Raw genomic sequence first — 69,554 nt, 5'->3', positions numbered from 1 at the left:
TCCTTGGCAAGAGGAGTAGCGCTTAAATCGAGATCGCAATCCCGGGTTAAAAGTATGGTGGACGCAATTCAATGTTATTAGCCTCCAGGAGCTATCCCAGGATGCTCCCTTCTGACCACTCTGGACAACACTTTCAACTCCAATGCACTAGCCAGGTGGGCAGGAAAAGCCCCGGGAACTTTTGAATTTCATTTCCTGTTTGAAGCAATAGAGAGTCCTGTGGCACCTTTAAGACTAACAGATGATGTTTGGTCACCAGTAGCACAGGTGACCATCAGCACAGTCCACCATCACAGGCGACCATGCAGAGTCCACCACCACAAGAGGACGTCCCAGAGGCTGGTCCAGATTAGAAGGCAGAAAAAACGAACTCGGGACGACATGTTCGCTGACCTCATGCAGTCCTCCCACACTGATGGGGCCCAGCTGAATGTGTGGAGGCAAACAATTGCGGAGTCCCATAAAGCATTATAGGAACATGAAGAGAGGAGGGAGGCGCGCAATGAGAGCAGGCAGAACGCTATGGTCAGGCTCATGGAGGACCAAACTGACATGCTCTGCTCTATGGTGGATCTAATGCAGGAAAGGCAGCAAGACCATAGACTGCCGCTGCAGCCCCTGTATAACCGCCCTCCCTCCTCCCTAAGTTCCATAGCCTCCTCACCCAGATGCCCACGAACACAGGGACCCACACACTCAACCCCAGAGGATCGCCCAAGCACCAGAAAACTGGCATATGTGAAGTTTTGATTTGGTTTCTGGACTTCTCCTTCCCGCCTCCTCCATCCCCCTAGCCCCCCCCCCGCCCCCAGTCTACCTTCTAATTTCTCTCAATGCATTGTGCAACAAATAATAAAGAACAATTTTTAAACAATTTTAACTTTATTTCCTTTCATACATATAGGGGGCGGGTAACTTCAAGAGAAACAAACACAACTGTCACTCCGTAGCCTAGCCAGTCATGAAACTGGCTTTCAAAGCTTCTCTGATGCACAGCGCGCCCTGCTGTGCTCTTCTAATCGCCCTGTTGTCTGGCTGTGCAAAATTGGCAGCCAGACGAGTTGCCTCAACCTCCCACCCCACCATAAAAGTCTCCCCCTTACTCTCACACATATTGTGGAGCACACAACCAGCAACAATTACAATTGGAATATTGGTTGTGCTGAGATCTAACCGAGTCAGTAAACTGCGCCAGTGCCCTTTCAAACGTCCAAAAACACATTCTACCACCATTCTGCACTTGCTCAGCCTATAGTTAAACTGCTCCTTACTACTGTCCAGGATGCCTGTGTACGGCTTCATGAGTCATGGCATTAAGGAGTAGGCTGGGTCCCCGAGAATAACTATAGGCATTTCAACATCCCCAATGGTTATTTTCTGGTCTGGGAAGTAAGTCCCTTCCTGCAGCTGTTCAAACAGACCAGAGTTCCTGAAGATGCGAGCATCATGCACCTTTCCCGGCCATCCCACGTTGATGTCGGTGAAACATCCCTTGTGATCCACCAGTGCTTGCAGCACTATGGAAAAGTACCTCTTGCGGTTTATGTGCTGACCACCACGGTGTGCCGGGGCCAAGATGGGGATATGTGTTCCGTCTATCGCTCCACCACAGTTTGGGAATCCCAGCGCATTAAAGCCATCCACAGTGGTCTGCACATTTCCCAAAGTCACTACCCTTGATAGCAGCTGGTCAATGATTGCGTTGGCTACCTGGATCACAGCAGCCCCTACAGTAGATTTGCCCACTCCAAACTGATTCCCGACTGACTGTCGGGCGTTGCAAGCTTCCACAGTGCTATGGCCACTCGCTTCTCAACTGTGAGGGCTGCTCTCATTTTGGTGTCTTTGCACTTCAGGGCAGGGGACAGCAAGTCACAAAGTTCCATGAAAGTGGCCCTACGCATACGAAAGTTTTGTAGCCACTGGGAATCGTCCCACACCTGCAACACGATGCGGTCCCACCAGTCTGTGCTTGTTTCCCAGGCCCAGAATTGGTGTTCCACAGCATGAACCTGGCCCAATGCCACCATGATCTCCCAATCGCCACAAGCCATGCATCTAGGAACGTCTGTGTCCATGTCCTCATCAGTACAGTAATCGCACTGTTGTCGCTTCCTCGCCCAGATTTGCAGGTACTGCACATACTGCTGGATAATGCGCAAGGTATTTACAATGGTCACAACTGCAGCAGAGATCTGAGTGGGCTCCATGCTTGCCACGCAATGGTGCCTGCACGGGTAATCCTTGAAAAAAGGTGCAAAATGATCTGCTCGGTTCAAGATGGCCGATAAATGGCGGTAAATTGTTGTCTTCTGTAGCTTCCACAGGAGCCCAGGACAGCTTCCGCCACTTTCTCCAGATTGTCTGTGCGGCTCTGTTCACGATGGCCAGAAACAGCAGGGAATTGTTGGCTTCTGTGGCTTCCACGGGAGCCCAGGACCAACAACATGGAAAAAGCGTCGAGAACAGAGTTTGCGGCAGAAGCATGAGCAGAGTTTGCGGCGGAAGCTGTGTGGCTCTGTTCACGATGGGCAAGAAACAGCAGGGAATTGTTCCCTTCTGTTAGATGGTTAGATGAAATGGTTAGATGAAAGCTAGATAGAAAGAGGAAAGGACATTCAAAGTGGATTCGACATACCAGGAGACAGGCGGTGCACCGTGCTGCACCGTCTGCTGGCAGCATGACGTCTGCCGTAGCATTCACGGAGGGAGGAGCGAGTCACGGCACGCACACATGCATCCGAAGAAGTGGGCTGTAGTCCATGAAAGCTTATGCTCTAATAAATTTGTTAGTCTCTAAGGTGCCACAAGTACTCCTGTTCTTCTTTTTGCGGATACAGACTAACACGGCTGCTACTCTGAAACCACACACCCAGAAACACCCGCGAGAATGTTTTTGCCCCATCATGCACTGGGAGCTTAACCCACAATTCCAATGGGCAGCAGAGACTGCGGGAACTGTGGGATAGCTACTACAGTGCAATGCTCCACCATTCAATGCTAGCCTCGGTACTGTGGATGCACTCCGCCGAATTGACGCGCTTTAGTGGGAACACATAACATCGAATGTATGAACTCGATTCTGGAAATTCGAATAAAATAACTTCGAATTAATTTCGTACTGTAGATGTAGCCTGAGATTGTTATTTGTATTACAGAACCACCTAGCGATCCCACCCTGGATTGTGGTCCCATTGTGCTGGGGCTGCACATAGGGACACAGTCCCTCTGCTGAGGAGTTTGCAGTCTGAGACAGACAAAGGCTGGTAGAGAAAGAGAAGTAAAGTGACTTGCCCAATGTCACACACAGCAGGCCAGCGACAGAGCTGGGATGAGAACCTAGATCATGCGGCTCTCACACCGGTGCCTTCCCTACTAGACCACAGCACCCCACAGGTACATTGGTGCTGGACAGATGTAGCTGTGGTGAGATTTATATCATTGACTTTTTTTGCATTTATAACGTGTTATTAATTTTTCCAAATAGTCCAAAATACCAGATTCATCATAATACCCACAGTAAGTAAAGGGGGTCAGGCCAAAGGGGGGGGGGAGCGACATATCTATCTTCAGGCTCTGCATTAATCACAGAACTCTAAGAAGTCAGTGTAAAGACTGTGGAATGCAGTCGTTGGTTGGCTGTGAGGTCGGCCATATCACTGAGCTGGGCATTAACGTTTGGGGGGGATGGACTTTTCCATTTTTGCAAGATGATTGTGTGATGGGTTGGATCACAGAAACCCCCTTGGGAGCTGCCACATGATGTGCCAAGACTATTTCTATCCCTGTTTTCCCTGCCAGCTCAAGACTCCAGCACCCTGTCTTGCTGAGCCAGACACTCCCGTCTGCTCCAACACAGACCCAGGGTCTGAATTACTTGTCCCAAAGCTGCAGGTTTACCTGAAAGCAGCTCACAGAAGTGTGCTTGTCTTTAGTACTCAGATGCCCAACTCCCAATGGGGTCTAAACCCAGATAAATCTGTTTTACCCTGTATAAACCTTATGCAGGGTAAACTCATAAATTGTTCGCCCTCTATAACACTGATAGAGAGATATGCCCAGCTGTTTGCTCCCCCAGGGATTAATATATACTCTGGGTTAATTAATAAGTAAAAAGTGATTTTATTAAATACAGAAAGTAGGATTTAAGTGGTTCCAAGTAGTAACAGACAGAACAAAGTAAGTCACCAAGCAAAATAAAATAAAATGCGCAAATCTATGTCTAATCAAACACTGAATACAGATAAGATCCTCACCAGTTCCAGAATGCTCCCTTTTACAGACTAATCTCCTTTTAGCCTGGGGGTACGTCCAGACTACCTGCCGGATCGGTGGGTAGCGATCGCGATATATCTAGACGCGATACATGGATCCCCAAACACGCTCCCGTAGATTCTGGAACTCCACCAGGGTGAGCGGTGGTAGCGGAGTCGACGGTGGAGCCGTGGCCATCGATCCCGCGCCATGAGGATGGGAGGTAAGTCGAAATAAGATACGTTGACTTCAGCTACGCTATTCCCGTAGCTGAAGTTGAGTATCTTACATCGCCCCCCCCCCAGTGTAGACCAGCCCTGAGTCCAGCAATCACTCACACCCCTTTGTTTCAGTTTCCTCCAAGTATCTTGGGGGGTGGGGAGGCTCTCTCTTTAGCCAACTGAAGACAAAATGGAGGGGTCTCCCACGGGTTTAAATAGACTTTCTCTTGTGGGTGGAGACCCCCTCCTCACTCCTATGCAAAGTCCAGCTCCAAGATGGAGTTTTGGAGTCACCTGGGAAAGTCACATGTCCATGCATGACTCACAGTCTTTACAGGCAGAAGCCATTGTCCACATGGTATCTTGTATGTCTCCAGGAAGACTTCTTACGTGGATTGGGGCATTCCAAGATACATTGCTTCCTGATCGGGTACTTCACCTTGCGAATTCCTTCCTAAAGAAACTGACCAAATGCCTCACAAAGCTTACTTAGAAACCAAGCAAGTATACAGCCAATATTCTAAACCGCAAGTACAAAATGATATATGTGCACAAATAGGATGAATAGACATAGTAGACCATAACCTTTACAGAGATATGTTACATGGCACAGGCAGCACAAAACATATTCCAGTTATGTCATATTCCCATAGAGCCTTATGGGAGGTACTGTCACAGATTGTTTCAGCGACCAAAGCAGATTTGTATCATTGGCTAAACCACAGTCCAACCTACTGTCTAGAGATGAATGCAGCACAAGTGTTTGTAATGAGATTAATGAGGAGTAACAATTTAAAGCTGTTACTATACCTGACTTCCCCGAGTAGCTGCGATTCCCGGGCAGGCTGCTGACCCAAGCAAGAGATGGCTGCAGACTAAATACTACAGCTGCAAATGCTTATACTACCTGCCTTTAGCTAAGAAACCTCCCTTTTGACTTTCACTTTCAGAATTAATGGCATTTTCTTTAGCAATAAGGGCTTGAGCTAAATCTCACTGAAGCCAATGGAAAGACTCCCATTGATTTCAATGGGTTTTGGATCAGGCCTACACAGACTCAAAAGGTTACTGTGATCTAGGGCCAGGGCTCCTGAGTATTCCCAATATCACCTATTTCCAAACATATCCACAAAACTACCCTCTTTTATCCTGTGAATCCTGCTGGAGATTTTTTTACCTCCCCGAAATAGATGTTAAAACCAAGGGAAACAACATGTAAGCAGGGGAATGGTCCCGCTATTGTGGGGAACTTTTCTGGCTTATACACCACCCCTGTGAAGTGGGCTAGCGAAAGGATCTGAGTCCTCGCTCCCATCCCGCTTCCTTTACCCAGAGGCTGTCTGACTTTGAGGGCTCCCCTTCCACTCTCCTGTCTGGCAGAGTCCTCGTAACCCCGACAAGACTGCGCCCAGGATTCCTGGCGGGCTCGACCCCAACCTTGTCATGGTCACTAAGGGCAGAGGCTAGGGTGTGCCCACTCCGGGGTGCTTTCTCTCCATTGGATGCTTCCCTGGCCCACTGATCATTACACCTCTACCCCAATATAACACGACCCAATATAACACGAATTCTGATATAACGTGGTAAAGTAGTGCTCCAGGGGGGCGGGGCTGCACGCTTCGGTGGATCAAAGCAAGTTCGATATAACGCGGTTTCACCTATAACACAGTAAGATTTTTTGGCTCCCGAGGACAGCGTTATATCGAGGTAGAGGTGTACATACAGTTCAAATACAATTTATTAAACAGCAATCAATTTTAAAAAATAAGGAAAAATGGGAAAGGTGAAAGGAAAACCCATCACCCCGCTCTGTGACACGGGGACATCACAACCAGCGTCTCTGGGATGTCAGGGCAGTTCAGTCTGTTCCTCACAAGTCCCAGGCCCCTTCCCAGGCCCTGGCTGTGCTGCAGAGACGCTGCGGGTCGGACACTTGCTCTGGCGGTGGCCACACGCCCCCAGGCTCTAGGTGGCAGGACCCTTCTTCCCAGCGTCAGCCCCTGCCCTGTCGGGGTTACGATCCTCTTGGCTGGGGGGTCTCCCTGCGCTGGGCCCACTGCCCAGGGTCCCCCTCACTCTCCCCAGCTGCTCACTGCCCCCAGCTCCGAACTGCTCCAGCCCAAGCTCCTATTACAGCCCCAGCCCCAGCTCCTCCACTCTGCCTCAGCTCCTGCTCCACTCTGCTGCCCCAGCACTGCTGCTGCTCTGCGACCAGCTCCCTGGGCGGCTTCTCTGGCCCCTCTGGCTCTGGTTACTGCAGCTCTGCTCCCAGGACACGTCTGCTCTGCAGGCTGCTTCTGTGACTCTGCTCCCAGCACTGACCTACTTTTCTGGCCCCTCTGCCTGGCACAGCTCCACTCCCCAGCCCAGCTCAGGTCCCTGCTAGGGTTACCATACGTCCGGATTTTCCCGGACATGTCTGGCTTTTTGGGCCTCGAATCCCCGTCTGGGGGGAAATCCCAAAAAGCCGGACATGTCCGGGAAAATAGGGAGGGAGGGCCCGGCGGTGCTCGGTAAGGGCCGGGGCCGGGGGCCGGGGGCCGGGGGCGGGGGCGGGGGCGCGGGCACTTGGCCAGGGGCCGGTCCCCCAGGGCCTGAGCGAAGCCGGGCGGGAGACGCCGGGGCCAGAGCCTCTTGACCTGGGCCAGCCGCCGAAGGGAGCCGCTCGGCCAGGGGGGCCGGACTGGGCCGCGCTGCACCCTGCCCCAGTTTACCTGCTGCCTCCCTGTTTCAGGCTTCCCGTGAACATTTGATTCGCAGGAAGCAGGGGAGGGGGAGGAGCAGGAGGCGGAGCGTTGAGGGGAGGGGCTGGGGGCGGGGAAGGGGCAGAGTTGGGGCGGGGTAACCCATAAGAACATAAGAAAGGCCGTACCGGGTCAGACCAAAGGTCCATCTAGCCCAGTATCCTGTCTACCGACAGTGGCCAATACCAGGTGCCGCAGAGGGAGTGAACCTAACAGGCAATGATCAAATGATCTCTCTCCTGCCATCCATCTCCATCCTCTGACAGACAGAGGCTAGGGACACCATTCCTTACCCATCCTGGCTAATAGCCATTAACGGACTTAACCTCCATGAATTTATCCAGTTCTCTTTTAAACTCTGTTATAGTCCTAGCCTTCACAACCTTCTCAGGTAAGGAGTTCCACAAGTTGACTGTGCGCTGCGTGAAGAAGAACTTCCTTTTATTTGTTTTAAACCTGCTGCCTATTAATTTCATTTGATGACCCCTAGTTCTTGTATTATGGGAATAAGTAAATAACTTTTCCTTATCCACTTTCTCCACATCACTCATGATTTTATATACCTCTATCATATCCCCCCTTAGTCTCCTCTTTTCCAAGCTGAAAAGTCCTAGTCTCTTTAATCTCTCCTCATATTGGGACCCGTTCCAAACCCTTAATCATTTTAGTTGCCCTTTTCTGAACCTTTTCTAGTGCCAGTATATCTTTTTTGAGATGAGGAGACCACATCTGTATGCAGTATTCGAGATGAGGGCGTACCATCGATTTATATAAGGGCAATAATATATTCTCAGTCTTATTCTCTATCCCCTTTTTAATGATTCCTAACATCCTGTTTGCTTTTTTGACCGCCTCTGCACACTGCGTGGACATCTTCAGAGAACTATCCACGATGACTCCAAGATCTTTTTCCCTAGTCCCTGCTCTCTCCTTAGCTCGGCCCCACTCTGTCTGACCCAGGCAATTCCAGCTCACCTGGAGGACAGGACCCCCCTGGTCTCCTGACTCTCTGATTAGCCTGCCCGCCCTGTCAATCAGGCTGACCTGGAGCGTTGGCCTCTCCCCATTGTTCCTGGGGACTGTCAGTCTCATGCTCCTGATTTCCCACTGACCCTTCCCCTTCCTTTTGGTACTGGGAGCTAGCCAACCAAAAACGCCCACTGAGTTTTAGTAAGGGGCCAACAGTTTTAAACCGGCTGCCTATGGATTTCATTGGGTGACCCCCTGGTTCTTGTGTTATGTGAAGGGATAAATAGTACTTCCCTATTCACTTATTCTGGCAGTCAGAGGTTTAGGGACACTCAGAGCATGGGGTTGCATCTCTGACCACCTTGGTTAATAGCCATTGATGGACCTATCTTCCATGAACTTATCTAGTTCTTTTTTGAACCCAGTTATACTTTTGGCCTTCACAACATCCTCTGGCAATGATTTCTAAAGGCTGACTGTGCAGTGTGTGAAGAAATACTTCCTTATCTTTGTTTTAAATCTCCTGCCTATGAATTTCATCGGGTGACCCCTGGTTCTTGTGTTATGTGAAGGGATAAATATCATATTTCCCCTTAGTCGTCTTTAATCTCGCCTGATATGGAAGTTGTTCTATACCCCTAATAATATTTGTTGCGCTTCTCTGTACTTTGTTCAGTTCAGATGGGGCTTGTTATCTCACTAGTGCAGCAGGCAGGCAGACTAAATTGAAGGAGGGTGATACATGCACAGCCGTGAACCAAAAGCAAACTGACGGGCTAGTCTTTGGTCTACTGGCTTCACATGTTCTCTTTAATGTGTTTAACAGCTTATTTATCTTAGGTTACAAAACGCTACTGCTAGCTACTCCTTGTGTTGTCAAAGGTTTGGCTCTTGGCATCCGCTGTTAGATTTATCACAGCAGGCAGATTTAAATCCTTCTATTTAATAAGCAGGGGAAGCTCAGCGGTGGGCGGTATCCTTTAAATGAAGGACTTCTAAGAAGGATAGATGGCACAGAAGGGGGGCCTTGTGACGTGGATGGAAAGAAGTGAAACAGCTTACTCCATGTATTGTGCTGTAAATATACGTGCCACTTCACGACACATGTAGCAGGAAAAGCTCTTTGGCCTGCAGAGCCTACAGTGACCCAGCCAGGTACCGTACTTGGGATAACTGCTGCCAGGCAAAGGGGCGGGGAGACACTGATCTCTCGCAGTAAGCAGCCTCCAAGAATAGGAGCAATGTGAAGAGGAGGGAGGGTGGGCAGCATGAAAGAAGGGGTGAAAGAAAGTGTAGGAGGGATGAATGAAAGGTGGATCCATATGATTCTAAAGAATGAGGTTGTTGGGTTATGTCCATATTGTATGTTTTGTATAATTTCAGGAACCCATATTGGTTCCCAAAATGGAGTTTGTGCCCATGTGACCCAGTTCATCACAGTTTTCCCACCTTTTATTTCTCCTCAGAAGTGCTAAACTTCTGGATAGAACGGGTTTTTACTGCCTTTTCCACAGGGTTTCCCAGAAGGGGTTTTCTGCTCTTTCTACGGGGTTTCCCGGGCTAGATTATATAAGTCTGCCCGGAGCACTGCTCAGGGACTGTCCATCTGAGTGACAGCAAGGGATGGTCATGGGTCTGACTTGCACGCACCTACCCATTATAGTGGTACAGGGGGCTAGGGTTTTCCTTCCACAGCTCTGCATCCACTTGGACGTGCGTTTGCCATCACCTGAAAGGAGAAGAGAAGGGGACACAGCCACATCCCACTTACCATCATCCATCTTCAGCTGCTGTTCCCCAACGTACCATGTACTCTTCTTCAGACCTAGAGAAACATCAAGGGACTCTCTGGAGCTCCTCTCCGATGGCTTTCAACTAGCCAGAGGATTGAGGTCCCAGTCAACAATCGACGCTTGATCTATAGAAAGAGGTTTCTATTAATGAGTTTACTTACCGTTTACTTTGGGAAATCACTGTATTGCATAATTTTACTGTTTACTCCCTCCTTTTCTTTTCCCTATTCATTGTACACCAATCCTTCAATACACTTTATTTGTTTTTCACCTATTCCAACTGAGTCCTCGTTATTCGAGCTGGGAGGGACCCTCTGTGGAAAAATCAAACCTACCAGTTGACAGATGCTGGATAGGGAGGGACGAATCTAAGGAAACAGGAAGCCTAGGTCCACATATATATATTCCTTTGCCTTTCTGTCCTTTCCTCTAACATTGGCGACCGCGGCAGGACTTCTCTTTAGGTTTTCTTTTCCTTGAGCGGTCCTGTGTTTTGTTTTAATTTGCAATACAGTGATTGATTAGCCCATTGGGATAGGATGGATATTGGAAAGATCGGTCTGGCCCTGGGTGTGTCAGGTTCCCGCTATGGAAAAGGACTGTGTGGCCTGGATACAGTGCCCTTAATGCAGTTCCGGGTGGAGAACTGGGAGTGGGTCAGAATAACCACTTTTCTCCGTTCCACTCAGAAGGCCTTTTAAAATCCTGCAGCAGCTATTGGGGCGACCGGACCCGGAGTCCGACCCTAATTAGCTCATGTAGCCATTTCTGTGGTACCCCAAACAGAGCAGTTAGTGACCAGCTGCTTGGCGGTCACAGGAAAGATACCTTTGGCCTTGTTTAAGGTTAGCTTTGGTATTGCTCCTTTGTTTTTGGGGAGGGGTGTTTTTTTTTTTTTTATGGTGGGGAATGTTTTCATTGGAAATGTGAGTCAGGAGGTTATTATAGTAACCATAAGTGCCTGCTCTGAAACTCCAATATACCCTTCCATAGCCGTGGAGTGGCCATTTCTTTTTGTTTTTTTAGTGGGCTCCTGGAACATCATAGTAGTGATCCCTTTGGTGGGACACAAAAGAGACCTTCGTTTTCTAGAGGCGTGGTAAGGTCCTTAGGTATGCAACGATGAGCAGAGTCTTCAGCTTCAAGGCATGGGAAGCTGAACATAATAAACTATCCGCGGACAATGGTATTGATTTCTTTGGAAAAGGGCACAACCCATGGAAACCAGGCTCCATTATCAGGGTGCAGGCTCTGGAAGTACTCAACACGCTATGGGAATGTTACAATCTAAGTAAACCTGTTCCCAAGAAAAGTGAGCGACGTAGCGCTCTCCTATCGGCCTTGCCACTGTTAGAAAAGAACTTAACAAACAGATTCTCCTACCTAACCAGGAGATCACCCTCCTGAAAACTGAAAAGGAGGAGGGTGAACAGCTAGAGAAGCAGCATTTAATAGACCTCAATGCTGAAAAAGCTAAAGTTACCTCCCTTACACATCAGGTCTCCCAGTTGGAACGACAAATAGGGGAAGAAAGTAGGTGAGTCTCTCCTGCTGAAAAGGCAGCAGAAGTAGGAGCAATTGAGCTTCAAGAGGCACAAGCAGCCATAAGGCGGCTTATGAGGGAGGTGCAGGTTAATCAAAACTCCTGTACAAGCCATGTAACCTGCCAACATAAAATCTCTAAACTGCAGAGGGAGCTACAATCATATAAGGACATAGCAGATGCAAAGAGTCAGGATCCCCTTACAGCATACCATCCAGGAGGGGAGAGTGACAGTGAAAATGACACAGAGGGTGAGGAATCTTCCTCCCCACCTTCCACAGAAGCAGCTTACCCACAGCCCCTGAAGGGTTGGCGCAAAAGACAAACCAGCTGTACCCTAAGCTGCCAAATGAATATAATATACCACCTATGGCTCCCGTAGTAACTTCGGTCACACAATGTGGGGGAGTAAATCCACCTCCTCCCCTAATAAAACGTGAAAGTAAACCATTAACACCAGGGCAAGCCCGTGCATTGAGTAAGCAATTTGGGTCGTGTGATAAAAATATTGTACTGGAATGGATAACGTGAGGTTCGGTAACTCCAAACTTAACGCATGATGATTTTGTAACGCTCTTGCGTGAGTGTATGACACCAGAAGACTTCGTAAATGTCCCATATGATGATATTGCTAATACAAATAATAATCAAGCTGATGTATATAGACACATTCTTAAGATATTTTATCCGAACGCTAATATAACAGGCATGTCTTATGCTGACAAACAGAGAATGAATGAAAAACCTGAGAAGTATTTTCTAAGGAAAAAGCTGCTCCATTGTTGGTCGGGATGGGACGACACATTGGTGGAGGTGTTATCAGCTATGATTTACCGGAGTTGAGAGAACTGTACTTACAGGGTTTACAACCCAGAATCAGATTAGCAATGGGTCCCATTGATGTTCAGCGCACTAGGTTACAAGACCTGGAGAGGAGAGCAAAGGGGAGGGATATGAGTTGCAATTAATGTCTGGCTCTCAGCCTATAGTAAAAACCCACATATCAGCTTTCAACAAAAATAATAGTGGTCATAAAAATGGTGCCACATCTTTCAATAACAATACTGCTGGGAAAAGGTCAGAAAGCCCATGAAAATACAGGGAATTTATACTGAAGGGCAACAAGGTTCAAACCACTAAAAAGGTTCAAACTACTAAAAAGGTTCTAGCCAAACAGTTAGCAAAATATGAACCAGAAGAACAGGTGGCAACCTTAGGCCTCGATGAGGTATTTAGAAGACTAGCCCAGTATGAAGCAAAGCAGGAACCTGCAACATCTGCCGCTTCTACAGGTACTCCAATAGACGCAGCCCATTGACAGGACCAAGATCCCCAAGGCCCTACCATGGTGGCACCCTTGAAAAACGACCAATGGGGGTACCCCACGGTTACCATCAAAGTAGAAGGGGATTTTGGAAGCCTTGTACAGAGTGTATTGGTAGATACAGGGGCCTCTACCAGTCTCGTATGCACAGATGAACTGAATCATAATACAATTCCCATTAAAGAAGTTAGGCTGTTGGTCTCTTTTAATGGAAAAGAGACTCTGATCCCATTTACTAAAGACCTGTTTTGTACTCTGGGCCCTTTAACTGTAAGTCATTCGGCTTACAGAGTCTTGAAAATCAGGGAATTATTGGAGTAGATCTATTAAAAAAAATTATAGTAATAGTGGATCTACCACATAGGGCTTTATGTAAGGCAGAAGAAGGGGAAGAGGGTCAAATAATTTCAGCAGCTCATAGGATATTTGCCACAAAAACACACGAGAAACTTACCTTACCAGCCTGGGAGGTGGCAGAAATGGGAAATAGGCACCTGGCAGCGTTTGCAACTTCCAAACTTAGCTGCGGAAAAATAAAAGCTCTAGTTAATATTCAAGCCAATATTCAACCCAAAGCCAATAAAGGAATTTTGATATTTTGCTGAGGCCCATGAGGGAATCAAACCCACCATTAAGGCCCTCATTCAGCACTGATCCCATGTGAGAGTCCCTGCAACTCACCTATTTGGCCTGAAAGAAAGGCCAACAGGACGTGGTGACTTACTGTTGACTATAGGGGACTTAATAAGGTTACACCACAGACGGCCCCTATGGTGGCCAAGTTCCCTGAGATAATGTCATTGATCACTGTGGGTGCCCAATGGTTCTCAGTGATTGATCTGGCAAATGCATTTTTCTCTATTCCATTAGATCCAAAATGTCAGTACAAGCTGGCATTCACTTATGATGCTGGACAACTCACTTTTACAAGGGTACCACAAGGGTTGCATAACGCACCTAGTATTTGTCACGAACAGGTAGCAGCCAGGGGGAAGAAAATGAAAAACTCAGATAGGATAATAAGCTACGTAGATGATGTGCTTATTGCATCCAAAACAAGAACAGAAAATCTAGAAACTCTAGATAAGGTCCTAGAAATCATTAAAGCCATCGGTTTCTTAATAAATCCTGAGAAAGCACAACCACTTAAACAGGAAGTAGTATATCTTGGAGTGTGATGGGAAATGCCCCGACCGAGACAGGGTAAAGGTAATATCTAATTTACCTGCCCTGACTGATGTGAGCACCCTACGAACTTTTTTAGGCTTGGTAGGCTTTTCGCATGATTTTATAGAGAATTTCAGTGAGAAAGCAAAACCCCTGTACGGGGTGACCAGACAGCAAATGTGAAAAATCAGGACAGGGGGTGGGAGGTAATAGGAGCCTATATAAGAAAAAAGACCCAAAAATCGGGACTGTCCCTATAAAATCAGGACATCTGGTCACCCTACGCTGTACCGTCTTTTAAGGAAGGACCAAAAGTGGGAATGTGGACAGCCAGAACAAGAGGCGGTGATGTCATTAAAGAAGGCTCTCATAGAGGCTCCTGCATTAGCCTTCCCAGATCCCCAGAAACCATATTACTTACAGATAGCCAATACGACAGCTGCAATCAGTGCAGTCCTGCTACAAAAGCACGGAACTTCCCGAAAACCCATTGTGTATGGTTCCCGGACTTTAACACCCATTGAAATGCAGTTCTCACCATGCGAGAGAGAGGTATTAGCCCTTATATGGGCCATTTTGCACTGGGAATATATTATAGGCATGGCCCCTGTCTGGTTGAAGACAACTCACACTCCGGTGAGATATGTATTGTCAGGTTGTAGCGGGGTGGTCACCCGCTCCTGCCTGGAAGGGCTTAAAACAGCCCAGGTTGAGGGCTGGGGCAGGGGAAAAGCTGGGCTGATTGGCAGAGCAGCTGCAGCTGGGACCACGCCCCAAACAGATCAGAGCTGGCCCTTATGAGAGGTCCTGGGAGGCAGAGGAAGGCAGCAGGTCCAAACCCCCTTGCCTATGATGAGTGACTTTTACACTGTAGTCTGCCCCAGGGAGTTATTTATTGCCAGGTAATAACCATAGGGGAGCCAAATAAACAAAACAGTTATAATATTTAATCTAATTTAAACTTGATTATAAAAGTCAGGTTTAGAAAACTATAACTGATCACACAAGTCAGGGTCAGAAGGCTATACCGAGAGAGAGAGAGAGAGCTGGATTCTCACCACTCCGTGAAGCTTGAATCGATCAGGGGTCCCCAGTGATGGTGGTAGCTGAGGGTCCGGAGTGCTGGAGACAGGCAGAGCCCCAGAACGATCAGTCAGGAGAAGATGAAGTCCCAGTGGAACTGATGCAGATTTTGGATCCAGGCATCAGAACACTTTCCTGAGCATGGGTAGGGGGTTTTGTAGAGAAACAACAATGGTTCAAGGGGAAACACTAGATTTGTTTATGTGTAAACTGATGGCTCAAGGGACTATACCAAAGTTGTTTTGTTTAGGCTAGACAATGGGAGCTGATCATTCCTGGCTTTGGGCGGTGTTCCTTGGAGGGAGCTCACAATGCAATTAGGGAGCTTCACTATTTTGGATGCCAATAAAGGATTTATTACTAGAATTGGTCTGATAACTCCTGAGCTGGATGTGTGCAGGCATGGGCTCATTAACATCTGGAGCAGAGATCCCCCATCATGCCGTGCTTCCCTGATTTTCTGGTCCCAGAGTTCCGTGCGGTTCTTGCCTTGGAATCTCTGTTCTCCATTCTGTATGCTAATGGAGATCCCTCCTTGTCCCTTCCTTGACACCCCAGCAGGAACACCTATCCCCACCCCTATCTTCGATGCAAATGAAGTTTGGAGAGTTTCCTTAAGAGAGAAGGTAAATTGGGCACTTCTCATAATACAAGAACATGGGGACACCAATTAAACTGAAAGGCAGAACACTAAAACTGAGAGTAGGGAACAGATTTTACACAGCACGATTAACCTTTGGAACTCTCTGCCACTAAATCAATAAGACCAAGAGTTTGAGATATGACTAATCCTTTCTTGTATTCTGCTAATCTGCGGTTGGCCTCATGGTTAAGGGTGGTGGTTGCTTAGAAGGGTTATAAACCTGGGTCTCAAGATACAAACAAGCTGCTTGCTGATGAGGGTAAACAAGACACTTCCTTATGGGAAGACCATTGCATAATTGCCCGTTGCAGGGTTTCTTTCACTTTCCTTGAAGCAACTTGTACTAACTGCTGTTGGACACCAATGACTTGTAGATTAGACGGGCCCCCGGTCTGATCCAGTCTGGCACGTCTGGTGTCATGAAACACATTTCTGCAATTTCAAGCTCTATTCTGTGACTTGGGTCTGAACCCTTCCTCTGGAGAAAGAAAAGGCCCTAAAATAGTATTCTTGTGCTAGTCTCCCACTTCTTTAGGGCTAAGAGACGCTGACCGATCAGACACAGCTGAAGTGATGAATGAAGCGTGGTCTTGGTCCAGGCAGCGCGCTGGTTCAGACTTTTTCCTGCCATCATGCAGCTCAGGCTGCGATTTCATCAGCTAAATAGGAGCCGGCCTGATCAGTATTTAGAAGGGAGACTCCCTGGGCAGTCAGCCACTCAAATGCTACGTTAATTGACCTGATATCAAAACCAAGCTATATGTAACCCTTGTGGCAGTTGGAGTCAGCAGCAAGTAGGGCCGGATTCAAAATCTAGGGGTTCCTTTTCAACAATACAACATGGAACCAGCTCACGCTCCGACCCAGTAACCTGGGAAAAATTACACACCACCCTGGGTGCCTCTAAGAGGCAATGATTCCTCTCTCACACACACACAGTCTGAGAGTAGAAAAGAAACTTTTAATGAAAGGAGAGACGTAAACCAGCACTAACTTGAGAAAATGCCACAAGCAGGATTCATTAACATAAAGCTGTCAGTAGGACACCCACCCCAGAGTGCGTGGGGCAGCGTCTTCTGCCTCATGTTCTTGAGGTCTACAACCAAAAGTTCCTTTTCCGTGCCCTGCTCTGCTCCCTCACCCCACCCCAGTCACTGTGGTTATCCTTGGTCAGTGAGGATCCAGGATTCCGTGGTGCATCTGTGTGAGTTCACCTCCCATCCAGGGAAGGAGGCACCTTGCTTGCTCTGCAATCTGAGCACTTGCTGGCTGCCCCTCCAGCCCCCGCTCTGTCCCACCGGCTGCCCTGCCAGATGCTTGTTGCTCTGCTGGCCACCCTGCCAGTTACTGCGTGGTGCACAGTCACCTTCCCCTACTTTGCTACTGTGACTGCTGCAGGTCAGTCTCTTGAGGTTCCACCCAGCCCTCAGTGATCGTCAGCTCGTAATGGGGAAACTTCTTTGCTGACACAGGCTGGACAGACGCATTGTCTCACAAGTGATTTCCCCTCTAGTGAGCACTTAACGTACCAAAAGACTCCTAATGGACCCTACTTAACTCTGTCTTTGAACAGTGGGGCCTGGCCAGTTTAAACCATGGCTAGGGCTCTGACTTAGAGCACATCCCAGCAGGAACACCTATCCCCACCCCTCCTCTTCTTTCACAGTGTGCTACATCCAAGCCCCTTGCTTAGTGAGTTCATTTCAGCTGAGGGTGACCCCCTGAATCAGCCCAGGCTAAGCACAGTTCTGCTCCCCTTTACTCATACACTGTGTCAGTATATAATGCCTGCATCTGTAACTTTCACTCTATGCATCTGAAGAAGTGAGGTTTTTACTCACGAAAGCATATGCCCAAATAAATCTGTTAGTCTTTAAGGTGCCACCAGACTCCTTGTTGTTTTTGTAGATACAGACTAACACGGCTACCCCCTGATACTTAACACTGAGAACAAATACAACTTAGAGAATTTTTCACTTGACCACAGCTCAAAGTGATTTGTAACCCAGCACCAGCCAAAGGTGATCACTTCAGGCAACCCCGCTCTATCTGCTGGATACCCAGGCAGAGTAGGTGTGTTCATGTAAATACAGTCTGCTCCTGAAGTCTTTTCCCCTCCCCAGCTAGCTGTCCAGGAGAACTCACTCAGCCCCTGATTACATATAGCTCAGGGGTGGCCACACTTACTGACCCTCCGAGCCGCATGGGACAATCTTCGGAAGTTCAAGAGCCAGGTCTCGCCTGCCAGGGCTCGGGGCTTCAGCCCGGCAGTGTCGGGGGGTCCTCAGGGTGTGATAAATGAAGGGGGGGGGCTCTCATTTATGAACACCAGCCAGCCAGTTAGCTATAAAGTCCCTCTTGGTGGTGGCTTGCTTTACCTGTAAAGGGTTAAAAAGTCCCCCAGGTATAGAAAAGGGAGTGGGCACCTGACCAAAGGAGCCAATGGGAGGCTAGAACTTTTTAAAATAGGAAAAAAAGCCTTCCCTGTGTGTTCTGTGGAGAGAGGGGAACAGAGCAAAGTCAGGGCTAGGACTATGCTGTAAAAAGCTTTTTGCCAGGTATGGAAATCACTGATTATACCTAGAACTACCCAAATATGTCAGTAGATTAGGAAATGTCTAGAAAGACGCGATTAGGTTTATTGCTTTTATTTTCTGTAAGGCTTGTGGATCTCCTCTGTGCTAACCTCAGATGCTTTTGTTTGCTTGTAACCTTTAAGCTGAACCCCCAAGAAAGCTATTTTGAGTGCTTAATTTTTGGAATTGCTCTTTTAAAATCTAGCAAAAGCCCAAGTTCCAGATGTTTTTTCTTTCTTTTTGTTTTTAATAAAATTTACCCTTTTGAAGAACAGGATTGGATTTTTGGTGTGCATATGTTGTTAAATTAGCTGGTGGCAACGGCTAATTTCCTTTGTTTTCTTTCTCAGCTCTTCCCGGGGGGGGGGGGAGGGGGGGCGCTAAAGGGTACCCCACAGGAAGGAATGCCCAAGTGCACCTTCCTGGGATCATTTGGGTGGTGGCAGCGTTTACCATTAGAACATAAGAACGGCCGTACTGGGTCAGACCAAAGGTCCATCCAGCTCAGTATCCTGTCTACTGACAGTGGCCAAAGCCAGGTGCATGAGGTTGAGGTCAGGCACCGAAATCCCAAAGCAGCACGCCACAGAGAAGACAGACCCAGATCAAGCCCAGACATCCAGTTCCATGATGGAAACATAGGGAGGGGATGGGGGGATGGGGACTTCCCAGGAGGGAAGGGTCAGCCCTCCCCTGACCGAGATCCAGCTGCCAAGATGGAGGGATGCCCTTAACCCAGGCCGAGTTCTAACTGAGGCAGAAAGGAATTTCTTCCTAGAGGCAATCTGCTTGGAGGAGAGGAGAGAGGAGAAGTGCTTCAAAAAGAGGCAAAGCACTTGGAGGTGGAAATGCAAATGAAGTGCTTGGAGGCAGAAGCAGAGGCAAAGCACTTGGAGGCGGAAGCAGAGGAGAGGAGAGAGGTGAAGCGCTTGGAAGTGGAGCTGAAGTGCTTAGAGCTGGAAAAGGCTAAGCTGGATCAATCAGGTAGCCCTAACAATCCTTCTCCAGGTACTGCTCCCCATTCCAAAAAATTCCCCGCATACAAGGTAAGTGATGATACAGAGGCATTCTTAGAAAATTTTGAAAGGGCCTGCCTTGGGTACAACATCCCTATGGACCAGTATATGGTGGCGCTAAGGCCACAACTCAGTGGACCCTTAGGTGGCAGCTGAAATGCCTAAAGAACACATGAACGAGTACAAACTTTTTAAACGCAAGGCCAAAATTAGAATGAGACTAACACCCAAGCATGCCTGTCAGTGGTTCAGAACCCTAAGGTGGAAACCAGACATGGCATTTCCCCAACACGCCTATCACATTGTAAAACATTGGGATGCCTGGATATCAGGAGCAAATGTTAAATCTCGGGAAGATCTGTCTCTCCTAATACAAATGGAGCAATTTTTAGAGGGTGTTCCTGAGGAAATAGAAAGGTACATCCTAGATGGGAAGCCCAAAACTGTAATCGAGGTGGGGGAGATCGGAGTCAAATGGTGGAGGTAGCAGAGAAGAAGAAAGCTAGTAGTGGTTGGTGCAGATACCAGAAGGGGCAACCCGAGATGACATCCCACTGCTCCCAACATGTCAAGGCTGATTCCCCACTCTTGCACTTTGAGTGCAGAAGGTGCGGGACCACAAGGATTTTAAAACTTCATACTGGCCACTCCAGGCTTGTATTAAACTCCCAAGGTTACAGCTTTTCTCTGACCTTGGCTTGGTAAATGCTGCCACCACCCAGATGCAAACCCCTTTAAAGATCCCAGGAAGGAGCACTTGGGAATTCCTTCCCGTGGGGTACCCTCAAGATGGGGTCAGTCCAAAGCCCCACCTCACAAGAAGGAGCCCTCCACACAGTGAGGGAGACCCCAGATGTCCCCTCATCCCACCACCCCACTCTCCAAACACCCACCTTGCCCCAGCCCACAGTCAGCTGGGCGATGCTTTAAATGTAATGAGCTGGGGCCTGTGAAGGCCAACTGCCCCAAGAGCACCAGCCGACTGCAACTCATCACCCCAGAGTCCCACCGAGAGTCTTCAGGCCCAGATGCCTTGCAAATACCCCCAGAGCGAAGGGAAACTGTGAGTGTGGGCGGGAGGAAGACTACTGCATGGAGAGACACTGGAGCACAGGTGTCAGCTATCCACCAATCCCTGGTGAACTCCAAATTCATCGACCCAGAGGACCCGGTGATGGTGTAACCCTTTAAGGCCAACTCTTTTAACTTGCCAAGTTGCCTGTCCAGTACAAGGGCTGGTCAGGAATATGGACTTTTGCAGTCTATAACAATTATCCCATTCTCATGCCGCTGGGAGAAGACTTAGCCAACCATGCAAGGCTAACGAAAAGGGCAGGGACGGTCACCCGCAGCCGGGCTAACAGGCCTCCACACCTAACTCCATCCCTGAGCCTCTTACAGGAACCCAGCCAGAGGTGGTGGAACCCGATCCCAGACCAGAGTCTATAGAAGTAGTTGTAGATCCAGTTCCTGGGACCCAGCCAAAACCAGCCCAAGGATTGGAACTGGCGGAGCAATCAGCACCAGAGCCCGTGCCTGCAACCCCACCAGAGTCAGGGGAGCCAGCACCAAAGGGCGCCATTGAGCCTGCACCTGCAGCAGCAGCTAAACTGGCGCAACCGGAGCCTGAAATACCACCTACTGCACCATTGGAGAGCGGTTCACAGTCAACGGAAACAACCCCCATCACCTGCATCGCTTCCAGTGGGACCAAGCCCTAGTCCACAACCCAGCAAGGAACTAATGTCTCCAGCATCAAGGGAGCAGTTCCAGGCAGAGCAGGATGTGGATGAAAGCCTCAAGGGAGCTTGGATGGTGGCACGGAGAAACCCACTGCCTCTCAGCTCTTCCAATAGGTCCAGGTTTGTTGCAGAAGGAGAACTCTTATACAAGGAAACCCTTTCTGGTGGGCACAAGGAGGACTGGCATCCTCAGAGACAGTTGGTAGTTCCAACTAAATATAGGGAAAAGCTCTTGAGCTTAGCCCACGATCACCCTAGTGGCCATGCTGGGGTGAACTGGACCAAGGACCATTTGGGGAAATCATTCCACTGGGAGGGGATGGGCAAGGATGTTTCTACCTATGTCCGGTCTTCTGAGTTGTGACAGAGGGTGGGAAAGCACCAAGACCAGCTCAAGGCCCCTCTCCAGTCACTCCCCATAATTGAGGTTCCATTTCAGCATGTAGCTGTGGATATTTTGGGTCCTTTCCCTAAGAAGACACTCAGAGGAAAGCAGTACAAACTGACCTTCATGGATTTTGCCACCCGATGGCCAGAAGCAGTAGCTCTAAGTAACCCCAGGGCTAAAAGCGTGAGCCAGGAACTGGCAGACATTTTTGCCAGGGTAGGTTGGCCCTCTGACATCCTTATGGATTCGGGAACTAACTTTCTGGCAGGGACCATGAAAAGTCTTTGGGAAGCCATGAGGTGAATCACTTGGTTGCCATCCCTTACCACCATCAAACAAATGGCCTAGTGGAGAAGTTTAATGGGACTTTGGGGGCCATGATATGTAAATTTGTGAATGAGCACTGCAATGATTGGGACCTAGTGTTGCAGCAGTTGCTCTTTGCCTACAGGGCTGTACCACATCCCAGTTTGGGATTTTCACCCTTTGAACTCATTTATGGCCACGAAGTTAAGGGGCCATTACAGTTGGTGAAGCAGCAATGGGAGGGGGTTACATCTTCTCCAGGAACTAACATTTTGGACTGTGCACCAGCTTCATGCCAATGTTTTCAGCCACCCAAGGATGGACAGAACGGGCGTACCACTCCATTGACACAGGTGATGTTCGCCCAATTAGAGCTGTGAAAGTGAAATGAATTATATTAAAGAAATAGAATGAATTAAGAATGCTGTATGTACCTTTAAGTAGAAATGAGAAATGCTGCAAGCCAGGGGGGCAGGAAAGCAGACATTAACTGCTTAACTTGCCACTTAAGGGCAATTGGTGAAGCATTAGTCTTAGATCGATAAGAGTTAACAAGGAAGCAGGTTATGCATATTGTGCTCCATGCATATTTTACAATTTTGCTCTCTCTGTCCCTTTGTTTAGTTTGCACCCTTTTATCTGTATAAATAAGACTGTTTGAATCTTGCATGGAGGCTCACATTATCTGAATGTATTAGCAGAGCGCTGTGCTAATAAAACAGAGTGGTCTGACAAACTATGAGTCCTGAGTCTAACTTTGACAATTTGGAGGTTCCACCGAGATGGCAACCGTCTTCACTGGGGCTGTGTGATTCCTGACCGTTTTTGTAGGACGACCGTGGTAGCCGGCACCTGGGCATTTGGCCCGAGCGGTCCTCCTCCTGAACGGAAGGGTGCACGACCACAGTGAGGTCTACGCCATCGAACCTGTTGGTTCCCACTCTGTTCTGGTAGGGATCCCGGGATCTGACATCAGGAATCTGGTCAGGTAATTATTTCTGTGTTTTGTCCGGACTGAGGACTGTCCTGTCTCTGTGTCTATCCGTCCTCCTGTGGAGTGTTTGAGTCTGGGTGCCATCTCCGTCCGGGGATCGGCCAACCAAGGGGTTCCTGTCCCCGCGGTCTGAGTGAGTGAAATCTGCACAATCGCAGCCGCACCGCACCTTGGGTAAAACCCTCGGTGTGAAAGCAAGGGCGATTGAGTCAGTAGCCTGTGGGCTCCTTTTGTGTGTTGCACCGGGCATCGCTCTGACGAACCCGAATTTCCTTCTTGTGTGATTGGTGTGTGTAAAGTCCTCCTGTATTGGTAACCAGACGTCTAAGTCGGGACAGTTCCCTAAAGGAACGCTGGCTCAGTTTTAGGAAGGGTCCGGACTCCTGTAAATTTCTGGAAAAATGGTCTAGGCTAACTCAGGGAGATCCCAAAACTCAGTGGCCACTGTTAAAACCTTGGAACAAGGACCGAGTGGATATCTTAAAAAAAAAAAAAAAAAAAAAAAAAACTTGGCCAGCCTAAAACTAAATTGGCTAAAGGAGAGGTTAATTGTTTCATGCAGTGGTGGGAAGAGGCAAATCGTAGGTGGACAAAATCAAAACTCGCCTCTCTCAAATATTCAAATAATAAATTAAAAGCTTTATTAAAAGCCTCCTCTCCCACCACCAGACTGAGCGCTCCCCTTCACCCTGTTCTCTGACAAAAAAAAAAAAAAAAAAAAAAAAAAAAAAAAACACAACCCCGGATCGATCCCAACTCCCTTCATACTCCCCTCTCATTGTAAAAAGGATAAAATGCCCCTTGTTCTGTTCCCCTTCATTGTCTGCCTCAGAAACTGATTCTTTAGTGTTCCATTACCAATTCAGCAAGAAGAGTGGGCTCCTCAACTAGCCCCCACCCTTCCTGGTCCCTTTCCTTAAGCATTTCTTTCAAAATTGTGAAATGACCACAATATCACTCACAAAAATGGTTCATTGGAAAAAGCAGGATTGGGCCCAGACAAGCAACAGATAAAGAAAAAAAAAAAAAACAGGTTGGAAGTGTGACGGGTTGGATCACAGAAACCCCCTTGGGAGCTGCCACCCGATGTGCAAAGACTACCCCTGCTTCTGTTTTCCCTGCCAGCTCAGGACTCCAGCACCCTGTCTTGCTGAGCCAGACACTCCCGTCTGGCTCCAGACACAGACCCAGGGTCTGAATCACTTGTCCCAAAGCTGCAAGTTTACCTGAAAACAGCTCGCAGTAGCGTGCTTGTCTTTAGCACTCAGATGCCCAACTCCCAATGGGGTCTAAACCCAGATAAATCCGTTTTGCCCTGCATAAAGTTTATGCAGGGCAAACTCATAAATTGTTCGCCCTCTATAACACTGATAGAGAGATAGGCACAGTTGTTTGCTCCCCCAGGTATTAATACATACTCTGAGTGAATTACTAAATAGAAAGTGATTTTATTAAATACAGACAGTAGGATTTAAGTGGTTCAAAGTAGTAACAGACAGAACAAAGTAAGTCACAAGCAAAATAAAATAAAATGCGCAAATCTATGCCTAATCAAACTGAATACAGATAATCTCACCCTCAGAGATGCTTCAGTAAGCTTTTTTCAGACTGGACACCTTCCAGGCCTGGGCACAATTCTTTCCCCTGGTGCAGCTCTTGTTGCAGCTCAGGTGGTAGCTAGGGAATTCTTCATGATGGCTCCTCTCCCTCTCTGTTCTCTTCCCCCCTTTATATATCTTTTGCATAAGGCGGGAACTCTTTGTCTCTCTGGGTTTCCACCCCCCCACACTGGAAAAGCACCAGGTTAAAGATGGATTCCAGTTCAGGTGACATGATCACATGTCACTGCAAGACTTCATTACTCACTTGCCAGCACACACATATACAGGAAGACTCACAGGTAAATACAGCCATCTGCAGACAATGGGAGTCATCAAGATTCCAAACCATCATTAATGGTCCACACTTTACACAATTACAATAGGCCCTCAGAGTTACATTTTATATTTCTAGTTTTAGATACAAGAGTGGTACATTTATACAAATCAGATGATCACACTCAGTAGATTATAAGCTTTGTAATGATACCTTACAAGAGACCTTTTGCATGAGGCATATCCCAGTTACTTACATTCACTTATTACCGTATTTTCTCTAAAACTATCTCAGTTACATTATATTGACTTATTATCAAGTTTTTATAAAATCATATAGACTGCACAACGTCACAGGAAGCCCTAAGGACATAGTGTCAGGAGTAAGTGCAAGTATGAACCCCTGGAACAATACTTACAATGGTGAAATCTGAGTTGATAAAGGTGTCATTTTGGGAAATAAACAAGTGATTTAAGGAAAGAGAGTGAAAAGTTAACTCTACAGAGGCTGGAGAGAATTAAACAGTTAAACTTTGTGAAAAAATGTTAAAAAGGACCTTGTTAAAAGAATTCTTGGTTTCTTTGCAGGCATTCTAAAGGAAAAATGGCCTTTTTCCAGAGGAATGTCTGTAAATAATCCAGGTAAAGAGACTATCTAATTAAAATCATTTGACTATGGACAATTGAGTCAAATTTGCTAAAAGAACATAGGGGGGGGGGGTTCTATTGGAACTTAACTGCCCCAAATGTATAAAGGGAATGTAATCTATGTACAGCTATGTAAAAACAAAGCAGTGTAAGAGGGATGTTAAGGGAGAGAAAATGTGTATGTATCTGTCTGTCTGTGGGAATATGTGAGGTTTGTAAAACTCCTGTTTTGTAAGTTTAAGATAAATTGGTTTTGTTTTGTTTATAATGCCACTAAAAATCCATTTGACTCTTTAATTCAAAGTTGCAAAACTGACAGACCTTTTTGCCAGACACAGGTAATCAGAGTTGGTTGGCTTTGAGATTTGGTATTTAACCCTTAAGGGGTAACTTGATTCTTTACAAAATTTAAATGTTTTCAAATAAAGACCAAGTCATGACTGCAGCAGGACAGTCAAAATCAGAAGAATAGGGAGAGATTCTGGATTCTGTTTGTTTGTTTTTTTGTAACAAAATAGCAGATGAAAGCTGTAGGAAAAGAATAAAGACAGTGGCCCTCTGAAGCAACAGCAGGGGTGAGGTGCACAAAACAAAAAGAAGCAATGTTAGAAACACTGAGCCTTAAAATGGCTCTGTGTAATCAGACTGTCACTTTGATAAGGGTACATAAACTCTGTAAGAACAAAAGAAACAGTTACACCTCATGTAAAAATGAATATGGCGAATGTTTTAAAAGTTAAAGTATAGAAGGAATGTGCAGACGTGTGCAGTGTATATTATAGAGGGGGTAAAAGGAATGCAAACGAAACATGCTACTTAATTAAAATCCTATTAGGGCTCCAAAGGAGCCACAATAGACTGTGTTTTCTTTTTCAGATCTCTGTGTGTTTTGGAAGCAAGAGTTAAAAGTAATCAAAACTCTGGTAAAAGTTAATTGTGTTCCTTTTAAGACAGAGTCTCTGAGCTCTGCTAATGGTTTTGAATCCAAAAGCCAAGCCTGTGTGGATGCAAATTATCTAACTGATAAAGGAAGTGAGAGAACTGCCAGCACAAAGAAGTGGCAGGTAAAGAACATACCTGGTCAGCAAACAAATTGTCTAAATAAAAGGCACGGGATAACAAGATACCTTTAATTAAAATAAATGTAATGTTAATAAGTACCCCTGTAACAATGTATAGTGTGTATGATTTTTGGGGGGGAAAAAAATCCTTTATGGTAATGATGCTTTTCAGCTGTTACCTGTGAACAAACTTAAAGCTTAATACAGCAGGAAAGACATTGTAACCTTGGTCTGCTGTAAAGGGAAAACTGAGGTACACCACCTCATGGATTGAATGACTGAACAGTGGGATAATTTCCCCATAACTCTTAACAGATAAAGCCATTAAAACCTCGCCTGCCTATAGAACAAAAACACAGGAAAATATGGAGGTAATTCCTCTTGTTTTGCCTGCAATCAGCAAGGGTATTTGTAAAAGAAAGGAATATTTTAAGCAATAATGAATGCCACCCCAAAAGGGGTAGAAAAATGTTATTTTTGTCTTTCAGAAAAAGCTAATATCAGCTACAGGACAACCTAATAAGAAACAAAAAAAAGTGGGTATGCTTATCCATGCCTGTTGCTCCAAAGCCTTGTAGTAAAGACATCTCACTAAGATCCTGTATGTGGGATAAAATGAATAATGAGACCAAAGTACTGTATAATGGGCTATGTGTATGTGTTAATTCTTGGGGGGGAAAGTGTTTTAAAAGAATGGAAGTGTTAGCAACCTTCCAATAGACAAATGTAAATGTAATGTAAGTGATGTGTTTACAAAAGGTAAAAAGGTAACAGTTCCTAAAACAAACAAAAGGGCAATGCGGGAAACCGAACCATTCACATTATACATGCAAATGGCAACATGTTAAGAATTGCCACTGCAGAAAGACATAACAGCTTACCATTGGTATAACATATTTTCTGAATGGTCTCCCACAACTACTGGCGTACTAATGTTACTAACCCTAATTGGTTTTGGTTTTAAATTGTATGTGTTTAATTGTAACGTTTAAAATGTGCTGTTGGATAAAACAAATGTATGCAAAGCTAGAGCCACAGGCCCAAATCACCTCCCAGTATTTTCTATTACGTGGACTAAATAAGAAGTGACACTGGCGATTAATAATCTTAGTGTCAAAAGGGGGATATGTAGGAGCAGGATTTTATAATGTCCCATAAGAATTAATGTATGATTTGATTTCATCCCTGTCAGCCACCCTTTTTGAATAGCAGAAAGGAATGACAGACCAGAACAATCCTTATGACTGATTATGGTCACCCTTTTGTTTTAGAATAAGTTATAATGTCTACTATGGTTTCCTATATGTATTACAAAGTAGGCCTCTAGTTAAATATACATTTCTTTGTTTTAAGGTTTAGTAAGTAAGAAACAGGATTCTCTATTGTGTCTATGTTAAGTAGATTAGAGGAACATTGAAGGCCTGGGTCTCAATGTAAATTGTCTTGGTTATTGATTGTAAAACTTAGCAAGGTTTAATTTGCAATGCCTTTTTGCTCCATATAAAATACTACTGTTTGTATTCTCAATCTGTGTGAATAAGGAATGTATGCATCAGGAAAAGATAAGGTGTGAAGGCCATTGTTATAGCCAGAGTCAAGGAAGAAGAAGTAAAGAGACTTAAAGGACATCAAAGAATCATCAGGTACTGCTTACTATCCAGATGGCCGTTAAACTGTCTGGCATCACAGCGTGCATACATGCTTCGCAGTGTAAGAAGGCACCCCCCCAGCAAACCAATCACCTCAGGACCACGCAGAGTCAATTTTGACTCCAGAAGAAGACGTAGAGGAACAGCCTGCAATACCTTACCATCTACGCTCTCGTAAGGGTTGCCAGAAGCAGACGAGGACCTAAAGCAAGGCCCAAAAAGAAGCAGTAGTGAGCCTAGCGCCTGCTGCCTGGTGGATGTAAAACCGTGACTGCGGTTCCCTCAGTTGAGGTTGTCAGAACCAGCAGGGCCTTGCCTCCAACATGAGCCTCTGGTGGCACCTGTTCCTCGGCTGCTGGTGTCTTAAGGTCTGGGGAGTCCACAGTGACAATTCTTTTATCCAGCAGCAAGTGTTGATAGCTCAGACTCTTAATATTTCTAATTGCTGGGTCTGCAGCCACATCCCAGCTCACTCCCAAGCTGGTGTTCCTGTCCTGGCAATCCCACTCAATTCCCCAGACCTCACTGGAGGACTTCATCCATTTAATAAAACATGGAACAATAATGACACTTGGGAAGCAGTGGGAATAAATGTATCTAAATGGATAAGTGTGGTGGAGGGAAAAGGTCATTGGTGTTGGGTGTGTAATGGGACAGGGCTGGATCTGGGAAAAAGTCATTGCCTTCAGCATATTGTGGCAAATGGTGTATGGGATTATTCGAACAAAACTAAAGAGTGGCGGGCCAGGTATGGGGATATGAGTTTTTTCTCGACCTGGGATCAAACAGAAAAATCAATCTCATGGTCCCCCTACAGTAATCTTAGTGAAAACAATACAATCTTTCAATGGTATGTAAATAACATAAGCCCCTTAACCTGGGAAGAGGCCATTGGCGGTTCCCTTATCCCACTTGGGGGAGTAATACACCGTGCAAAAAGGCTCCTAAGGTTACAAGCAGTAGTTGAAATAATGGCAAATGAAACCAGAGAGAGTTTAAAGACCCTGGCCAAAGAAACAGGGGTGATCCGACAGATGGCCCTCCAGAACCATCAGGCATTGGACATAGTGCTGGCGGCCAAAGGAGGGACCTGTGCTCTCATTGGAAAGAATGTTGTGTGTTCATACCTGACGACACCAATGAGGTAATAGATCGTGCTAGTCACTTAGAACAAATTGCATATCTTCCCCATGAAGAGCCGAGTTCTTTATGGAAGTGGCTAAGTAACCTATTCAATTTCTCTGGCATAGGAAACTGATTTTTTCAGGGAGCCCTGACTATCCTGTGTGGAATCCTAATGATTTTTGTATGTTTTCAGTTAATCTCCTGTTGTATCCAGAATTGTGTAAGGTATGCCACCCAGGTGACTGCCCCAAAACAGAGTGCTAATATGATGATGTTAAATATCACTGATGAACGAAGAGATAAAGAACTATTAGTATGTGGAACCCAGTAATTGTTGGTCTTTGCGTAAGCTTGACCAAAAGGAGGGATTGTGAAAGTGAAATGAATTATATTAAAGAAATAGAATGAATTAAAGAATGCTGTATGTACCTTTAAGTAGAAATGAGAAATGCTGCAAGCCAGGGGGGCAGGAAAGCAGACATTAACTGCTTAACTTGCCACTTAAGGGCAATTGGTGAAGCATTAGTCTTAGCTCGATAAGAGTTAACAAGGAAGCAGGTTATGCATATTGTGCTCCATGCATATTTTACAATTTTGCTCTCTCTGTCCCTTTGTTTAGTTTGCACCCTTTTATCTGTATAAATAAGACTGTTTGAATCTTGCATGGGGGCTCACATTATCTGAATGTATTAGCAGAGCGCTGTGCTAATAAAACAGAGTGGTCTGACAAACTATGAGTCCCGAGTCTAACTTTGACAGTGCTCAACCCTACCGGATGGCTCCTCAAGCCAAAAACTGCAATAGAAGAGGAGATCAAGGACATGTTACAGAAGGGTGTAATCCGCCCCTCTGAAAGTGCGTGGGCCTCTACAGTGGTTCTGGTTCCCAAACCAGATGGGGAAATCCACTTTTATGTGGACTACTGTAAGCTAAATGCTGTAACTCTCCCAGAAAACTATCCAATGCCATGCACAGATGAGCTATTAGAGAAACTGGGACGTGCTCAGTTCATCTCCACCTTAGACTTAACTAAGGGGTACTGGCAAGTGCCGCTAGATGACCCAGCCAAGGAAAGGTCAGCCTTCATGTAGGGTTGTATGAATTTAATGTGCTCCCTTTTGGACTTTGAAATGCACCAGCCACCTTCCAGAGATTGGTAGATAACCTTCTGGCTGGATTTGGGGAATTTGCAATCACTGCTTTACCGTGTTATATCCGAATTTGTGTTATATCGGGTTGCGTTATATCGGGGTAGAGGTGTAATACAGTCTGGGACTATCCTGAGCATTCTGCAGGGCCTTTGGGTACGTCGACACTGTAATAAAACACAGGCGACTGGCCCGTGGCAGCTGACTCAGGCTTATGGGGCGATAAATTTGCAGTGTAGATGTCTGGGCTCAGGCTGCAGCCTGAGCTCTGGGACCCACCCCCTTGGCAGGGAGCCGAAACAGCTACACTGCCACTTTATAGCCCCGCTGTCCGAGCCCCGGTGCAGTGTAAACAGACCCTTCGGCCCTACTAGAAATCACAGGCGACGCTACAGCCTATTGAGTCTATGGGATGCAGCTCCATTGGTGGTGACACAGCAAGATAACAGAGGAGGAATGTGCAAAAAATCAGTATTGGGTTCGGGAAAGGTTGCAAATGTGGGGTTTTACAGTGAAAAGGTGGTGTTCTTCCCTTGAGAGTCAAGTTATTTCTTTGGGCTTCCATTCAAAAGCGGACACTGCCCTTAACAAAGAAAACACGAGTCACTGAGAATGTGGCTGCGTCAAAGCTGCGATATTTTTTGGCAGCGTCAAACTACCATGGAAGAGCCATTTTGATGGAATAAGCTTCACCTGGCCCTTTGTTGTTAAAAGAAATATGAAATGTGTTTAGCTTCATTTTCCACATACTTGTTCTGTACACACGTCACACCCCTACATTTCAGACCCATTCACTCTGTGTGTACATCCATCCCATCACCCCCAGGAACGGCTCAGCAGTTGCCTACATCAGGGGAAGTCCCACCTTCTCCAGTAAATTCCCCAGGCCCATTGCTCCCCGCTCCTGGCCTGATCTTGCTTTCCCCGAGCAAGACACCGCCACGGCCTAGTCCCCATGTCACTGGCTCTCTGGCAGGATCCAGTCTCCAAATTCCAATGCCTGGCTCCCTTTCCCAGGCCAGAAAATCAACCCCCAAAGACCCAACTCCCCAGTAGGCCCTCCCACTGAGGAGTCAGCCCAGCAGGTGAACAGGAGAGGCAAGCAGGGGAGTTCTGCAGGGCGTAGCTGTGGATCCGGTGCATGGAGATAAAGGGAATTAGTGAGTTGTGTGTTGGTCTGTGTGTTTGTGTCTCTGAGGGGACGTATGACTGTGAGGCTTGGGCCTAGGGTCAGCCCTGGTGTTTGAGGTCCGAGTTGTTTAACCCCCCCATTAGCGGGGTGGCGAGGTGCCCGGTTTTCGACTGGGAAGTCCTGTTGAAGAAGGAACCTGACAGTGTCTGGTGAAATTTACTGACCAAACACACGAAGTCCGGTTACTGCTGGCGGAGGAGGCAGGGAGGCGCTGGGTCATCACCTGCACCAGCCTCTACTCAGCCGGGGTCACCTCCGACCTGCATCAGACGGCTGCAGCTTCCAGCCCCGGCTCTGCAGGCGAGTCCTTCCCAGTCTGGGCAGGAGAGAGAGGTAAATAAAAGTGAACGATGGGGGATGGCTGCAGGCCTTGATAAAGGCCTGAACAGGTACTGGGCCTACAGAGGGGTAGCCTTGGGTAGGCAAAGGCAGCAGGTCCAAACCCCCCTTTGCCAGTGATGAATGGCGTGGACACTGCAGTCTGCCCCAGTGAGCGGGGGCTAGACGGGGACTGGCAGTAGCCAAAGGTGGGGATAGGAGGTTGGGGGTTCCCCTGGGAGGGGAGACCCAGAGACTGTGGGGGTACTGCCAGGGGGCAGCCCCCAAGGGAAAGGGGCTCCGGGGTCCAGGAGGGACACGGGGGCCAGTGGCAAGCGGGACACCGGCCTGCAGAGGGCACTCCGGAGGCTGGCGAGCTAATTCCCTGGGCGACCAGCAGGAGGCGCTGCACCAGTGAGTGCCGCCCCGTGACAGCAGGATTGAATCTGGGGCATCTGGAGCTTAGTGCATGAGCCTCTACTGCAGGGGTGGGCAAACTACAGCCTGGGGGCCACATCCGGCCCTCGAGCTCCCGCTGGGGAGCAGGGTTGGGGGCTTGCCCCGCTCCGTGCCATGGCTCCACACGGCTTCCAGAAGCGGTGGCATGTCCCCACTCTGGCTCCTACACATAGGGGCAGCCAGGGGGCTCCACATACTGCCCCCAGCCCCAAGTGCTGCTCCCGCAGCTCCCATAAGCCAGGAACCGGGGCAAATGAGAGCTGCGGAGGTGGCGCCTGTGGATGGGGCAGCTTGCAGAGCCACCCGGACACGCCGCCATGTAGGAGCCAGAGGGGGGACATGCTGCTGCTTCCGGGAGCTGCTTGAGGTAAGCGCTGCTCGGAGCCTGCACCCCTGACCCCTTCCTGCGCCCCAACCACCTGCCCTAGCGCTGATACCCCTCCTGCCCTCTGAGCCCCTTGGTCCCAGCCCACAGCAGCCTCCTGCACCCCCAACCCCTCATCCCCAGAGCCCGCACCCCCAGCCGGAGCCCTCACCCCCCCCACCTCAACCCCCTGCCCCAGTCCGGAGCCCCTTCCCACACCCTGAACTCCTAATTTCTGGCTCCACCCCAGAGCCCTCACCCCCTCCTGCATTCCAACCCCCAATTTCATGAACATTCGTGGCCCACCATACAATTTCCATACCCAGATGTGGCCCTTGGGCCAAAAAGTTTGCCCACCCCTGCTCTACAGCATAAGCTAAAAGCTACGTGGCCCTTCGCTAAGGTTATTGAGCAAACTCACTAATCTCTCTCTCTCTCTAAGTGGTCCTGGTGCCATTAGATGGGACAAAGCACCACAGCTGGTAGGTGTGTGGGTTACACCAGTGGTTTTCAAACTTTTTTTCTGGGGACCCAGTTGAAGAAAATTGTTGATCCCATGACCCAGTGGAGCTGGGGATGAGGGGTTTGGGGTGTGGGAGGGGCTCAGGGCTGGGGCAGAGTGTTGGGGTGCAGGGGTGAGGGCTGTGGGGTGAGGCTAGGAATGAGGGATTCAGGGTGTGGGAGGGGACTCGGGACTGGGGCAGGAGGTTGGGATGCTGGAGGGGATCATCATCTGGGGGTGCAGACTTTGGGGTCGGGCTGGGGAAGAGGAGTTTGGGGTGCTCCGGGGGCTCCAGGTTTGGGGGGGCTCAGCGCTGGGGTTGGGGCACAAACTTACCATTGGCGGCTCCCTGTCAGTGGCGCAGCCGGGATGCAGAGGCAGGTTTCCCGCCTGTCCTAGCACTGTGGACCGTGCTGTGTCTGACTCCAGAAGGGGAACAAGGCCCTGAGGTAAGGGTGAAGAATGTGTGGGAGCCATGGGGAAGTGACCCAGGGAATTACAGCAGCAACACAGTTTATTTAAAGGGACATTACAGATGGCTGCTCTCTATAGGGTCCCTGGGCCTGGACCTGGAGTAGAGGGTGGGCCTGGTTCCCCTGTCTCCAGCCACTGGTAAAGTGGCCTGGACTTTGAGGCACCCCAGAAGAGGGACTGAACTGTACTGGCCCAGATGAAGAGCTGGGGCCAGAGAGGGTGAAGACGCTGCCTCCAGGGAAGGAGCCGTGGGGCACTGCTCTATTCTGGAGCAGGGACAAACAGAGAGAGACATCACAGAGGGCACTGAGAGAGGCCCCTGTTGCACTTGTACCCCAAAAGGGGTTTATTTTTATCTCACAGACAGCACGTGTATGACTTGGCCAGAGGGCTGAGTCACCGAAGAGCCACCACAGACAGAGGCTGCAGGCACATGCAATCGGCCCGGGGGTGCTTGTGAGAGGTGAGTGTGACCCTCTTACAGATGCACTTGGGCAGATCCAGGAGCCAATAGGGCCCCTCTCTTTTGATAGCTACCCCTGATCTGCAACTGCCCCAGAATCGTCTGGTTACAAGGTCTCCCAATCACAAGCGGTGGAGTAGCCCCTCCCAGCTGAGCTCTGAACCCCAGGGCAGGTTCCACTGCCTCTCCTCATGCCCTGGCCATTTCTGTATCTTACCAAGAAGTTAATCTTTCGGGTGGTTTGATGGCTCTGATCAGTTCTGTCTCAGACCTTTCTATAGGTGGTGTGAATTTAATAAATCATTGGCTAACTGATTAATCAGGTGTGTGGGCTTCACAGCGACTGGAGCTTGCCATGAATTATCTCTGAAAGATGCTCATAGCAGTTCTAGGAATGTGGGTAACAAGCAAGGGGAACTGGAAATGCTCATTGAGAAGACGTGTGATGGGAATGGAGTTACTGAAACCCGATGGGATGACTTGCATGACTGGAATGTTAAAATCACTGGTTATAACCTTTTTCGGGAAGACCAAAGTGAGTAAAAGAGGTGGGGGGTTGGGGCAGGGGTGCCACTCTACATTACTAATACCTCAGGACCTTCAATGCACATAGGTCAATGTGCTAATTAACAAAAACCAGGCGATGGTACTTCTGGGGCTCTGTTACAGGCCACTGGTTCAGACCAGAGAACAACTGTGTGTAATGTGCAGACAGAAAATCTGTGGTGTTATGGCTCTTGGGAGACACATACTGGAGATCTCATGAAGCCAGTAGTAAAGCATCATTACAGTTTCTAAAAATTGTTCATGATTTTCTAAACCCTCAAATATTGCACCAAATACAGTGTAACACTATTTTGGACTTTATTATGGTAGATACAGATGAATTAATCACTGGTCTGGAAGTTGATGTTTGCCTAAGGAACAGGGAACATGATCTGATTGCATTCAATATGGGCAAATAAAAAGGACTAATTTTAATTTTCCAAAGCTGAGGAAAGTGAGTGAAATTAATTGGGGGGGGGGGGGAGTGTAGACAGAAAAATCTGAATGAAAATTGGGAGCTTTTTAAAAAGAGTTTATTAGACGGCCAAAAAGCCACACTGAAAAAAGAGGGGAACTTGGGCTAAAAGCCCATCCTGGTTCAGTGAGGAAGTGAAGGCAGCATTTAGAAATAAAACACTATATAAGAAATGGGAAAAGTGGAAATAGATAGCTTTTAATGTATATTGATTGCTATCAAGTGTAGACAATAGATAAGGGATGCTAAAGACATCAAGGAAAACTCTGGTAGAGCTAAGGATAATAAGCTTTTAAAGTACATTAGGAACACAAGAAATGTGCTAACACTGGTCTAGGCCCTTTATTAGGCCTGGATAACTTGTATCCAAGAGCCCCAAAAGCATTAGCTGAGATCTCCAGCCCACTGATGTTAGATTTTAATCTTGGAATAACAGAGAAATTCCAGAATATTGGAAGTTGTGCTAATATTCTAAAAGGGCACGTGGGATGACCTGGGTAACTATAGGCTAGTTAGTCTGACATTAGTCCCAGGCAAATAACAGAAAAGATGATATGAGATTCTGTTGATAAAGAATTAAAGGCTGGGTATTCTTGCCATTCAACCTGGTTTTATGGAAAATAGGTCTTGGTAACGGGACCTGATTTCATTTTGGGGTGAGATTATAAATTTTGCTGCTCATGGTAACTGGTTTGGCATAATAGAGTTAGATTTCTCTAAGGCAAGTGACCTAGTCCCGCCCAACATATTGATAAAAAATCAGCACTAGACATAATGTCCATAGTTAACGGCATCGAAACTCATTAGCTGATATATCACAAAAAGTAATTGTAAATGGGGAATCATCATCCAATGGGGGTGTTTGAAGTGGGCTTCTGTAGAGCAAAGTAGTATTCAATACCTTTATCAATGAGTTGGAAGAAAATATAAAATCATTGCTGGTAACATTTGCAGATGATACAAAAATTGTTGGAGAGGTAAATAATGATAGGTAGGGACAGGTCAGTTATACAGGTCGGAGTGATCTAGGTACTTTGTAAAGAGGGCTAATTTAAATAACTTATTTTAATACATCTAAAACAACACAGAGCAAACTATATAGCTCACACGTACAAGATGAGGGACTGGAATATGGACTAGGAGCAGGAAGTTGAATTGGCGAGACAATTACTGATACCGTTGTGACATTCTATACCTTGAGGGAGCGTCCTGTAACCCCCATATTCCTCATTTTTTATATAATCGTGATCTTACCTTACAAGGCCTGCCCCATATGTATCAGGGAAAAGGTTGTGATCTGCTGAAAGTCATTTCTCTATCTGTATATGTGTATCATTAATGCATATGAAGGTATGAGAATTGTGTAGTATGGTGGTCACTAAAACATGCTGTAAGTTGGGGAATCAGCCAGATATTCGCTCCCCAGAGGCAACAGGAAGGAAAGTCACCAACGCCTGGGTGGGGTGTCAGACAACCCATCAACAGCCATTGTCCAGCAATGGAGCTACAATGCAATGACTCACCTGCATGAGGCCACACCAGGGGAATTGCTCAACCTTGCTTGGAGAGACTCAGCAATGCCTCCAGACATGCCTGGATTTGTGTTCCCCAAGCACATGGGACTGAGGGTATAGAACAGAACAGAACAGAGCAGGCCCACGCTTCGCCTTTCTCCTGCCCCACCTATGCTGCAAGCAACCAAGACACTCAGATGAAAACTGAAGACTCCAACAGAGGAGACTGGCCCAGGTTTAAGGGACAAACCTGTATATTAAGCATAGGCGCTGACTACTTGGGTGCTCCAGGGCTGGAGCACCCACAGGGAAAAATTGGTGGGTGCTGAACACCTGCCGGCAGCCCCCCTATCAGCTCCCGCTGTCGGCCCCACTGATCAGTGCCTCCCGCTCCCTCCCTGTGCCTCCTGCGATCAGCTGTTCTGTGGCATTGGGGAGGCTCTGAGGGGGTAGGAGCAAAGATGTGGTGCACTCAGGGGAGGGGGGGAACTGGGCAGGAAGGGGGTGTGTGGGATGAGGGTAGGAAGAGCTGTGGTGGGAGTGGGGTCTTGGGGGAAGAGGTGGAGTGGGGGCAGGGCTGGAGGCAGAGATGGGGGTCAAGCACCCCCTGGCACTTTTGAAAGTCGGTGCCTATGATATTAAGGATGGCAATATCCAGTGGGGTGAGAAAAACTGTTTAGTCATTGCCCAGTCTAATGGTTGAGAGTTTAGACCGTGCACACTTTTTTCTTTTGGTAACTAACTGACTTTTTGCCTAACACTTATAGCCACTTGAAATCTATATTTTTGTCGTCAATAAATTTGTTTAGTTGTTTATCTTTACCAGTGAGTTTGCCTGAAGCGTGTGGCAAATGTGCTCAGGTTGGCAAAGGCTGGTGTATGTCCACTTTCCATTGATGAAGTGGTGAACCAATTAATAAATTTGCACTGCTCATCTTGAGCAGGGCAAGACGGTATATTCCTGAGGTGCAGTGCTGGGAGCTGGGAGGATTTGGCTCTGGTGCCTTTCCCTGTGTGATTCATGAGTGGCTTTGGGAGCATTCATGCAATCTAGCTGGGTGTGGGGCTCCACATGCTGTTGTGTTGAGTGATCACAGCGCCTGGAGGGGTTTGCTGCTGGTCACTAGCAAGGCATTGTGAAAAGACAGCGCAGGCTGGAGAGAGTTCAGGGGGCACAGTGGTCCCACAGTCCCAGGCTGCACCCTGGGGATCCCATCACAATTGTGTCCAGTTCCAGTGTCCTCCTGATGGCCCAATCTGACTATTAAGAATATCCATACACACGCCCTGCCCCTTGCTGGATCATGTCCGCTGCCATGGTAGCGGTCAGGCCTACCTATGCTGTTACTGATTAGACCCCACGAAATCCCAGTACAGTCAGTGGGCAGGCAGGTGGGTAAACTAGCCCAGAATTGGACCTTTGATTTCACCAATTAAAAATATCATCTTCTGAGCAAATTTGATATGGAAGTGACTGAGAGATAGAGACATGGGACCCCACAAACTGTCCTGTTACAGATTCACCTGGCCGAGACACAGATTAAACCTATCTACTGTTTTAATTAAAATAGTTTGACTTAGTTCATTTCTTAGAAGTCTTTTACTGAAGTCATCAAACATCGGTACAAAAGTGCTAACAGGACAGGAATACAGGTATTTATATATCAGGCACCAATTTATAGCTCTGGCACTGTAAGAGAAATCCCACCTGGACTAGAACTATGAGCTTCCATTTTGATCTACTCATTGATAATGTATAAACAAAGCTTGCCCAAGCAGGTACCAGCGACACTCCCTCCACTTCCTGGTTTCCCTTTGGAACGCTGGCAGAATTGCAGGGCGGCTTTGGATCTGGCAAATCCCATCACCATGATTTGTGATAGAGAGAAAAAGTGAGTAACACAAATAGGACAATTTAGAAACCAGCAAACAGCTTCAGAGCAATAACGTGGACCAGGATGATGGATCCTCTAAACAGTGAGGGCTCAGCTCACTGGGAAAGGCCAGGCCTCTTTTGGTAGCTGTTAATAGGAAAAAGCAGATCAAACAACTGATAGGAAATTATTTCACACTGACCGAGATCCTTAAAGCTGGACACAGGTGTCCTTCCAAACAGCTACTGGAACCTACTTATTGCAGAGGGACGTTAATCCATTTCCCCTCAGCAGGACACTCCGGCCTGGGACATTCACCTCACTGCTGAGATATTTCACCTGCTTCCTCCCTCCTCGGCCTGCTTGTTTCTTCAGTATCAATCATTGGTGAGCACGTTTCCCCCAAGACAGTGCCAGAGGTTCAGATTTGGAGCTTGTTGTCTGCTGCATAAGTGTATTCCAGTTATGAATAATAAAGACATGAGTCTGAAACACTGGCCACAGACACCACTAACACCATTTCTGTTGGTTGGTTGGTTGGTTGGTTTTTATTGGCTTTAGGGGAAATATAGAGCTGAGCAGAAAAGGCTCATTCCATTTTGTGGAGGATTTTGAAATAAAAAAAACCCCAAAATTTTGAAATTCTCCACACAAGGGACTAGAGTGTCGGTTCTGGGGCGGTCCACCAAGCAGGCTGTCCCAGGGTCAGGGGCATTGGAAGTCCTGGGTCTATGACTCCTAGGCAGCCCGCCAGCCAAGCTGCCAAGGAGCCAGGCGGGTGATCTGGCCAGAACCCAGGCAGCGTTCTGACAGAACAGTGTCAAAATCAAACCAGCTCTGCAAAAGGTGAAGAGTTTGATGATTTGTCAAATTCCAACGAGAAAATATTTTGTTGAGATTTTTCCGACCTGCTCTGGTAAAATAGTCCTGTTTAGTCCTTTGAGAGGATGTAGTTCCACTGGGGCTAGAATGGGGCTAGTTATGAGAGGAGAGAGATGGAGACACACTTGTGGTGTTGGGTTAGGGGATGTGTGTTCAGCTTATAGTTCAGAACACTGAAGATGAATCTTTAGTGCTCGAAGGGGTTATTGTCCTTAAATTTTCTTTTCTGAAATCAACTGCGCCTGGAATTGAGTCAGACGTGAAGGTGCTCGGATACTAGTCATGAGCTCCCTACGAGAACCTGGATAAATAGACAGAACGTGCAGTTCACCCCACTTATTTCTCAGCTGGTTTCATGTGACATGTTTGCCTGGTGGGGTTGTTCTCTGCTCTGCACTTCAATACAGAGGGCGAGTCATTTTCAAAAGAATGAAAACAAAAATTTTCTTTCTTACCAGAGTTGTAAACACATGTTTGGTCCTTCTTTCCTACAGTAGAAACAGAGAGAGTCAATGAAATGCAATCTGCCCAGGTAGAATTTTCAACTCCATTCTACTATTTCCAAAGAAACATAGGAACCATCGGACTGGATCTAGCCTGGTGTCCTGTCCCTGATTGAGGTCAGGCCCAACTGTATCAGGAGAAGCTGTAAGAAACCCCAGTGGGGAATAACATACACATATAGGAAATTACTTCCCCCAACCCTGGCAGTTAGTGACTGTCTTTTGTCCTCAGGCCTAAGGGTTTATTGCTCTTTTAAAAACAATTAGTTTATCCTATGTAACATAACTGTGGAGATTCTGTCTATATCAATGGCTAATTCTTTTTTTTTAAGTCTACTGAGCTCTTGCAGTTATGGAAATGTTGTGTCAATGAGTTCCACAAGTTAACCCTGCATTTTATATAACAGGGCACACTCTTTTACTAGTTGAAATATATTTGTCTTCAGTTTATTCTTGTTTTATGAGAAAGTGGTAAATTATACACTGCCATTTCCCCCGTCTCATTTATTATTTTGTATATCTCCAACATGTTTCCTTTTATATCTTTTCTCTTAGCTCAACCATCCCAATCTCTCCCATAGAAACCTCTCCAGACCTCTGATCATTTTCATCCCTTGTCTCTGAACTCTTTCTCCACCCCCACCTCCCCCCAATAAATCTTTTAGAGCTCGGTGATCAGAACCAAACCTAGTATTCCAGGGAAGAGTGCCCCATTGATTCATGTTCTAATTAAGGCTGCGAGTCTGTCCCGGAGATCATGGAAGTAACGGATTCTGTGACTTCTACACCTGGTAGGTGCGACTGACCCCAGGGCCACCCGAGCTGCTCGGGAGGCTCCGGTGCCAGCCACACTGCCCTCCCCCGGCGGCACCGGTCCTGGGCAAGCGGGGCTGCCCCCCGCCAGCAGCAGCAGTGACTGTTCTGGGCTGCCCCCTCCTCTCTTCCCTGCTCTCCCAGCACCAGAGAGCGCCCCAGAGCCCTTCTCCCAGCAGGTGCCACGGAGCCCCTGAGAACACTCAAGATTTAGTCTGGGGTATATAGTACAAGTCATGGACAGGTCCAACAGCGTATTATCACCTAGGGCGGCAAATATTTACGGGCGGCAAATTTATAATAGCATTTTTGTAATTGCGGCATCAGTGACGCCGCGATTCTACCAATCATAGCGCGTATTGAAACCACCAATGACGACGTGACGCCATTTAGTAAACATACTCGTGAGAATCCTAAACGTTAATAATATGACCGGAAGGAAGAAATTAAGTGGTTCTCAGTTCTGGATCCATGCCTGGTCCCGCGCTATAAGCGAAATCGCGCTATACAGATGTGCGTTCAAGCGAGGGTCCGCTGTACTTGTAATTTTATTTATAATAAAACTTGTAAAATGTTCAATTATTTTAATGATATTTAGATTCATTTTAGTTCAAATTAATTTGTAAAAAAACTAAAACAAGTTCATATGGGGCTGGGGGCGGCAATTATTTCAGGGCCTGGGGTGGCAAAATCATTAATCCACCACTGGACAGGTCACGGGGCCTTGAAATGTTGTTTCTTGCCTGTGACTTATCCATGACTTTTACTTAAAAAAAAAAAAGACTAAATCTTAGCCTTAGTTATTAATAGCTTCACATTATTTTCCATCCCACCATTCCAGATGCATGGTAATGTTTTGTTGGCTTTATAGACTTTGCAGCACATTGAACAGAGGTTTGCATTGAGATTTGCACTGAACTCTCCACAATGCTGGCCAGGTCTCTGTCTGAGTCGATACAGCTCATTAACAATGCAGTGAAATTATCCCTCACAATGTACGTTACCTTGAATGTGTGTCAGTGAATTTCACCTGATGTTGCGTTGCCCATTCACCTAACTTGGTTAGATAATAATATAATATATGGAGATATACATATCTCATAGAACTGGAAGGGACCCCAAAAGGTCATCAAGTCCAGCCCCCTACCTTCACTAGCAGGACCACATACTGAATGTGCCCCAGATCCCTCAGTGGCTGCCTCAAGGACTGAACTCACAGCCCTGGGTTTAGCAGACCAGTGCTCAAAACACTGAGCTATCCCTCCCCGCTTCTTGCTGAAGTTCCTCGCCATCGTCCCTAGTCCTGACTGCCCCCAATAATGTGCCATCTGCACACTAGGCCACGCCCCTGCTCCCTTCCCACAGCCTCTGGATTTGCTGTACCATGTCTGAGGAGCCACAACTGCTCTGCCAGGGCTCCTGTGGACTCTGTACGGGGCGTGTGTGTGTTGAAGACTCGCGGTGGTTTGGGGCCTTCACCTGCCTTTCTAGTGCTCCCATCGCCATGACGTCTAGGCACCTTCTCTTTCCTCAGTGAGCGCTTGGGACCCAGTGTCCACCCACTCCAGCCCAAGCCCTCTCTAGCAGCAAGAGTCGTGGCAGCCTGTCTCCCCCAGCCCTGGCGGCAGGTCCCCAAGTCAGCGTCCCTCTCATCAGCTCTCCCTGAAGTGGGGTTTTCAAATTCACCACAGCAAATAGCCCCACACAAATATTTCTCCTGTTCAGCCCAGTACTCACCGCCCAGGTACGCGCAGTTAAAATGGCTGCAGGTCCGGTTTGTGCTCCGTAGGACAAAGTTGTTACTCCCTTGTCCTTGGGACACGCTGAATACCTCATGGACTGGGATTAACACTTCTTTGTCAGGAGGACTGTATGAGAAGTTCCAGATCTTCACACCGAAGCACGTGTGGATGGTGAAGAGTGTGGGCGTGGCTGTGAGGTTCTTAGTGCTATATCTCTCAGCCACTTCTTCTTTAACAGACGAAGAGGCAAAGTGTCCAAACCTGATGTCACCTGATTCTATGTGCTGAAATCTGGCAGAAACTCCCCGATACACCGTCATATTGTACATCACATCACACCTCTCTCGTAAGAGCTGTAATGCTCTTGTCAAGTAATAATGAAAGGCTTTGAACGGGAAACTGGCCATGTAATGAGCTCGAGATGCCCCAGCCCCTCTCACTGCCGCATTCAACTCACTGTGAAAGTCATCGTCAGTATAGGCTATTATGGCTCTTCCATGCTCATCTTCAAAGCCTTTGGGGAGAGAAATCTCTTTTTTTACACATTCCCATTCTTTTTCTGCATTTTCCCACACCGTTCTAAACACTGAGGACATGGACTTCTCTCTCTCTAGCAGTCCAGGTGCAATTCCAGCCATTTCTTCAGCACATCCTATGTATTGGTCATCAAAAGCGTCATCCATCATGCTCAGCTCCACCTGACATTTTGCCTGGGAGAATAAAGGAGACATACAATCACATTAGCATTTGTGTTACAGTAGCACCAAGAGGTCACACCCAGGATCGGGGCCCCATTGCGCTTAGCCCTGTACAAACACACTAGGAGATGGTCTCTGCCCTTAGGAGCTTACCTCTAAACAGACAAGACAGAGGAAAGGGGGGGAACATATAGGCAGAATCCTCAGTGTGTTGCATGGCAAATGTTATGTTTGGGGGGGCGGAGGGGGCGACATACCCAAGGACCAGCAAGCCCTGTAATCATTGCAGATGCATGTTTAGTTTACTGGGGACTTTGTTAGTGTCATAGATATATTGTGTGCAGGTGGGGAGGGGGAGGTTAGGAAGAAGGCAGGAAGGGTTACATTAATAGGGAACTTATGCTCTAATAAATTTGTTAGTCTCTAAGGTGCCACAAGTACTCCTGTTTTTCTTTTTATTAATAGGGAAGACAAAGCAGGGGGAACAAGAAACATAGAAGGGAGGGGGCTAGGAGGGACTAAAATCCCAATCCACTCCCACGGGAACATCTATAAACTACCCCCTTTCACCTCAGTGGGAGGCAGCGGGTTGCCATCTCCATATGCCAGCCATGCACTGCATGCTCCAGGGCTGGTTGTGCCCGTGGGAAGGTTCCATCCAGGATCCAACCCCCAAACGTGCATGGAGGGAGGCAACACCGTTGTGGTGGGTTGTATAAACCCCACACTGGTTAACCAGGGGTTACAGGAGTCTGAGCCCCTTTAGGCTGCGGGGTGGCACCTGGAGGGCGTTACGCATAGGTGGTGATCAATCCCAGCTGGGGACATCCGCTCTTGGGTGAAAGGCAGAGAGAGGCCTGGAGCCAGCACTGGAGGGCCCAGAGCCAGGAGGAGGCCTAAGGGGCTGGGGGCAGTGAAGCCTGCGGCCAGAGGTGAGTTGCCTCGGGCCAGGAGGAAGCCGGCGGCAGTGTTGGTAAAGCCTAGGGGCGTTGGGACTGGAGTTTGAGAGGCTGCAGGGAGAGGGGGAAGACCTTGGCAGTCCCTCTCCTGGCAGTAAAGAGCGGAGAGACCTGAGGAGAACAGGAAGGCTCCTGCAGGGTGAGGAGGAAGCCTGAGCCAGGCAGAAATTGGTTTAATTTTGTTCTTTTGGTTTGGGATCCTGTTGGGGGATTCCATGGGGGAGCCCTGCGAGCCCGGCCCTGAAAGAAGGGTGAGCCGGGAGAGGCTGTGCGGGCTGGAAAAAGGCTGTGGTAGGAAGATACCCATGGAGGCAGCAGCAAGGAGTCTGACGGAGCAGAGCTTGGCTGCTGGTCAGAGGGTCCCTGGACTGAAACCCAGTTTAGTAGGAAGGCCGGGGTTCCCCTACCAGCCACTGCAAAATGTGGCATGGGGCCCTGGTTAGACAAAAACTGTCAGAGGTGGTCTCAGGGCATTTGGTCCTGCCTCAGCAGGGGGGCTGCACTGGATAACCTCTCAAGGTCCCTTCCAGCCCTGCATGTCTATGGGTCTAAGGCAGTATGGCTGCCTGCATAGCCTTGAGCAGAAACATGAGAAAACACAAAGTGCTTCCCTGGCAAAGCTCAAGAGTTTACCTGAGGGATTCCCAGCCAGGTCTGAAGACAGAAGTACGTCAAGGGGATCAGCAGAGGCTTCATCATGGTTCCAACTTCCCCGGTGCGGCTGCAGGAGAATCCATCAGGAACGTCAGTGGAGATGTGGGGGGCAAGAACACATCAAACCCAAACATCCTCCCGGTTGTGTCACTGTGATCTATTGTTCCACATTCAGTGACTGGGATTTCCCAGGCAGGAATTGCTATCTCACGGACTGCAGCCCAGCCATAACGGAGGTGGGTTTGACCCTGAAATACAGTTCTCAGCTGGAGAGGTGTGGAGTAGCTGTGGGGAAATCCTGCTTTCACTTCCTAGAGCGTTCTGGGGGGTGGAAATACTGTACCTAGTGCTGCTGTGTTTACTCGAAACTCCTGCACAATACACAGAACCCAACAGGCCGGGCAGGTCTGTCAATCGTATCCTAGAGAATGGGGCTAAAATAACGATATAACTGCAACTAACTACCTCATAGACTCTGCGCCTCACTGCTTAGTTCTGCCCCGTGGCTAACTGGGTGATGGACGACTCACACGTCAAACACCAGGGCTGATCCTAGGCCCAAGGGTCAGAGCCACACGGCCCTCTCAGAGACACAAACACACAGACCTCTGTCACCTGGCCTGGTCAGGGACCCAAACCCCAGCCACACGACCCACACGGAGACAAACAGCAAACAGACCAACACACAACTCCCCAAGTGGGGATCCACAGCTACGCCCTGAAAAACTCCCCTGCTTGCCTCTCCTGTTCGCCTGCTGAGCTGATCCCTTGTTTAGAGGATATGGGGTGGAGTTGGGTCTTTGGGGGCAGATTTTTCTAGCCCGGGAAAGGGAGCCAGGCATTGGAATTTGGATCCCGGGGGAGAGCCAGTCACATGGGGACTAGGGCGTGGCAGTGTCTTGCTCAGGGAAAGCAGGGATGGGGTCAGGAATGGGGAGCAACTGGCCAGGGGTGTTTACTGGAAGGGGTGGGACTTCTACTGAACACATGGAAATGCCGTCACTCCCCTGGCCTTTGGCTGTAAAGGAGAGGGTGTGTGGCAGGGCCAACTCCAGGCACCAGCGGAGGAAGCACGTGCCCGGGGCAGCACATGCTAAGGGGCGGCATTTCATCCATTCTTGAGGCAGCACAGTCCGAGCCCAAGCACATGCTTGGGGCAGCAAAAATGGTAGAGCCGGCCTGCGCAGTGGTGACCTTGCCCAGCTACATCAGAGTGAAAACTACAGAGCCCCTTGGAGGTGAAAATAACAGCTACACAACTGTCCCAGTAAAAAGATGTCGGGCGGCTCTCAGTGTATTTCCTCCAACGTGAACCAGTTCTTACTCTGGCTGTGACAGAAATAAAATATTGAACAGACTCAGTAAGGCCAGCGGACTAAGAACTGTGCACACCCTATTCCATCAATGTGCTACCCTGTTTCCGGGAGATCCCCAGTACAAGCCCTTCCTCCACCTGAGAAGAGATTTGAACAGGCATCAATCACCTTTGGGGAAAATGTCCTAGCAACTGGGATAGTCTGGTGTGGGGTTCCCTCAATCTCTGCTGTTCCCCAGGGGATACATAATTTTAAAAAGGCCTTGGAGGCGGGGGATGGGAGCCTGGGATTCCCACTGCCAAGGCAGGTGTCAGGAACACTAGGGTACAGGGTCTCTCTCACACTTGCTTTCTCTCTCTAAGGCCAATTATCCTGTCACTACGTCTGCACAATGGAACAAATTCAGCAGTGGGCCAGAGAAAGAGAGAGACCAAGAGGCTAAGCATGGGAATGACTCTGTAGTCCAATGGTTGGTGTCCTCATCACCTAAGTATTAGGTCCTAGTTCAAATCCTTCTCCCTCTCTGGTAGATGGTGTGTGTGCGTGTGTATGTTCCTGTTTGTCCCAGGTAATACCCTAACCATTGGGCTTGAAGTTAGGAGGGAAGTCCTCATATTACCTCCCAACCCCCGCTTTTTGTGTAAGCTTCTTTATACAACTACTAGATCAGGTCCCACGGGTGAGTTAGGTGGAGGAACGCCTGTTTTCCCCTTGTTCATGCACCACTGTGGAGCTGCAGGGGGCATGTGCAGAGGCAGAAACATAGGAGCCTCGGGAATTCTTTACTGAAAAATTAAGGTGCCAAACAAGTTTACGCACCTATAGGGTTCAGGAGCAGCTGAGTGGGGAATCCCAAAGAGGGCCTGATTATGGGATTTAGGTGCCTAAAGTGGCAGTTAGGTAGGGATAGATATCAGCTGCCCTGGCAATTTCTGGGAAGAGATGAACAGCTTTCTGCCTGGGAGGTTCACCTGATGCTATGAACGGATCATCTTGGTGGTTGTATCAATAGAGGACAGATCTTTAAAATGAACAAACAGGGATGTTTGCACTCTATGGAAATAGTTGCAGTCCAAGTGTGTTAGGATGTAGATGTGGGCACAGTAAGTGGACTCTTTGTTTTCACTCCCTAGGGTTTGAAATATTTCTGTAGCTTTCCCCTGTCCTAAAACTTTTCTAATCTTGTGACAAAGCACCAAATTCTGCCCTCTGAGACTGTAATTAGTATTACAGAAACACCTCGCGATCCCACCCTGGAGCGGGGGCACATTGTGCTAGGGGCTGCACATAGGGACGCAGTCCTTCTGCTGAGGAGTTTGCAGTCTGAGACAGACAAAGGCTAGTAGAGAAAGAGAAGTAAAGTGACTTGCCCAATGTCACACACAGCAGGCCAACGACAGAGCTGGGATGAGAACCTAGATCACCTGGCTCTCACACCGGTGCCTTCCCTACCAGACCACAGCACCCCACAGGTACCATTGGTGCTGGACAGATGTAGCTGTGGTGAGATCTGTATCATTGACTTTTTTTGCATTTATAACTTTTTATTAATTTTTCCAAATACAACAAATAGACCAAAATACCAGATTCATCATAATACAGACAGTAAGTAAAGGAGGTCAGGCCAAATGGAGGAGGATAGGGGGGGAAAGCGACATATCTATCTTCAGGCTCTGCATTAATCACAGAGCTCTAAGAAGTCAGCGCAAAGACTGCAGAATGCAGTCGTTGGTTGGCTCCGAGGTCGGCCATATCACTGAGCCAGGCATTAACATTTGGTGGGGATGGACTTTTCCATTTTTGCAAGATGAGTGTTTCAGCGACCAAAGTAGATTTGTATCACTGGCTAAACCACGGACCAACCTGCTGTCTGGAGATGAATGCAGCACAAGTGTCTGTAATGAGGTTACTGAGGAGTAAGAATTTAAAGCTGTTACTATACCTGACTTCCCCGAGTGGCTGCGATTCCCTGGCAGGCTGCTGACCCAAGCAAGAGATGGCTGCAGACTAAATACTACAGCTGCAAATGCTTATACTACAGGAAACGGCCTGTCTTTAGTTAAGAAACCTCCCTGTTGACTTTCACTTTCAGAATTAATGGAAGTGTTTTTAGCAATACGGGGTTGAGCTAAATCCCACTGAAGCCAATGGAAAGACTCCCATTGATTTCAATGGGCTTTGGATCAGGCCTACACAGACTCAAAAGGTTACTGTGATCTAGGGCCAGGGCTCCTGAGTATTCCCAACATCACCTATTTCCAAACGTATCCACAAAACTACCCCCGTTTTATCCTCTGTGCTTCCTGTTCTAGGGTTCTTTACCTCCCTGAACCAGATGTTAAAGCCAAGTAAAGACTCCAAACCCTCTGGCTATTTTAGGGGCAACAGCTTACTTAGAAACCAAGGAAAACAACATTAAGTGGGGGAAAGGTTCTACTATTGTGGGGAACTTTCTTGGCTTATACACTGCCCCGGTGAAGTGGGCTAGCGAAAGGATCTGAGTCTTCGTTCCCACTCCCTTTACCCAGAGGCTGCCTGACCTTGAGGACTCCCCTTCCACTCTCCTGTGTGAGTCCTCATAACCCCGACAAGGCTGGGCCCAGGATTCCGGGGGGGCTCAACCACCACTCTTGGCATGGTCACTTAGGGCAGGGCTTAGCGTGTCCCCACTCTGGGGTCCTCTCTCCACACTGGACACTTCCCTGACCCACTGATCATTACATGTAGCTCAAAGCAAATAAAATTTATTAAGCAGCAACCAATTGAAAAAAATAAGGAAAAAATGAGTGTAACCCTTCTGCCCATCTAAGTTGGCAGCAACAAGGGCCGGGTTCTGTATCTAGGGGTTCCGTTTCAATAACGCAATGCAAAACCGGCTCGAGCCCCCACCCAGTGACTGGGACAATTACATACCACCCCCTGGGCACCTCTAAGAGGCAATACTTCCCCTCTCGCAAGCACGGAGTCTGAGTGTAGCAGAAAATGTTTAATAACATGAGGTAAATGACATCAGCATTAAATTGGAAAAACACCACAAACAGGATTCATAACACAAACCGTGAGCAAAAACCCACCCCAGCAAATTGGGCTGTGTCCTTTCCCTTTGGTTCTTGAATCCAGCAACCCAAAAATCACCCAGAGTCCTCAAAGTCCAACACCCCCAAAGTCTCTTGGGTCCAGAAACCACCCAAAGTCCCAAAAGTCCAACAGACCCCAAAGTCTCTGCCCCTGGTCAGTGCAGCCCCAGAGTAAAAGGGGGGGCACGCAGAGTGTTAAGGGGCACCTTACGTGATCCGAGGCCGGCCGGCCGTCTCTCCGTGGGGTTCCGCCGCAGCCTTCACCACAAGCCGCTCCACTCCACCAGCTGCCCCGTGAGCCGCTCCTGCCATCCCACGAACTGCTCTGGCAGCTGCTCCGCTCAGCTCTGCTCCACTTCAGAGGTCCCTCTGGCCACTCCCACAAGGCTCCGCTCTGCTCTGCTAGCTCCTCCTCCAGCCGCTCCGCTCTGCTCACCGACCTGTGAGCTGCACAGCTCCGCTCCAACCGTCCCCACGAGGCTCCACTCTGCTAGCTGCTCCGCCAGCCACTTAGCAATATAGCTTCAGGCTCCCCCACTAGTTAACACAGCACTCAGTGATCTCAACTCTTAATAACTTTAGCTCTTTTGTGATTTCAGCTCTTAGCACTTTCAGCTCATAGTAGGGGAGCCCCAGTGCTAGTGCACCATTGGCCCAAAGTGAATTCAGCTCAGCAGCCTGTAACTAGACTCCTAATGGAATCAAAATTAGCTCTGACATTCAACAGTGGAGAGAGGCAGTAGTGCCATTGGTGTTTCAAACCCTCAGAGGGGACCCATGCCATCAGGTACAAATACCTGTCCTCATCCTCTCTCAATTCACTGGGTTTTGTAACCCATGCCCCTTGTCAAGCAAGTGCTACGTAGGTAATGGTGAAGGACTCACTCAGTCCTTCTGTCATACAACAGTTCCACTGGCTTTGATTCACAGAATCAGGGTAACAAAAATTTATTCTTCCTGCCCCAATAACAGAGAAAACTGGGGATCCCACACCAGCCAAAGTAACCACTTTGAGTTGCTGTTGTTTCATGCCAGGCGGGTGGGTGTGCCTATGCAAACAAGATCAGCCCCTGGAGTTCTTTTCCACACTCGCCATAATTCACCACCGGATGTCAGGGTTGAGCTCATCCTGACTGCTTACATGAGAAAGGTGAAAGGAAAACTCATCACCCGCTCTGTGGCACGGGGACATCACAACCAGCGTCTCTGGGATGTCAGGGCAGTTCAGTCTGTTCCTCACAAGTCCCAGGCCCCTTCCCAGGCCCTGGCTGTGCTGCAGAGACGCTGCGGGTCGGACACTTGCTCTGGCGGTGGCCACACGCCCTCAGGCTCTAGGTGGCAGGACCCTTCTTCCCAGCGTCGCCCCCACCCCGTCGGGGTTACGATCCCCCTCCAAGTCTGGCCTGCAGAGCCTCTTGGCTGGGGGGTCTCCCTGCGCTGGGCCCACTGCCCAGGGTCCCCCCTCACTCTCCCCAGCTGCTCACCGCACCCGGCTCTGGATTGCTCCAGCCCAAGCTCCTATTACAGCCCCAGCCCCAGCTCCTCCACTCTGCCTCAGCTCCTGCTCCACTCTGCTGCCCCAGCACTGCTGCTGCTCTGCCTCCAGCTCCCTGGGCTGCTTCTCTGGCCCCTCCGGCTGGCGCGGCTCCACTCCCCAGCTCAGCGTGGGTCCCTGCTCTCTCCTTAGCTCGGCCCCACTCTGTCTGACCCAGGCCATTCCAGCTCACCTGGAGGACGGGACCCCCCTGGCCTCCTGACTCTCTGATTAGCTGCCCGCCCTGTCAATCAGGCTGATCTGGAGCATTGGCCTCTCCCCATTGTTCCTGGGGACTGTCAGTCTGAGGGTCCTGATTTCCCATCCACCCTTCCCCTTTCTTTTGGTACTGGGAGCTAGCAACCATAACCCCCACTGCGTTTTAGTAAGAGGCCAACAGTCCCATTACATAGAGTTTTGACGTCCTACTGTAACTGGTGTTAACTGATTGCCAATTAACCCAAATGAACAGACAGCTTTTAAAATGCTCCTTTAGGCCCTTTCTGGTGCCAGACCTGAGACACCTGGGGTCTGACTATCAGAGGGTTGGCGCCCACAACCTCAGCTGAAGTTAATGGGACCTGGGAACACGCTATCAAATGACACAAAAGCAGAAGCTGCTTTTGGAAATGTTGCCCTAAGCACTTGTCTTTAACCTTTTTCTTGGAGGTCAGCGATTCCCCCCGGGAGAATGGAACATTCCATCATGGGGCACACTGCTGAGAATCCCCGCGGGAGAGGAGCTGATGGTTTATCATGAAAACGCCAAGAGACCTTTAAGTGCAGCGTCAGCATCCAATGCAGTACGTCGTTTGTTGGCTGGAAGCACTTGGTATTTCTCTCCAAGAATCTGGCTCTTTTTTTAAAGTCTGGCTCATCAACTAGATTGTGCTAATTCCAATATTCCTCGATTATAACCCCATTCATTTGCAGTGCCGTGTCTAGGCAGGGTGAGCTCCCATGGCGAGGCTCACCAGAGTTTGTCCCTGGAGAGCTCAGACTGAGGCTGAACATCCCACCCGATTGCAGTTACCCGAAACGTTCTGCTTGTGTTTCAGCCAAGAGGACTTGACGAGATCGCGGTAGCTCTGGTAAGAACCTAGTTGTTGGTGTTAATTGATTTGTGAAGCATCGTTCTCATGCATGGAAGTTCTGAGCATGCAATCCCAGGACAGTCAGTGGGCAGGCAGGTGGGTAAACTAGCCCAGAACTGGACCTTTGAGCTCACCAGTTAGAAATATCATCTTCTGAGCAAATTTGATAGGAAAGTGACTGAGAGATATAGACTTGGGACCCCACAAACTGTCCTGGTACAGATTCACCTGGCCGAGACACAGATTAATCCGTCACATGTATTCATGAAAATACTCTGACTTAGTTCATTTCTGAAAAGTCTTATACTGAAGTCATCAAAAGTCGGTACAAAGTGCTAGCATGACAGGAATACAAGTAATTATTTATATAACAGACACCAACTTAACAAATCCCACCTGGACTAGAACTATGAGCTTCCATTTCGATTTACTCATCGGTAACGTACAATCAAAGCTTGCCCAAGCAGGTACCAGCGACACTCCCTCCATGTTCCTGGTTTCCCTTTGGAACGCTGGCAGCATAGCAGGGCGGCTTTGGATCTGGCAAGTCCCTCACCATGATTTGTGTTAGAGAGAAAAAGTGAGTAACATGAATAGGACAATTGAGAAACCAGCAAACAGTTTCATAGCAGCAACGTGGACCAGGATGACGGATCCTCCAAACAGTAAATGGCTCAGAACACTGGGAAAGGCGATGCCACCTCTGGTAACTGTTAATAGGAAAAAGCAGATCAAACAATTTATAGGAAATTATTTCACACTGACAGAGATCCTTAAAGCTGGACACTGGTTTCCTTCCCAACAGCTACTGGAACCTGTTATGCCAGAGGGACATTAATCCAATTCCCCTCAGCAGGACACTCCAGCCTGGGACATTCATCTCACTGGTGAGATATTTCACCTGCTTCCTCCCTCCTCAGCCTGCTTGTTCCTTTGGTACCAATCATTGGCGAGCACGTTTCACCCAAACCAGTCCCAGAGGCTCCGATTTGGAGCTTGTCGTCTGCCACATAAGTGTATTCCAGACCAGTTATGAATAATAAAGACATGAGTCTATGAGACACTGGCTGCAGACACCAGTAACTCCATTTCTGTTTGTTTGTTGGTTTGTTCTCTTGGCTTTAGGGAGAAATGTAGAGCAGATCATTCCATTTTGTGGAGGATTTTGATATTTCAAAATTTGGTTTTGTTCTGACTTGGAATAAAAAACAACAACATCATTTGGAAATTCTCCACACAAGGGAAGGGAGCGTCGGCTCTGGGGCAGAGCACCAAGCAGGCTGTTCCAGGGTCGGGGGCACTGGAAGTCCTGGGGTCTATGACTCCTCGGCAGCCCGCCAGCCAAGCTGCCAAGGAGCCAGGCGGGTGATCTGGCCAGAACCCAGGCAGCGTTCTGACAGAACAGTGTCGAAATCAAACCACCTCTGCAAAAGGTGTAGAGTATGACACATTGTCAAATTCCAAGGAGAAAATATTTTGTTGAGATTTTTCCGACCTGCTCTGGTAAAATAGTCCTGTTTAGTCCTTGAGAGGATGTAGTTCCACTGGGGCTAGAATGGGGCTAGTTATGAGAGGAGGGAGATGGAGACACACTTGTGGTGTTGGGTTAGGGGATGTGTGTTCAGCTTATAGGTCAGGACACTGAAGATAAATCTTTAGGGCTCGAAGGGGTTATTCTCCTTAAATTTTCTTTTCTGAAATCAACTGTGCCTGGAACTGAGTCAGACGGGAAGGTGTCAGATACTAGTCATGAGCTCCCTACGAGAACCTGGATAAATAGACAGAACGTGCAGTTCATCACACTTTTTTCTCAAGTTGTTTCCCTGCATATGACATGTTTGCCTGGTGGGGTTGCTCTGTGCTCTGCACTTCAATACAGAGGGAAAGTTATTGTCAAAACAATGAAAACAAAATGTTTCTTTCTTACCAGAGTTGTCAACACATATTTGGTTCTTCTCTCCTACGGTACAAACAGAGAGGGTCAATGAAATGTGACCTCAGGTGGAATTTTCAACTCCATTCTACTATTTCCAAAGAAACATAGTAATTGTCAGACTGGATCCCACCAACAGGCTACATCTAGCCTGATGTCCTGTCCCTGACTGACGTCAGGCACAGCTGCATCAGGAGAAGCTGCAAGAAACCCTGGAGTGGAATTACCGACACATACAGGAAATCACTTCCCCAACCCTGGCAGTTAGTGACTGCCTTATGGCCTCATGCCTAAGGGTTTAGTGCTCTTTTAAAAAAAATTTGTATCCTATGTAACATAACTGAGGAGATTCTCACTGTCTATATAAATAGTTAATTCTTTTTTTGAATTCTACTAAGCACTTGGCCTCATGAAAACCTTGTGGCAATGAGTTCCACAAGTTAAGCCTGCATTCTATAATCCCTTTCACTAATTTAAATATGTTATCTTCAGTTTATTCATGTTTTATGATAAAGTGTAAATTAGACACTGCCATTTTCCCTGTCTCACTTATTATTTTACAGATTTCTATCACTTTTTTATGTCTTTTCTCTTAACCAGGGGTTCTCAAACTGGGTGTCAGAACCCTTCAGGGCATCGCGAGGTTATTACATGGGGAGTCACGAGCTGTCAGCCTCCACCCCAAATCCCACTTTGCCTCCAGCATTTATAATGGTATTAAATACATTTAAAAGTGTTTTTAATGTATGGGGGGGGGGGTCACACTCAGTGGTTTGCTATGTGAAAGGGGTCACCAGTACAAAAGTTTGATAACCACTGCTTAACTAAACCATCCCAATCTCTCCCGTAGAAATCGCTCCAGACCTCTGATCATTTTCATCCTCCTTCTCTCTGGAATCTTTTCCCACCCACCCCCTTCCGATAAATCTTTCAGAGCTTGGGTCATCAGAGCCAACCCTAAAATCCCAGAGAAGGGTGCCCCAGGGGTTAATATAATGGTGATACAATATTTTCACATTATTCTCCATTCCATCATTCCTTATGCTTGCTAGCATTTTGTTTCCTTTATAGACCTAGCAGCACATTGAACAGAGGTTTTCACTAAGATTTGCACCGAACTCGCCACAATGCTGGCCAGGTTTCCTTCTGAGTCGATACAGCTCATTAACAATCCAGTGAAATTATTCCTCACAATGGGCGTTACCTTGAATGTGTGTCAGTGAATTTCACCTGATGTTGTGTTGCCCATTCACCCAACGCGGTTAGATCTCTCTGATGTTCCTCACTGTCGTCCCTAGTCCTGACTGCCCCAAATAATGTGCCATCTGCACACTAGGCCACCCCCCTGCTCCCTTCCCACAGCCTCTGGATTTGCTGTGCCGTGTCTGAGAAGCCACAGCTGCTCTGCCAGGGCTCTTGTGGACTCTGTACGGGGCGTGTGTGTGTTGAAGACTCGCAGTGATTTGGGGCCTTCACCTGCCTTTCTAGTGCTCCCATCGCCAGGGTGTCATAGAATCATAGAAGATCAGGGTTGGAAGAGATCTCTCAAGGTATCTAGTCCAACCCCCTGCTCAAAGCAGGACACTTGGTGTCGTGGGTGTCTAGGCAGCTTCTCTTTCCTCAGTGAGCGAGTGGGACCCCATGTCCACCCACCCCAGCCCGAGCCCTCTCTAGCAGCAAGAGTCATGGCAGCCTGTCTCCCCCAGCCCTGGGGGCAAGTCCCCAATTCAGCGTCCCTCTCGTCAGCTCTTCCTGAAGTGGAGTTTTCAAATTCTCCACAGAAAATAGCCCCACACAAATATTTCTCGTGTTCAGCCCAGTACTCACCGCCCAGGTATGCACAGTTAAAATGGCTGCAGGTCCGGTTTGTGCTCCGGAGGACAAAGCGGTTATTCCTTTGTCCTCGGGACATGTTGAATATCTCATGGACTGGGATTAACACTTCTTCCTCCTCCTGAATGCGAGAGAAGGCCCTGATCTCAGCACCAAAGCACGTGTGGATGGCGAACAATGTGTCCGTACCAAATGTCTTAGCTATTCCTATATCAAAAGACGAAGAGGCAAAGTATCCAAACCTAATGTGACCTGATCCCGTGTGCTGAAAACTGGCAGAAACCCCCCGGTACACCGTCCTTTTGTACATCACATCACACCTCCCTCGTAAGAGCTGTGAAGCTCTTGTCAAGTAATAATGAAAGGCTTTGAACGGGAAACTGGCCATGTAATGAGCTCGAGATGTCCCAGCCCCTCTCACTGCCGCATTCAACTCACTGTGAAAGTCATCGTCAGTATAGGCTATTATAGCTCGTCCATGCTCATCTTTAAAGCCTGTGGGCAGAGGAATCTTTTTCTTTACAAGTTCCCATTTTTGTTCTGAGTTTTCCCACACCCTGCTAAACACTGAGGACATGGACTTTTCTTTCTCTAGCAGTTCAGGTGCAATTCCGTCCATTTCTTCAGCACATCCTATATATTGGTCATCAAAAGCGTCATCCATCATGCTCAGCTCCACCTGGCATTTTGCCTGGGAGAATAAAAGAAACATACAGTCACATTGGCATTTGTGTTACAATAGCACCTAAAGGTCACACCCAGGATCAGGGCCCCATTGTGCTCGGCCCTGTACAAACACACTAGGAATGGCCTCTGCCCTAGAAGCTTACCTCTAAAGCGACAAGGCAGAGGAAAGGGGGGAGAAAGGGATGGAACACACAAGCAGAATCCTCAGTGTGTTGTTTGGCAAATGTCACATTGGAGCCCTCGATTTTTGGGAGGGAGGAGCGGGGCGGGGACCAGCAAGCTATGTACCCGTGACAGAGGTGTTTTTAGTTTACTGGGCTGTGTCTAGATGTAGGGTTAGGAAGAAAGGCAGGAAGGGATACATTAATAGGGAAGACAAAGCAGGGGGAATAAGGGACATAGAAGTGAGGGAGCTAGGAGGGACTGAGATCCCAATCCACTCCCACGGGGATATCTAAAATCACGCCCATCTACCTCAGTGGGAGGCAGCGGGTTGCCATCTGCGTATGCCAGCCATGCACTGCATGCTCCAGGGCTGGCGGTGTCCGTGAGAAGGTTACATCCAGGATCCAACCCCCGAACGTGCATGGAGGGAGGCAACATCGTTGTGGTGGGTTGTATAAACCCCACACTGGTTAACCAGGGGTTAACAGGAGCCTGAGACCCTTTAGGCTGTGGGGTGGCACCTGGAGGGGTGTTAGGCACAACTGGTGATCGAACCCAGCTGGGGTGGCTGGGAATGCCCCCTCGTGGGCTAAAGCCAGACAGAGGCCTGGAGCCAGAACTGGAGGGCCCAGAGCCAAGAGGAGGCCTGGGAGGCTGGGGGTAGTGAAGCCTGCGGCCAGAGGTGAGTTGCCTCGGGCCAGGAGGAAGCCGGCGGCAGTGTTGGTAAAGTCTAGGGGGAGTTTGGACTGGAGTTTGAGGGGCTGCAGGGAGAGGGGGAAGACCTCGGCAGTCCCTCTCCTGGCAGTACAGAGTGGAGTGACCTGAGGGGAACAGGAAGGCTCCTGCAGGGTGAGGAGGAAATTGATTTAATTTTGTTCTTTTGGTTTGGGATTGTGTTGGGGGATTCCACGGGGGAGCCCTGCGAGCCCAGCCCTGAAAGAAGGGTGAGCCGGGAGAGGTTGTGCGGGCTGGAAAAAGGCTGTGGTAGGAAGATACCCAGGGAGGCAGCAGCAAGGAGTCTGACGGAGCAGACCTTGGCTGCTGGTCAGAAGGTCCCTGGTCTGGAACCCAGTTTCGTGGGAGGGCCGGGGTTCCCCAGCAGCCACTAGGGAAGGTGGCGTGGGGCCCTGGTTAGACAAACTCCTGTCCGGGCTGGTCTCGGTGCACTTGGTCCTGCCTCAGCACACAAGGCTGCACTAGATGACCTCTCGTGGTCCCTTCCAGCCCTACGTGTCTATGGATCTAAGGCAGTATGGCTGCCGGCATAGCCTTGAGCAAAAACACGAGAAAACACAAAGTGCTTCCCTGGCAAAGCTCAAGAGTTTACCTGAGGGATTCCCAGCCAGGTCTGAAGACAGAAGTACGTCAAGGGGATCAGCAGAGGCTTCATAATGGTTCCAACATCCCCGGTGCGGCTGCAGGAGAATCCGTCAGGAACGTCAGTGGAGATTTGAGGGGAAAGAACACATCAAACCCAAACATCCTCCCCATTGTTTCACTGTGATCTGTTATTTCACATTTAGTGACTGGGATTTCCCAGGCAGGAATTGCTATCTCACGGACTGCAACCCAGCCATAACGGAGGTGGGTTTGACCCTGAAATACAGTTCTCAGCTGTAGGGGTGGGGAGTAGCTGTGGGGAAATCCTGCTTTCACTTCATGGAGATCACATTTCCCTAAAAGACTTTGGGGGGTGGAAATATGATCCGTAGTAGGGCAGTGGTTACTCGTAAGTGCCATTACACGGCACAATACACAGAAACCAGCGGCCGGGCAGGTCTGTCGATCATCTCCTAGGGAATGGGGCTAAAATAACGACATAGCTCAATATTTCAGTGCCTCACCCAAGTGCCTGGTCAAGTGTTTGCTTGGCAACTAACTACCTCATACACTCTGCGCCTCGCTGCTTAGTTCTGCCCCGTGGCTAACGGGGTGATCCACGACTCAGACGTCAAACACCAGGGCTGATCCTAGGCCCAAGGGTCAGAGCCACACGGCCCTCTGAGAGACACAAACACACAGACCTCTGTCACCTGGCCTGGTCAGGGACCCAAACCCCAGCCACACGACCCACACGGAGACAAACAGCAAACAGACCAACACACAACTTACCAAGTCTCTTTACCTCCATGCACTGGATCCACAGCTACGCCCTGAAAAACTTCCCTGCTTGCCTCCCCTGTTTGCCTGCTGAGCTGATCCCTTGTTTAGAGGATACATTGTGGAGTTGGGTCTTTGGGCGTTGATTTTCTGGCCAGGGAAAGGGAGCCAGGCATTGGAATTTGTAGACTGGACCGTGGGGGAGAACCAGTGACATGGGGACTAGGGGGTAGCAGTGTCTTGCTCAGGGAAAGCAGAGTTAGGGCCAGGAGTGGGAAGCAACAGGCTTGAAGTGTTTCCTGGGAGTGTTTCCTGGGAAGTTTAATGGGCAGCAGGTTTAAAACAAATAAAAGGAAGTTCCTCTTCACACAGCGCACAGTCAACCTGTGGAACTCCTTGCCTGAGGAGGTTGTGAAGGCTAGGACTATAACAGGGTTTAAAAGAGAACTGGATGAATTCATGGAGGTTAAGTCCATTAATGGCTATTAGCCAGGATGGGTAAGGAATGGTGTCCCTAGCCTCTGTTTGTCAGAGGGTGGAGATGGACGGCAGGAGAGAGATCACTGATCATTACCTGTTAGGTTCACTCCCTCTGTGGCACCTGGCATTGGCCACTGTCAGTAGACAGGATACTGGGCTGGATGGACTTTTGGTCTGACCCAGTATGGCCGTTCTTATGTTCTTATGTTCACTGAACACCTGGAAATGCCATCCCTCCCCTGCCCTTTGCCCGTACAGGAGAGGGTGTGTGGTGGTGCTTTCCCTCCCATAGTGTAGCTTAGGAGTTAGCTTGGTGTAGGCAAGTGCTGAGCTGTACCTGGGGTGATGGGATGGATGTCAGCACAGAGTAAATGGATAAGAAATGTAGGGGAGTGATGTGTGTACAGAACAGGTGGGTGGAAGATGAATCTGAACACGTTTCATATTTCTTTGAAGAATGATGGGCCGGGTGATGCTTCTTTGTTTGAAATGGCTCTTCCACGGTAGTCTGAGATTGCCAATGTAAGCAGGGTCTGCTGAATTCTTCCCTGACAGCTAACTGGGAGGCAAAGAGACTTCTGGAGCAAACTGTATTTACATAAACACACCTACTCTGCTTAGATATCCAGCAGACAGAACGCTGTTGCTCAAAATTATCAATTTTGGCTGGGGTTGGGTTACAAATCAGTGGGGAAAGTAACTGAAATACATTCCGCATGGATTGTATTCTAAATGGACAACCTACCCTAAATTCTCAATGACTGAGGGACAATCTTCACTCATTGCTATATTTGCTTTCCACAACCAACTCCCTGTATAGCTTTCCTTGAGTGATGTACCCGAATACTTGGATGCTAATATCTAAACTGTATTCTTAAATTTATTCACCTACATTTGGGTTATTACTGATTCTGCACTATAAAACTTGGTATTTGTGGATAATCTAAGCACCATACCCGGATGTACAGACGCTCTGTTCTTAACCTGTGAATTATATAATTTTTTAACATTAGCTGTAATAAAAAAATTTAAAACTGAATGCAGGGGTAGTGAAATGCTGTTACCAATATTGGTGGCATTATTGTCATACAGGGAAGCAGGACTGTGCTTAACCTGTCCCAAATGAGAGGGTCACCCTCAGATAAAAGAACCTCGTTAAGCCAGGGGCTCGAATGCAGAGCCTGTGAAAGTAAGAGGGGTGGGGACAGCTCTCCCTAGGAGTCCCCAGACTGGTTTGACCTGTTCCTCCCCACTGTTCAAAAGAAGAGCTAAATAGTCTTCATTGGGAGCATCTATTGTTATTTTAAATGCTCAGTCAGAGCAGAAATCAGTTGTGGTAGGACTGTGTTTCTGCCCAATCTGCTAAGAGCTAAACATCACTGAGAGCTGAAATCACTTGAGATGGGGCAGTGTCTCTGCCCAGCCTGCAAAGAGCTGAAAATCGCTAAGATACTGAGGTGCAGAGGTCACAGCAGAGAGGGTAGCAGCAGAAGGTGACTGGCAGTCGGCTTGTGAATGAGTGGCTGGTGCGAAGGTGAGCAGAGTGAGTGGCCAGCAGGGCAGCTGGCGGGGAGGCGCAGCGAGCGAGTGCCCGAGCAGCGTAGCGAGTAAGGTGCAGGACACCCAGAGTTCTCAAGCAACGGCACGAACACATTCCTAGGAGATGGTGCAGGGACACACTGATCCTGAGTAAGATAAGGAGGCGAGGCCTTATCCTTTCGCTAGCCGATTCCAGGGGGAGTGCAGAAGCCAGGAAAGTTCCCCACAACAGCAGGACCATTCCCCCACTTACACTTACAGACATGGGTATGTCTAGAGAGGAGTTTTGGAGTCCTACTTTCAGTGGGGTTAAGGTCAGCCATGAGTGTGTGGGGAGGGGACACAGTGGTAACCCTGCCCAGCTACATCAGCGTAAAAACTACAGAGCCCCTTACAGAGGAAAATAACAGCTACAAATCTGTCCCCGTACAAAGATGCTGAACGGCTCTCAGTGATTTTGCTCCACAGTGAGCCAGCTCTTACTCTGGCTGTGAGAGGGCTCAGTGGGGGGGAGATCCGGGTGCAAGTGGCTTGTCGAGATAGTCTACATTGAAACCTATGGTGAAGAGTCAGCAAAAATGCTGAATTACTAAATCTGCATAGATCACCCGGATCCATGGAACTTAAGGTGTTCCATTTTGAGAAAGAAAAATTAAAGAGAGAATCTCGGGAGGTGGAGGAAAGGGACGATGTATCCATTGTAGGTAACACTTTAGAAAGAAAATTGAGAAGGAAAATAGAACAGTTGGATCAGGCACAACGAGCCTTATCCCTGGAGAAAGGGATTAGTGAGAAGTTAAGACAAAGTAAGTAAGCCAGACATGTCACAAACCCGTCTGCAATTGGGCCGCTCACTACAAGAAACTCAGGGAAGTATAGACGTTGCTGTGAAGGCCTGTAAGGAGGCAATCCTAGATATCAGGACCTCTCAGGAAAGATGAAAGTCTTTGCAACCTGAAATTCCAGCAAGTCATTTCGATACCTTTAAGTCAATTGAGTCTGAAGGAAAAATGAAAAAAACAAGTGGCATAATTCATTTTGAATCTGATCTCCCCATTGTACCCCATTGTACAGGCAGAAATTGTGGAAAAACAACATCGCTTGCCTCATAACCTAAGTCGTGCAGAACGCAATGCCATCCACAGCCTCAGAAACCACCCTGACATTATCATCAAAGAGGCTGATAAAGGAGGTGCTGTTGTCATCATGAACAGGTCTGACTACCAGAAGGAGGCTGCCAGACAACTCTCCAATACCCAATTCTACAGGCCGCTTTCCTCAGATCCCACTGAGGAATACACTAAGAAACTACACCATCTACTCAGGACACTCCCTACACTAACACAGGAACAAATCAACATACCCTTAGAGCCCCGACCGGGGTTATTCTATCTACTACCTAAGATCCACAAACCTGGAAATCCTGGACGCCCCATCATCTCGGGCATTGGCACTCTCACTGAAGGACTGTCTGGATATGTGGACTCCCTACTCAGATCCTACGCCACCAGCACTCCCAGCTATCTCCGTGACACCACAGATTTCCTGAGGAAACTACAATGCATTGGTGACCTCCCAGAAAACACCATCCTAGCCACCATGGATGTAGAGGCTCTCTACACAAACATCCCACATACAGATGGAATACAAGCTGTCAGGAACAGTATCCCTGATGATGACACAGCACAACTTATTGCTGAGCTCTGTGACTTTATCCTCACGCACAATTATTTCAAATTTGGTGAAAATATATACCTCCAGACCAGTGGCACCGCTATGGGCACACGCATGGCCCCACAATATGCCAACATTTTTATGGCTGACCTGGAACAACGCTTCCTCAGCTCCCGTCCACTCATGCCCCTTCTCTACCTACGCTATATTGATGACATCTTCATCATCTGGACCCATGGGAAGGGGGCCCTGGAAGAATTCCACCATGCTTTCAACAGCTTCCACCCCACCATCAACCTCAGCCTGGACCAATCTACACGGGAGGTCCACTTCCTGGACACCACCGTACAAATAAGCGATGGCCACATTAACACCACCCTATACCGAAAACCCACCGACCGCTACGCCTACCTTCATGCCTCCAGCTTCCACCCCGGTCACACCACACGATCCATCGTCTACAGCCAAGCACTGAGGTACAATCGCATCTGCTCCAACCCCTCAGACAGAGACCAACACCTACAAGATCTTCACCAAGCATTCTCAAAACTACGATACCCACACAAGGAAATAAAGAAACAAATCAACAGAGCCAGACGTGTACCCAGAAGCTTCCTGCTACAAGACAGGCCCAGAAGAGAAACCAACAGAACTCCACTGGCCATCACCTACAGTCCTCAGCTTAAACCTCTCCAACGCATCATCAGTGATCTACAACCCATCCTGGACAATGATCCCTCACTTTCACAGACCTTGGGAGGCAGGCCAGTCCTCGCCCACAGACAACCTGCCAACCTTAAGCATATTCTCACCAGCAACCACGCACCGCACCATAACATCTCTAACTCAGGAACCAACCCATGCAACAAACCTCGATGCCAACTCTGCCCACATATCTACACCAGCAACACCATCACTGGACCTAACCAGATCAGCTACAACATCACCGGCTCATTCACCTGCACGTCCACCAATGTTATATATGCCATCATATGCCAGCAATGCCCCTCTGCTATGTACATTGGCCAAACTGGACAGTCACTACGCAAGAGGATAAATGGACACAAGTCAGATATCAGGAATGGCAATATACAAAAACCTGTAGGAGAACACTTCAACCTCCCTGGCCACACAATAGCAGATGTAAAGGTTGCCATCTTACAGCAAAAAAACTTCAGGACCAGACTCCAAAGAGAAACTGCTGAGCTCCAGTTCATTTGCAAATTTGACACCATCAGATCAGGATTAAACAAAGACTGTGAATGGCTATCCAACTACAGAAACAGTTTCTCCTCCCTTGGTGTTCACACCTCAACTGCTAGCAGAGCAGCTCACCCTCCCTGATTGAACTAACCTCGTTATCTCCACACTGATATATACCTGCCTCTGGAGATTTCCATTACTTGCATCTGAAGAAGTGAGGTTCTTACCCACGAAAGCTTATGCTCCCAGTACTTCTGTTAGTCTCAAAGGTGCCACAGGACCCTCTGTTGCTTTTTACAGATTCAGACTAACACGGCTACCCCTCTGATACATTGTACCCCAAGCCACTTTAGAGCCAAAACCAGAACCTCTACCAGAATCTTTACAGAAACCTGCCAATACCCAACCGTCGGAAGGTGCAGGCACCTGCCCCAATCAAGAAAAGGTAGAAAAGGTGAAAGCAAAATTCCCCATCTAAATTGTCCACTGTAGAAGCTGCCCAAACAATGGAGATACTGGTTCCTTTGGAAAAAAGAGGAAAAGAAAATCCCATATATAATTGTAAAGGAGGGAAAAAATCAACTTCTAAATTGGAACCATCAGGATTGAGTAGTCATGTCTCGCCAGAGCAGAGCAGAGGGTGGAGATGGACGGCAGGAGAGAGATCACTTGATCATTACCTGTTAGGTTCACTCCCTCTGGGGCACCTGGCTTTGGCCACTGTCGGAAGACAGGATACTGGGTTGGATGCACATGCTCAGAGGCAGAAACATAGGAGCCCGGGGGATTGGTTACTGCAGAAATTTAGGTGCCGAGTGAGTTTATGCGCCTACAGCGTTCACGGGCTGCTGAGCAGGGGTTCTATGAATCCGGGGTGGGGGCCTGATTCTGGGACTGGGATGCCTAAAGTGGCAGCTAGGGATAGGTCGATATCAGCTATCCTGGCAATCTCTGGGAAGAGATGAACAGCATTCTGCTTGGGAGGCTCGCCTGATGTTATGAACAGATCATCTGGGTAGTTGTGTCAACAGAGGATGGATCTTTACAATCAACAATCAGGGTTGTTTGCACTCTATGGAAATAGTTGTGATCAATGTATGTTATGATGTAGATGTGAGCAAAATAAGCAGATTTTTTTTGTTTTCACTACACAGGGTTTTAAATATTTCTGTAGTTTCCCCGTCCCGAAAGCTTTTATAATTTTATAACAAATTAAAGCTCTAAAATCAACTCAACAGAAAATATTGGACTTTTCATTCTGTGCACCCCAGATTCTACCCTCTGATATTACAATTTGCATAACAAAAGTGCCTAGAGCTCCCAATCCAGATTGTGGCCCCGTTGTGCTAGGGGCTGTACATAGGGAGGCTGTGCCAATCCCCCAAAACTTACAATCTAGGGCAGACAAAGGTTGGTAGAAGAAAGCGAGGTAGAGTGACTTGCCCATTGTCACACACAGCAGGCCAGGGGCAGAGCTTGGTCTCCTCACTCCCAGCCAGCTGCCTTATCCTGGCCCACCCTCTCCCTCGGTTCCATAGGTACTGGACAGATGTAATTTCAGGCAGATTTGTATCATTGTCTAAACCACTGTGCGACCTGTTGTCTAGAGATAAATGCAGCAGGAGTGTCTGTAATTAGGATAATGAAGAGTACGAATTGAATGATGTTACAATACCTGACTTTCCCAAGTGTGTCTGAGTCCCTGGCAGGCTGCTGGCCCGAGCAAGAGATGGCTGCAGTTGTAGAACTTAATCTGCACTGTTCATAACACAGGAAATAGTTTGACTGTATCTAAGAAACCTCCCTGCAGACTTTCACTTTCGGAACTAACGGCGTTTGTTTGGGTTTTTTTAGGAAATAAGGGCCTGAGCTAAATCCCACTGAAGTCAATGGAAAGACTCTCATTGATTTCAATGGGCTTTGGATCAGGCCTGTACAGAGTCAAAACCACAAAACTACCCCCGTTTTATCCTCTGTGCTTCCTGTTCTAGGGTTCTTTACCTCCCTGTCCCAGATGTTAAAACCAAGCAATTTTGCTACCTTGGCTCTACTGTTCCCAGCAATGTAGATCTTGATGCTGAGCTCACTAGTACAATTGGCAAAGCTGTCAGGAACTTTGGTCTTTTGCAAGACAGAGCCTGGAACAATAACAAATTGTCAACTAAAGTGAAAATCTGTATTGGTGAGACATGTGCTTTATCCAGTCTTCTATATGGCTCAGAGACATGCATGACTTACGCCAAACATACCAAAAGACTAAACAGTTTTGTAGCCTATAGGACTAACCTCCTTGCTTGTATATATATATATATATATCTCGCATGATATTCTTATCGATAAACTAGGCAAATACAATTTAGATGGGGCTACTATAAGGTGGGTGCATAACTGGCTGGATAACCGTACTCAGAGAGTTGTTATTAATGGTTCCCAATCCTGCTGGAAAGGCGTAACGAGTGGGGTACCGCAGGGGTCTGTTTTGGGACCGGCGCTGTTCAATATCTTCATTAACGACTTAGATATTGGCATAGAAAGTACGCTTATTAAGTTTGCGGATGATACCAAACTGGGAGGGATTGCAACTGCTTTGGAGGACAGGGTCATAATTCAAAATGATCTGGACAAATTGGAGAAATGGTCTGAGTTAAACAGGATGAAGTTTAACAAAGACAAATGCAAAGTGCTCCACTTAGGAAGGAACAATCAGTTTCACACATACAGAATGGGAAGAGACTGTCTAGGAAGGAGTACGGCAGAAAGGGATCTAGGGGTTATAGTGGACCACAAGCTAAATATGAGACAACAGTGTGATGCTGTTGCAAAAAAAGCAAACATGATCCTGGGATGTATTAACAGATGTGTTGTGAGCAAGACACGAGAAGTCATTCTTCCGCTCTACTCTGCTCTGGTTAGGCCTCAGCTGGAGTATTGTGTCCAGTTCTGGGCGCCGCATTTTAAAAAAGATGTGGAGAAATTGGAAAGGGTCCAGAGAAGAGCAACAAGAATGATTAAAGGTCTTGAGAACATGACCTATGAAGGAAGGCTGAAAGAATTGGGTTTGTTTAGTTTGGAAAAGAGAAGACTGAGAGGGGACATGATAGCAGTTTTCAGGTATCTAAAAGGGTGTCATAAGGAGGAGGGAGAAAACTTGTTCACCTTAGCCTCTAAGGATAGAACCAGAAGCAATGGGTTTAAACTGCAGCAAGGGAGGTCTAGGTTGGACATTAGGAAAAAGTTCCTAACTGTCAGGGTGGATAAACACTGGAATAAATTGCCTAGGGAGGTTGTGGAATCTCCATCTCTGGAGATATTTAAGAGTAGGTTAGATAAAGGTCTATCAGGGATGGTCTAGACAGTATTTGGTCCTGCCATGCGGGCAGGGGACTGGACTCGATGACCTCTCGAGGTCCCTTCCAGTCCTAGAATCTATGAATATATTTTTTTTTCTTATAGTTTAAGTATTTGGTTTATTGTAATAGGTTTATAAATGTATATTAAAAGTAAGTTTGGCTGTAATGCAAGAGACCTACAGGCCATATCCTGTATGTTAAGCTAAGGCAAAGTTAACATTTATATTAAGGCCTTTTACTCAGAAAGCAAAATTGACCTACATCTTGTTACCTAAAAAAATGAGTACCCATGCCTATGTCTATGACCTTTTATCTAAACCAGTAGACAATGAAAAATGGCATGGGGGGGATTTAATGTTGTACACAGACACTTAACAAGTACACCACAAGTGTGTACATACATGTCATCCATATGCACATACATACTAGCCTATGGGGTAAGTGTACCCTAACATTTTGTGGGTGAGGAATAACATTTGGGCATAGGAGGAAGGATTTCCAGCACTTTGCCCTATAAAAGAGGTGACCCACCTCGCTGAAGTATTCTCACTTTACTCCATTCTCACTCTGCTCCATTTCTTACTCTGCTCTATCATTCTCACTTACATTCTATTTGTACTCTATTTCTCTATCTATCTATCTATGATGACTGCTACTATCAGTAGGCTATACTTGTTCTTCTTAAACTTTAAGTTTCAAGGGAACTAGGCTAAGCTTGGTTTCCCTGAGTTTTATTCTTTGTTTATTAGGTTTTGATTTTAAGTTTAAGTTAGGCAAGTAAACCCTAATTTAGTTTAGATAGCTTTTAGCATTACATTCTTCTAAGCACTGCATCCCTCGCTCAAAAATTGAGAAACCTGAACTGCGAGGCTGGTCATATCATATGTATGTTTTAAATAGCAGTAATGCAGTTGTAACTTTGTAACTCTACGTATTTTACCATTTACTTATTATTATTAATTTTAATAAAAAGTCTTTAAGGCTATATCTGTCTCAGTGTAAGCTTCCTATCATACCCCCGAGGGTCCTTTATAAATTCTGTGAAGCCTAATTCAGGACAAAAACTTTTATCTTCTGATCAAACAAATTGGCGAGCCTAAAACCCATACTATTAATATTAATTATATTAATTATTGTTAATATTAATTAATTAAATTAATTAAATTAATTTTATTAGAACACCCTAAATCAGGCTACAGGCTGGTGAGCCAGCCAGGAGTCTTGAGAAGTGTGTGACAGGAATTTTCAGGGATTCCAGGCATCCTTAGACCCCTGAAAATCTCACCTGAGGCATAAGTAAAGAGTTAAAGTTACAGAGAGTTAGAGAGCAAGATTGTGTGTCTTGCTAACTCACTCTTAAGAGCACAGGAACCTGATTTCCTGTGGCTGCGGCTTGGCAGGAAGCCCAGTATTTCCGTTCTGTATTGTGGTTTAACTTAAAGTTTTAACTTATAAGTTTTGAATTTAATCTTGCAAGATAAAGTAATGATATTATTTAAAGTAACAGTAATGTTATTTAATGTGATACACGCGCTTAAGGGGCTTTGTTGGAGGTTGAAGTTGTAACGAATTGTACCGATAGGATATAAAGCAGTAGCATCAGGCCCAATGACCCACACTAAGTGGTGGTGAGGGAGTTGATAAATATATGTATTAATTGCCACCAAGATCCGCAATAACTCAGAACTTGTATAGTTCTTCAGTCCCCGCAACTCTCCCAGGCTGCACCTCTGATCCGTCTGCCTCAGTTCCCCCGCTGTTTGGCAGGTCCCGACAGAGGGAAAAGACCTCTCGATCAGCTATGAGCCATCGAGGGGAGAGAGGGGAACGCACCCCCATCCCTCTATCATTTACTTGGGACTTATTGAACTAGGTGTAAAACTAGTTTGGGGTAATGTCTGCTCGTAGCTTATAGTTTGCTGGGAAAGAAATTAAATTAAAAAATATTAAAGTTACTCAGGAAAGCCCAGCAAACTTTGGATGCCAGCTTAAAATCACTGGACGCTATAAATCAAACCAACGGAGGGTCCCATGGCACCTTTAAGACTAACAGAAATATTGGAGCATAAACTTTCGTGGGTGAATGCCCACTTGCGTCTGATGAAGTGGGCATTCACCCACGAAAGCTTATGCTCCAATACTTCTGTTAGTCTTAAAGGTGCCACAGAACCCTCTGTTGCTTTTCACAGATTCAGACTAACACGGCTCCCCCTCTGATACTATAAATCAAACCGTGGTCGGCTGTTGGAAAGAATCGAAGAGTTGAAAAGTGAAAAAATGTGCTAAAGGAGACCAAAAAAATCGGTTCCCAACCCCATTGGCATGGTGAAACCAATGGAGATACAAAAATCTGCAGGGCCAATCACTAAAAGTAAGGCACGAAAATTAGCTCAGGCTGATACAGTACCTTTAGAAGTGGAATTGGAGATTAAGTCTGAGAAGCCACAGGGAGAGTCAAAAGAGGAAGTTAACAGTGCAGAAGCTACCAGCCGTCTGCAGATAAAAAAGGAAGCCTCAGGGTGGCACCACAGAAGTCGGAGCAAAGTGTCATCATAGAGAAAGCAACTAGTAATGTAAAGGATAAGATGAGCAGAGCAAAGGGGGAGGAAATATCCTCTCCTCTGTTAGTGTCCACCCCGATAGTAAAGACAAAGTGCCTTTAGAAATTGTAATTGTTCAAAAACTAGAAGATGCAGTGTCACAAGTGACACAAGTAGCTAGTGCCTGTGATGTAGCAATCTCTAGGTTACAACAGAGAGAGATACAACAACCAAAGGATGCATTGGCACCATATAGATCAGGAGATCCAGCCCCTTTGGGTGGACATTTATTGGCATTTGGGCAATCATCCACATTGCCTAGGTCCCTA

General features: G+C 47.7%; 1 protein-coding gene and 1 pseudogene across 4 annotated transcripts; both read right to left on the bottom strand.

Annotated features, from left to right (window-relative positions):
* Nucleotides 1-38,211: 38,211 nt before the first annotated feature.
* Nucleotides 38,212-48,011, bottom strand: LOC128830174 (ecto-ADP-ribosyltransferase 5-like; annotated as a pseudogene).
* Nucleotides 48,012-49,004: 993 nt separating this feature from the next.
* On the bottom strand, nt 49,005-69,144 carry LOC128830173 (ecto-ADP-ribosyltransferase 5-like). 4 transcript variants are annotated; one of them, XM_054015945.1, is made up of 4 exons: nt 57,667-61,896; nt 55,482-56,178; nt 53,649-53,681; nt 49,005-52,431 (listed from the first exon to the last, which is right to left on the bottom strand). In XM_054015945.1, the coding sequence occupies exons 1-4, from the start codon at nt 57,727-57,729 to the stop codon at nt 52,289-52,291; spliced, it is 936 nt and encodes a 311-aa protein (XP_053871920.1). In that variant the 5' UTR covers nt 57,730-61,896; the 3' UTR covers nt 49,005-52,288. The 4 variants fall into 4 exon arrangements, with proteins under 4 accessions (XP_053871920.1, XP_053871919.1, XP_053871918.1 ...); XM_054015944.1 differs by lacking the exons at nt 49,005-52,431; nt 53,649-53,681 and adding an exon at nt 69,093-69,144 and having other exon boundaries at nt 55,107-56,178; nt 57,667-58,589; XM_054015943.1 differs by lacking the exons at nt 49,005-52,431; nt 53,649-53,681 and adding an exon at nt 65,011-65,519 and having other exon boundaries at nt 55,107-56,178; nt 57,667-58,589.
* Between the last annotated feature and the right edge of the window lie 410 nt (nt 69,145-69,554).

This window comes from Malaclemys terrapin, chromosome 1 (genome assembly GCF_027887155.1).
Source record: "Malaclemys terrapin pileata isolate rMalTer1 chromosome 1, rMalTer1.hap1, whole genome shotgun sequence".
Taxonomy (NCBI): Eukaryota; Metazoa; Chordata; order Testudines; family Emydidae; genus Malaclemys; species Malaclemys terrapin.
Note: the sequence above shows the minus strand (reverse complement) of the source record. Positions and strands in the feature narration are given on the sequence as shown.

Coding starts and splice junctions, on each gene's coding strand:
- LOC128830173 (XM_054015944.1), bottom strand. CDS start 57,729: ATGAAGCCTCTGCTGATCCCCTTGACGTACTTCTGTCTTCAGACCTGG. Junction 56,179..57,666: donor CCTGGCTGGGAATCCCTCAG/GTAAACTCTTGA, acceptor TTATTCTCCCAG/GCAAAATGCCAGGTGGAGCT.